General features: G+C 37.2%; 5 protein-coding genes across 5 annotated transcripts; 1 reads left to right on the top strand and 4 right to left on the bottom strand.

Annotated features, from left to right (window-relative positions):
- Nucleotides 1–7,582: 7,582 nt before the first annotated feature.
- LOC112864881 (olfactory receptor 8D2-like) lies at nt 7,583–8,500 on the top strand. Its single transcript, XM_025927882.1, has one exon. It carries the CDS (start codon nt 7,583–7,585, stop codon nt 8,498–8,500), a length of 918 nt encoding a protein of 305 aa, XP_025783667.1.
- Nucleotides 8,501–26,923: 18,423 nt separating this feature from the next.
- On the bottom strand, nt 26,924–27,853 carry LOC112866094 (olfactory receptor 8D1). The gene has a single exon (XM_025929131.2). It carries the CDS (start codon nt 27,848–27,850, stop codon nt 26,924–26,926), a length of 927 nt encoding a protein of 308 aa, XP_025784916.1. The 5' UTR covers nt 27,851–27,853.
- A 10,888-nt stretch (nt 27,854–38,741) lies between these two features.
- Nucleotides 38,742–39,677, bottom strand: LOC112865807 (olfactory receptor 8D2). The gene has a single exon (XM_025928858.2). It carries the CDS (start codon nt 39,675–39,677, stop codon nt 38,742–38,744), a length of 936 nt encoding a protein of 311 aa, XP_025784643.1.
- A 12,305-nt stretch (nt 39,678–51,982) lies between these two features.
- On the bottom strand, nt 51,983–52,996 carry LOC112866110 (olfactory receptor 8B8-like). Its single transcript, XM_025929145.2, has one exon. It carries the CDS (start codon nt 52,994–52,996, stop codon nt 51,983–51,985), a length of 1,014 nt encoding a protein of 337 aa, XP_025784930.2.
- A 7,194-nt stretch (nt 52,997–60,190) lies between these two features.
- LOC112866104 (olfactory receptor 8B3-like) lies at nt 60,191–61,129 on the bottom strand. Its single transcript, XM_025929140.1, has one exon. It carries the CDS (start codon nt 61,118–61,120, stop codon nt 60,191–60,193), a length of 930 nt encoding a protein of 309 aa, XP_025784925.1. The 5' UTR covers nt 61,121–61,129.
- Nucleotides 61,130–72,089: the final 10,960 nt, after the last annotated feature.

The raw sequence follows: 72,089 nt of genomic DNA, 5'->3' as shown, positions 1-72,089 counted from the left end.
GAAGCAGGCTCCAGGCTCTGTGCTGACAGCTCAGAGCCCAACGTGGGGCCCAAACTCACAAACTATGAGATCATGACCTGAGCCGAAGTTGGATGCTTAACCGACTGAGACACCCAGACGCCCCAAAGTAAAATTCTTTTTTAATGTTTTTTAAAATTAATTAATTAATTAGTTAATTAATTAATTAGTTAATTAATTAATTAGTTAATTAATTAATTAATTAATTAATTAATTTTTGTGAGAAATAGAGAGAGGGAGCACGTGCACAAGTGGGAGAGGGGGTGGGGGGAGACACAGAGTCCGAAATAGGTTCTAGGCTCTGAGCCACCAGTGCAGAGCCAGATGAGGGGCTTGAACCTATCAACTGTGAAATCATGACCTGAGCTGAACTCGGATGCTTAACTGACTGAACCACCCAGGCTCCCCTAATATCAAATCGTTAAAAAAAAAAAAAAGTAACCCATAGGAAGTCAAGAAAGGGAGTCAGAGGAAAGAAAAACAGAAGAAAAAACACAAAAATAATAAAATGGCAAACTTAAGCCCTAACATAGCAATAATCAGTTTAATCGCAAATGGTCTATAATTGCCAACTATCCACTGAAAAGCTAAAAAACAAACTCAACTCTATGCTGTCTACAAGAAACACGCTTCAATGTTAGATAAAGTACACTTCAGAGCAATAAGGCAAATAGCAACAATGATACCAACAAACTAGTACACTTCAACTAGTTCAGAAAGAAAGAAGTAAAACTTTTTAATGATACATGAAAGCCTATGTAGAAAATCCTATGAGAACTACAGGGGAAAAAAAAAAAAGAAGGTATTGTCAATGGCAATTGAGTTTGGCTGGATTGTAGGAAACAGAATCATTATATAAAAATCCATCATCTTCAATAATTACGAGTGAACAAAAGGAAACTAAAATTTAAAATATCATTTGCATACAGCACCAAACCTGTGAAATCCTTAGTGCAAAATCCTATATCTGGCAAAATATGTGCAAAATCCTTATAAGCAAAACCTTTTTGAGAGAAGTTGAAGGAAACCTAAATATACTGTGTTCCTGCATCAGAAGACTAATTATCATGATACTAGTTTTCCTCACATTGATTCATAGATTCACTATAATCCTATTCAAAAGCCCAATAGGCATTTTGTAAGGATTGATAAACTGTTTCTAAAATTCATAAGGAAATACAAAAGGTCTGGGATGAACAAAACAACTCTGATAAAGAACAAGGCTGGAGGCTCTACATTATAAACTTCAAAGCATATTCTGAAGCTACAATTAATGAGACAGTGTGATATGGGCATCCAGATAGATGATAGGTTAATGGAGTAAAATAAAAAGCTAAAAAATAGATGAACACATAGAGGGTCAATTGATCTCAACAAAGTTAAATGTCAAGGCAATCTGAGAGTACTAAAATAATTAGGCATTCTTATGCAAAAAGAAAGAAAAAGAAATAAAGAAAAAAGAAAGTAAAAAAGAAACTATCAATACACATAAGATCCTGAGTGAATCTCAAAATAATTATGCCAAGTAAAAGAAGCCAAGCAAAGAGTGTATATTGTATGGTTTTGTAAATAAAATATTTTTTTTAATTTTTTTTCAACGTTTTTTATTTATTTTTGGGACAGAGAGAGACAGAGCATGAACGGGGGAGGGACAGAGAGAGAGGGAGACACAGAATCGGAAACAGGCTCCAGGCTCCAAGCCATCAGCCCAGAGCCCGACGCGGGGCTCGAACTCACGGACCGCGAGATCGTGACCTGGCTGAAGTCGGACGCTTAACCGACTGCGCCACCCAGGCGCCCCAATAAAATATTTTTAAAAAATGCAAACTACAGTGACAGAAAATAGACTCCCAGTTGCCTTGAGAAGGGGTGGAAGAAGGTCGAGAGGGAAGGATGACAAAGGGGCTGACTGTGTTCATTTTTGTAATTTTGGTGATGTTTTCATAGTTGTATATACCGAATTTACGTAATTGTACGCTTTAAACATGTGCAATTTATTGTATGTCATTTTTACCCCAATAAAGCTGTGAACATTTTGATAAAGAAATGAACAGACCATTCATGACAGTTCAGATGGGCAAAAATGTCACATAACTGAAATTAGGACTGACCTGGAAAATTGCATGGGCACATGCTTCCCACATCTTTGAAGCCCAGGTTATACCTTTTGAAACCACAGAAAGAAAACAGGCCACTTATTCTTTTTCTCCACGTACAATCCTCTAAAACGTTTAGATAAGAGTAAAAAGTTCTTCTGTGTTTGCAGATGATGAAATGGGTTTGGATGGATTATAGATCAAAAATGCTAAGGAAAACGTAATAACTTTGTGGTTTTGATAAAGCAATTTAATTGTTAATATTTGCTATGGAATTATTACCATTTTTCTTCCATGTTTTGATATAAATTCCATTTAGTCAACATACAGTGTAATATTAGTTTCAGGCCTAGAATTTAGTGATTCATCACTTACATACAACACTCAGTGCTCATCACAAGTGGGCTCCTTAGTACCCATCACCCACTTAGCCCATCCCCCACCTCCACTCCAGTAACCCTCAGTTTACTCTCTGTAGGTAAGAGTTTGTTTCTTCGTTTGCCTCTGTCTCTCTTTTCCTTCCCCTATATTCATGTGTTTTGTTTCTTAAATTCCACATATGAGTAAAATCATATGGCATTTTTCTTACTCTGACTGACTCTTCTATTTAACATAATACATTCTAGCTCCATCCACATTGTGACAAATGGAAATATTTCATTCTTTTTTTTATGGCCGAGTGGTGTTCCATTATATGTATATACCAATCTCTTCTTTATCTATTCATTAGTTGATGGATATTTGTGGGGTTTTTTTCCCCATAATTTGGCTATTGTTGAAAATGCTGCTACAAACATCAGGGTGCATATATCCCTTCTAGTCAGTAGTTTTGTGTCCTTTGGATAAACATCTAGCAGCGTAATTGCTGGATTGTAGGGTGGTTCTATTTAAAATTTTTTGAGGAACCTCCATACTGTTTTTCAGACTGGCTGCACCAGGTTGCATTCCCACCAACAGTGTAAGAGTGTAAGGGAACCAAAGTTCCCCTTTTTCTGCATCCTCACCAACATCTGTTTTTTCCTGTGTTATTAATTTTATCCATCCTGACAAGTGTGAGGTGCTATCTCACTGTAGTTTTAATCTGTATTTCCCTGGTGATGAGTGATTTTGAGCATCTTTTCATGGGTCTGTTAGCCACCTGGATGTCTTCTTCAGAAAAATGTCTATTCATGTCTTCTGCCAGTTTTTTAACTGGATGATTTGTTTTTTGGGTGCTGAATTTTATAATTTCTTTATATATATTTGGATACTAACCCTTTATCAGATATGTCATTCTCTGATGCTATGGAATCATTATTAATCTTCTTAACACTTGGGAAAAAAAGTTTGATGTTTATTTGAAACACCCCAGGGATCAACTACACTGCCAACAAATATGTATTTTGTAATTGTTCCTTCCCTGTAGAGTCCAACCATGCGGATGACAAGCCCCTAAGGGGGAATTTCACTTCAAATCCCTCTTTCAGATCCAAATAGATCCAAACAAAACTTTCCTTAAATAATAGAGGACTGAGGGTCAATGGGATTATTTTCTTGCTGTGCTTAGCGGGTGTCAAGCTACTACCCTTCATCAACACTTCTTGATTCTTATGCAAAATCAACTCCATGATTTTGCCAGAATAAGTGAGATTCTGGGCCATTAATGTTTGATATCTTACAAATGTGTGTGTGTGCACATGCGTGCACTGTGTGAGACCAAACAAAAAAACTCATGTAGGCCCAGCATCACTTTACCTGGTGGTAATATTCAGGTAAGTCATTAAATTCTATCTACCTTTTAAAATTAAAAAAAAAAATTTGATGTTTATTTATTTTTGAAAGAGAGAGTGAGACAGAGTGTGAGTGGGGGAGGGTGAGAGAGAGAGAAGGAGACACAGATTCCAGGCTCTGAGCTGTCAGCACAGAGCCCAAAGTGGAGCTCGAGCCACGAACCATGAGGACATGACCTATAACCGACTGAGCCACCCAGGTGCCCCTAAAACTTTTTTTAATGTTTCTATATTTTTAAGAGAGAGAGAAAGAGTGTGAGCAGGTGGGGAGCAGAGACAGCGGGAGACACAGAATCCGAAGGAGGCTCCAGTCTGAGATGTCAGCACAGAGCCCAACGCGGGGCTCCAACTCACGAGCCGTGAGATCATGACCTGAACTGAAGTTGGACACTTAACCAACTGAGCCACCCAGGCACCCCTAATTCTATCTGCCTTTGATAAGATATTATAATTGAAACTGAAGTTTGGAAGACAGTTAAAAATTCTCATTACCCATGCTATTTGGACAAGAATGCACAGGCATGAACTGTCTCCTTCAAGGCAGATGAGCTCAGAGTGCAATGCGTGGAGATCATTTCTCCTCCATAATTCTTTGCTTGCTCTCCTGACCTCAAACTCGCTTTTTGTCCCAATGATAAGTCCAGTCATATTAATATTTCTCATTCATATTGAATTTTGAAGCTTACAGAGCATTTGCACGTGCATTAATAATGTAGTATTACAGGGCTTACTCAGGAATTCCTCTTTTATTAAAAGGACACTGCCATTACTTGACTTACTATCCAACATCTCTGAGCCAGCAATGGGCCAACCTATGAATAAAAACCCAAGCTCCTGACTCTTAGCCCCCCTCATAAAGTGCTATACTCAGGGTTAAAAATGATGTCCTTCCCCACTTAATGCTTTTTCAATAGTGGATTCACAAGAGTCCCTAAGTCTAACCTTAAAAATGAAAGGAAGAAACTCCTGGCATTTTCTCTGATACTTTATTTATTCTGCCCACTTTTCTCTACTGGTTATAATTCTAGCATGAGAAACCTATTCCAGAACTTTAATTAAATTACACATTTCTAACAAAAATTATTAAAAAATTTTTTGAGGCTTAACCATCCCAATCCTCAAACTTCTTCAAATGCCCATACTCCTTAGAAACATCATCACCCAGAGTTCTTATTGTACTAGGAGTCATTTGAAGAATAATTTAATCTACTTCTTGGTCCCCTTCACCTAGTTTGCTCATTCCCCCACCCTCCCCTCGGGTAATGACCAGTTTGTTATTTATGAGACTATTTCTGGTGTGTGCGTGTGTGTGTGTGTGTGTGTGTGTGTGTGTGTGTGTGTTTGTCTAATACTTTGTCAAGGAAAGAGAGGTCAAATCATTTCTGTTAATGTCACAGGCCACACAAGTATGTTTTTAATATTTATCTGAAGTGTAAATTTGGAATAGCACTTATCAACTCACATAGTTACAAAATTGTGTGTTATGAGAACTTTTAATATCTACTCTCAACAACGTTGAAATATGCAATACAGTATTATTAACTAGGGTCCTCTGTGCTGTAGTTTACATGCTGAGGGCTTATTTGTCTTATAACTGAAAGTTTGTACCTTTAGACAATTTTCACCCATTCCACCCAGAAAAAAGCTTTTCTGCAGATACTGACATGGCTGTCCCCCTGTTAGTTCACAAATTGGCCCCTTACAGAGAGGGCATGGAGGGATGGTAGAAAGAGGTAGTCCATTCCAGATAGGTAGATGGCAATTTAATAAGCAAAGGAACCTACTAATGGGCTTGTCTTGGGCAGCCTCAGGACACTAGATTTCTGCACCTGCTTGGCAGAATTAAGTTTATATAGGGACCTTAACTGGGTATAGTTACATATACATTCCAGATGGTCCCAACAACAAGACTGCATCCTTAAAAATGGCTTCTAATGTGGGAATGATGGGCAAAGAATACATTCCAAGGACATGGGAAGGGGTGAGGGGCAACCAATTACCTGGGTCCAGCTGTGTGTCCACCAGTGGTCACATCCTTTCAATGACCTCCTCTAACAGTTTCTCAGTTCATTCAGGACTTAGCTTAAACGTCACCACATCAGAAAGTCCTCCCTTGAATAGCTCTCTAAATTTGCAGCCTCTGCTCTTACACTACTTTATTTTCTTCATAGTATTTCTCATAACGTGACTAAATTCTACATCTACTTCTTTGTTGGTTTGTTGACCTCCCTCATTGGAACGTAAACTTCATGAGAGTGGGAATTTGTCGTATTCAATGCACAGAAGTCTCTCAATATAGCTGTTGAGTGAATGAAGAATAAACCATTTCAAAAAAACATATATAGTAGGAATTTTCTCTGTTTTAAGATGAAGAAACTGGAGTTTATATAGGAGAAGGAACTTAGAGTCACAAAACTAAGAGATAATCATGGGTAAAAATTAATCTAGTTTGATATGATATGATACACTCAGCTCCTCAGCACCTCCCAATGACTAAACCACAACTATACTATAAGAAATTACATTATTTTCTCTGAAAGAGTCACAGAGTGCCTTTGGGGAAAAAGAAGTTGGAGCAGTAGAAGTAACATGGAATTAGAAACAGTTTCATGGAGGAATATACTTTTTCTAAGTAGTAAAGTGAGGTTTAATGAATTGTATGATAACAAAACTTTAAAATACATGAGTTGATAAGACCAAATATTTTTTAAATTTTTAAATTAAATTAAATATAGTATAACTTTAATTCTAGTATAGTTGATATACAGTGTTATTTTAGTTTCAGGTGTACAATATTGTAATTTAACATTTCCATGCAGCACCCAGTGCTCATCATGACAAGGGCACTCCTTAATACCTATGACCTATTTCAGCCATCCCCCTGCCTGCGTCCCCTCTGGAAACCACCAGTTTGTTCTCTGTAGTTAAGAGTCTGTTTCTTGGTTTGCCTATCTCTCTCTCTTTTTTCCATTTACTTGTTTGTTTTGTTTCTTAAATTCCACATATGAGTGAAATCATATGGTCTGTGTCTTTTTTTGACTGATTTATTTCACTTTACATCATAATCTCTACCTTCACCCATATCATTGCAAATGGCAAGATTTCATTCTTTTTTATGGCTGAATAATATTCCACTGAATATGTATATATATCACAAAGAAAGGAAAGTCAAAACCAGCAACTCAGAGAAGAGATGGAAAGCTTGGAGGGAACCAAAGCTCTGTGAGATCGGGGTCAGACACTGAATGAGCAAAATGAAGATGCCAAAGCCAAAGGGGAATCCCAGGGATACCAGTAAGGGAGAGGTTAAGCTCTGAGACATGAGAAGAGGACACGGGCTACTGCAGATTAAAAAGCAGCAAAACCTGGCAACAGCACTGTACGGTTTCTCTAAAGGTTACTGAATAACACAAGGATTATTTTTCATTTGTAGGAGAGTCTAAGATTCAATTTGTGGAGACAAAAGGATTTTTACTTCACTATGTCACATGGGAGCAATAAAAACTGAAGCCAAATGCACCACCGACATCTTGATAAGGGCTTCAACTAAGATTTTAGCCTTGTTTTTCAGAAATTCTGTGCCAGTTAGAAATTATGTAATTCATCAGATCTGGGATCACTAAATTCTGTCAGATGACAGTGTTTGTCTAATGAAAGCCTCTTTCCTGAGCTACTCAGCCTATCACAACTGGGAGAAGAATGGATACAGGAAACCATTCTTCAGTAACTGAGTTTATCCTTGAGGGGTTAACAGACCAGCCAGGACTCCCTCTCTTTTTCCTGTTTCTATTGATCTATATGGTCTGCATGGTGGGAAATTTGGGTTTGATCTTTTTAATCAGGATCAGTTCTCAGCTTCACACGCCCATGTATTATTTTCTCAGTAATTTGTCCTTCATAGATCTCTGCTACTCCACCGTCATAATTCCCAAGATGTTGGTGAACTTTGTGTCAGAGAAGAATTTCACCTCCTTTCCTGAGTGTATGACCCAGCTCTTTTGCTTCTGCTTCTTTGGTATTGATGACTCCTACATGCTGACAGCAATGGCATATGATCGTTATGTTGCCGTCTGTAACCCCTTGCTCTACAATGTCATAATGTCCCCAAGAATCTGTTTTCTACTGGCCACCAGTGTGTATACAGTGGGGATCATTGGAGCCTTGGTCCACACCAGCTACATATCTAGTCGATCCTTCTGTGGAATGAACATCATCCACCATTACTTCTGTGACATCCTCCCTCTTCTGAATATATCTTGCTCAAGAGACTACACCAAGGAACTCTTGGTGATGATTTTGGTTGGCGTCAATGTATTTGCATGTGCTGTAGCCATCTTCATCTCTTATGCCTTCATTTTTTCCAGTATCTTATGCATCTGCTCAGCTGAAGGCAGGTCCAAAGCTTTTAGTACCTGCAGCTCACACCTTGCAGCTGTTGGGGTTTTCTATGGCTCCATCATTTTCATGTATTTTAAACCATATACCAGTGACATAATACAGGAGAAGGTGGCCTCTGTGTTCTATACCACAGTGATTCCCATGCTTAATCCCCTTATCTACAGCCTTAGGAACAAGGATGTCAAAGAATCCCTTAAAAGAGTTCTTAATGGTGGGTAACTTTCTGGGTCTGTGTAGAAAAGAGCACTTTTTAAAAGAAAAAGCACCTTTGAACATAGATCTTACCTTATGTTTTATTCCTTCTCTTTTTAAGAGTAACTGATTAGTTGCAAATCAAGGGCTGTCTTAAACTAAAATGTCCTAATGATTTATTTTCGTGACACTCACTTTCTCTTTAGGTGCCCCTAGTCCCAATACCCAATGACCCCTTTACTTTCTCTAGTCAAGCCACTCAAGAAACAGACATCCTAGCCTACGTTCTTACTCACTCTAAATATATATACACCAGAAACCTTCCTTTGTGTAATTGTCCTTGCTAAACAGCAAACACCTAATCAAACCTGTTATAAAGTTGTAATGTCTAATGATGGCTGAATGTGTAAATCCCCTCAGGAACTGGCATTTTAATACACAAGAGGGTTACAGAATCAATGGACATTTGTTAGTAGAATTTTAAGGGAATATAGTTGCTAGTAAATAAGAAGAAATAGGAATTTCATAAGATTTCTAGCCGTTGTTATAACCACTGAAAATAGGATCTGTCTTGTGGAGGGGTCAAATGAGGTGAAGGTTGGGGAGGGGATGGCAGAAAGGGACAAAATTATTTGTTATTTTTAAATTTTCACTATGACTTTAATGTTTATTTATTTTTAGAGAGAAAATGAGAGAGAGAGAGAGAGAGAGAGAGAGAGAGGAACGGAGAGAGAGGTAGAGAGAGAATCCCAAGCAGGCTCCCACTGTCAGCACAGAGACTGACATGGAACTCAATCTCATGAACCGAGAGATCTGAATGGTGAGATCATGTCCTGAGCCAAAATCAAGAGTCGGTCACTTAACTGACTCAGCCACCCAGGCACCCTTAACTTTCACTAAAATTTTATTTTATTTTATTTTATTTTATTTTATTTTACTTATTTTTAACATTTATTTTTGAGAGACAGAGACAGAGCATGAATGGGGAAGAGAGAGGGAGACACAGAATCTGAAGCAGGCTCCAGGCTCTGAGCTGTCAGCACAGAGCCTGATGTAGGGCTCGACCCACAGACCATGAGATCATGACCTGAGCCAAAGTTGGGACGCTCAACTGACTGAGCCACACAGGTGTCCCAATTTTCACGATAATTTTAATTTACATATTTTATTTCCAAATTATTCCATACTTTGACTCCTTTCTGCTAGATCTCAAGATGACTTCCCTCTGGATGACTCCCTTAATTATTCGCTATTTATTCTCCCACTATTAAGAATAATCCCAGAGCCTCTACACACCATTAAAATTCATTCATTTAGTCAATCAATAATATTTTCTGCACAACTATGTGTCAGACAAACAAAAATTTCTATCCTTGTTGGAAGCAAATAACGAACCCATGAACAAGAAAACATGTGTTATCCAGTGATGATCAGTGCTATAGGATAAACTAAAGCAGAGAAGGGGGATGGGACTGGGAGGAGAAGAAGCTTGCTCTTTCAATCCTGGAGGTCAGACTTTGAGAAATATGGTATTTCCTAGAAGCCTGAAGGAAGTAGGGAATCAAGCTATGTGACTGAGAGAAGAAAACTTCAGGCAAAGAGAACATCAAATATAATCTCTGAAAGAGAAGCATGTTGGGGCACTTTTAAGTAACTGTAGTTTGGAGAATGTGCTTTAAAGAGAGTGAATGGGGGGCAGAGTCATGAAAAGTAATATCAGAGGGATGGTGGAGGAGGGAGACAAAATCTGTAGAGCCTGAAGACAAGTTTGAAAGGTTTGACTGTTCCTCTAAGTGAAATGGGAAGCCACTGCTGGGTTTGAACAGAAGAATGATCTGATCTGATCAATAAATCATTCTTGCTCTTTCCATTGAATGGACCTAGAAGCAATGAAATCCAAGTAACAAAGTTCATGCCCATTATCCAATGATAATTTGGTTTCTATCACAACCCACTGAAAGAAACAAGGACTTCATGGAGAAATGGTAAATTCCAGGGTGGGGTACCTAAAATTCAAGATGAGCCTACAGCATCTTAGTTTTGCACAGAATAAATAAGTGCCCCCAAGTTTATACAGATGTGTCAAAGGGAAGACAAATTTACTGGACAAATTTAGGAGAATTTGAACATCAAAATGAATTGCTTCTGAGAATCTATGGTTCCTTACTGATACGAACATACTGACAATAAAATAAAAAGTATTAGAAAAGGGAAACACCAGTTTCTGAAAACACCAGTTAATAAATTCAGAAGAAATTATATAATTAGAAACACAGAATATTACAGCGACCATGCTAATAACTGAATTAGGTAAGAATCATCAATAGAAACTCTATGTCAAGTCTTGGTTATTTTTGTATTAGTAAATAATTGAAGGGATTTTAAAAATTTTCTTCACTTAGATTCTATGAGGATAAAGGAGATGAAGTTTTCTAAGTTTCTACTTTATGCCTAAACACTTTAGTATGTCCTACCTTGTTCATTAAATAAGCTTGATATTAGCAAAATGCAGAAAATTCTAGAAAAATAGCACAGGTCTCTAGTGGCAGTGAAGCATATCTAATTGAACTTATCTTAGTGATAAAACCTGAGACTGAGATAAGTTCTTCTTTTCTCTCCATTTTCCCTTCTGTTTTATTCCTATTTGTGTCTCTTGAACTCTGTATATTCACTCTCTTATAGTTCCCCCCATCTCTTTCCAGCCCCACATGTATGAATGAGTTCGCTTTCTGTTTAAGTTCCATAGTATCCATTTACATAATATTGAAAGAAACAAAAATGTGAACCTGACTTACCAGTAAGAATGATAAAATAAACACAAATTACAGAATACTAATCTGACATATATAAAGTGAAATACAAAAAAAAAAACTAGTTAAAAAATCCATGAAATGAATGTCAAAATATGGCAGTGAAGGAAATTGGTGTACTCACAAAATTGTGAGAATTCTTACTAATGCCATCATTTTAGAGAGAAACAGACTGACGCTGAGGACAAATCCATATTCCTTTTCCTCTTTCCTAAATCACCATTAGGAAGAGATATTACATATGGATGAGATTAGGAAGAGATACAACATTAAACCAGTGCTGACTCTCTAATATAGAGGTTCCCAATTCCTTTGGGGGATCAAAGACCATTTAGGTGGTCAGATGAAGAATCAGCTTCTTTCTTAGAATAATGTTTTTAACTGGATAATATACATTTGTTAAAAAATTATACCACTGATATCACAATATTTAAAATAAATTTGTGGCTTCTTTATTAGTGAAATAAATCACAAGAGCTGGTAGCAGATCAAATAATTACTATAATTTGAGGTAGCAGTGGGTACAAATGGTCATGATCAGTACTCCATTTCATCCTAAGGACCCCTATAACATCCCTATAACATACGTACAGCAACCTCAATGTGATAGAAAAATAGATGTGATTCTGTTGGTGACAAAGTCATAGATAATTACATATTTTAACATGATCAGTTACTAAGATGCTGACTTGACGGTAATGTTAAAATTTAATTAGAGATTAGTGAAAATAAACTTCCTATTGAAGTTTTCATACCTGTACACTCCAATTTAAGAAGTGTTTCTCTACTGGAAGCAAAGTCTCCAGGGCTCCATACTCAGTTTTAGCAACTAAATTATCTTAGTGATAAAACCTGAGACTGAGAATTCTAAGACTATCCCAGTGAGCATACCTTCCTCTCCTGCGTAGGTGGAGTGAATTTGGATTCAACGCATGAAACAAAATCTCAGGAAAAAGCAAAGCACCTAGTTCATCAAAGATGAGATACACACAAAATTCTTTCCCCCGTCTGCCCCCATACTCCCAGGTTAAACAAAAGTGCAAAAAACATAATAAGTCCTTAAATTATACCTCAAAGGGGAGAAGGCATAGTTCTCAGATAATCTGGAAGAGGATTCCATGTGAATTCACACACTACATATATCCGAGATATACAGAACTGACTGCATTGGAAGTGAGCAAATGAAAAAGATCACAAACGGTGACTGCACAGAAAATAAAGGAAGGAAGGAAATAAGAAAAGTGAACAAAACAGACGAAAACACAAGTTTTTGTGAAGGACCACTGCACATACCCAAGAACACCCCTTCTCTTTCTAAAGAGACAGCAGGTACCTGTTCAGTGGAGACAAGAAACTCCCATAACCCCATAGATATATATCTTATGGGTTATACTAATCAGAAGCTAAGCAATTTCTTCCATTTAAAATTGGGTTACTTTGTTTCTTCTATGATGATGAAAATTTATAAAATATTTTGTTTATGAAAGCTTGCATTGTGTAAAACCATTTTAATAAAATGATTTTGACCTGTTACTTCTGTGTAACTATCTGGGTGTGCATTTGTCTCTGTATATATGATTACTTACTGGTATTTTGCTTAGTATGTGTGTATAAGCAAATGTGAGATGAATTTTACTCCTTTCCCATTTTACCTTTATCTTATTTGAACATCTTTGAAATTAGCATAAATCATTTTGAAAAATATTTAAGTGATTCTAGAAAATAAAATATCTATAGGTTTGACCAGATAAAATAAAACACTGTCATCTGTTCCCTGTGCAATATGCCAGAAATTTTTGTTTCATTTTTCAGTAATTGTTGCTGTTGTTTGGTGTGTGTGTGTGTGTGTGTGTGTGTGTGTGTGTGTGTGTTTTAGATTGTTGAGCCGGGAAAGGTTTGTGCTGAAAAATGCAACAGAATACCACTATATATTGTCTCCTTAACTTTTGCTAAACTGAAGAGTAAGTGCAGCATTAAAACAGAATTGATGGTATTAAAACAACCAGTAGATAAATTGAGGGAGAGAGTAGTTATTATTGAGACTGCTTTCCTAACACTTAATAAAATGTGATGTCCCAGCACTGAGGGCTCCAGCACTGGAAGATGCTGTCTCCGCTCAATCCATAATTGCTGAGAACCTATTTGTTCCAGACACTGAGGAATCTTTGAAGGTATAAAAATTATTGACAGCTTTGACCTACTCAGATATTTGCCAATAATATTAAAGATCAGATTGTATTGGGTTTTTTTGTTTGTTTGTTCGTTTGTTTCTGCAAACGTTATGATCCTCTTTACCTAAATGTAACATAATCCTGACATGGAAAGTACAGTCATAATTCTGAACATAATTAAATTAAAAAGTAGTTATAATAATTCACTAGCTTATATTTGACAACCTATTTAAATTCGATGATGAGTTGTATTCCCTGTCACAACAATCACAAAGCAATTACCAATCATAGAAACATAGATTTTTTTAAATCCTGTGATTTTTCTTTTTTGAGTTTCATATCCCCTGCTTTCTGAACCAAATGACCAGGTGCAATTATTCCAGGATGATTGAGTTTGCCCTTGAAGGAGTCACAGATTGAACCAAAAATCAAGCTGCTTTTCTTCCTCCTTATGGGGATCTATGGGGTCCCTGTGGTGGGGAATTTCAGTATATGATCCTGAAATCTCTATTTCAAACTCCAATATCCCAAGTACTTATTTCTCCATAATTTGTCATTCTTAGATCTCTTTCGTTACTCACTTGTGACCCCCCCAAACTCCTGGGAAATTCTGTATGGGAGCAAAATGTTATCTCCTATCCTGGTTGTATGGCATAGTGTTTTTTCCTTTTGTTTCATTTTGTTTGCTGAGCTCCTTATGTTGTCTGCCATAGCACGTGACAGATACATAGCTATTTGTAGTCCATTGCTCTACAGTGCCACCATGTACCAAAAGGTATGCAATGTGTTGGTGACTAGGGTCTATATGGTGACAGCGTTAGGACCTATAGCCCACATGATCTCCATGATCAGGCTTTCCTTCTGTGGGGGAAAATATCATCTACCATTACTTCTGTGTCATATTGCCTCTCTTAAAGCTCTCCTGCCCCAGCATCTACTTAAATGAGCTCCTCAAGATACCTGTAGGTAAATTCAATCTGTTGGCAACAGCTATCATCATCATCTCTTACCCCTTCATATTCTCCAACATTCTTCGAAAATCCTCAGCTGCAGGCAAGTCCAAAGCTTTTAGTACCTGCAGCTTTCATTTACAGCTGCTGGAAATTTATGGATCCATCATATTTGTGCATTTTAAGCCAATCTCCAGTAGCAGCAACATGGCTCAGGGGAAGGTGGCCTCTGTATTTTACATCTCTGTGATCCTTATTGATCTATTGCTGAATCCCTTGATCTATAGCTTGAGAAGTAAGGATGTAAAGAATATGCTGAGAAAAGTCATGGGGAAGAGGTATGTAGCATCGCAGGGTACTAGTTATGGTCATAGTGTGTTTCTTTGTTTCTCTGAAACTAACTTTCTTCTCAGTTTCTTAAAAGTAACATCCTGGGGGGGGGGCACTTGGATGGCTCAGTTGGTTGAGTGTCTGACTCTTTGTTTTGGCTAAGGTCATGATATCATGGTACATGGGACTGAGCCCCACATCAGGCTCCGCACGCACATGTGCATGCTTTCTCTCTCCCTGAAAATAAATAAATAAACATTTTTAAAAAAATAAACATTCTGTTCTCATCCCTTCTATAACTGGCAGCTGTTACCCTTTTGTTGGAGTCTATGAAAACACACACACACACACACACACACACACACCCCTTGAGCAAACTATTATTACATGATATGATTCAGTGGGCTCATGATGAGGTTTGATGAAGTTTATTTTGAAATTCTTCTCAGGTGAATTTTCATTGTCCTCCTTATCTATTGAGAAAAACTGGGGTAGAATATTTTTCCTTGAGTTATTAAAATAATTGTATACTTGGCTGATTTGACAAGATTATATCAAGAATAAATATATAAGTACAGTTTAATAATAAAAACTCAAAACCCAAATAAAAAAAAATGGCAAAAGCTTTAACCAGACACTTCACAAACAAGATAGAGGAATGACCAGTAAACACATGAAGACATGTTTAACATCATCAGTCACCAAAGAAAGCAAATGAAACTAGCTAAAATTTAAACAAAACAAAAATGTATGAAACCAAGTGTTGGCTAAAATGTGGACCAGCTGTGAGTCTTATGCATAGGTAGTTGTTGAAAATGTAAGATGTACAACCATATTAGAAAACAGCTTGGCAGTTTCCTTTTTTTCTAATGTTTATTTATTTATTAAGAGAGAGAGCGAGCAGAGAAGGGGCAGAGAGAGAGAAAGAGAGAAAGAGTCCCAAGCAGGTTCCATTATCAGCACAGAGTGGTTGTGGGGCCCTGTCTCATGCCTGTGAGACCATTACCGGAGCTCAAATCAAGAGTTGGACACTTAACCGAGTGAGCCACCCAGGCACCCCAGTTTGGCAGGTCCTTAAAAATTAAATACAACTGGAGTGCCTGGATGGCTAGTCTGTTAAGCACCCGACTCTGGATCTCAGCTTAGACCATGATCTCTGGTTAGTGGGATTGAGCCCCTCGTGTGGTCTCTGTGCTGACAGGGTGGAGTGTGCTTGAGATGATCTCTCTCCCTCTTTCTCTGCCCCACCCCCAATCATTCTCTCTCTCTCTCTCTCTCTCAGTAAATAAATAAACTTAAAAAAATTAAGCATATGACTGTCATACTACCCAGCGATTCCACTAGAAGGTATTTATTCAAAATAAATGAAATATATGCCCTGATAAAGACATGACACAAAAAAATTCATACAACCTTTATCTGTAATAGTCCCAAACTAGAAACAACCCAAATACCCATTGTGGGTAAGTAGATTCTACTTACATAAATGGGTTAGAAAAAAGCTTAGGGCAGAAAGCTACCACCACGGGGCAAAAGCACCCCATGCTAGGTAGCGAGATATTGGTAGTGAGGTAATGGGATCATGAGTAAAATCACTTTCCATCTGATACCAATGTGCTTTGAGTACAAACTCCACTTGCTCCCTAGACCCTTTGCTTCTTGCATACACAAGTTAATGATTACTGTCTGATTGTTTTCTCCACGTTCATGTGTGTAAGATCTTGTTTTCTTCACCTTCACCACGTGGGTAATATCTTGTGAGCTCAATAAATACGGACACAAAACCCTTGTTTGGGACTCTTGTCTCCTCCCCGACATTAGCCTCTCTCATATTCAATTCTGCATCTGTTCTCTTGCTGGACAAGAGAGAAGTCCAGACTCATAGTCTGTGCCAGATGGTGACCCCAATGTGATTGAAGGCAACATGACAGAAGTCAACGTCAAGCCAATGTGATTAGAAGAAAAGCCAATGTGATAGAAGGCAACGTGAAGCAGACATGATAGAAGGTGAGGTGGCTAGAAGAAATGCCAACATGACTAAGAAGTTGATGTGACAGAAGGGGTTGTGATTAGAAGCCGATGTGGCTGAGAAGGTGACGTGGCTAGAGGCCAATGTGACTAGGAGCCAACGTGGCTAAAGAAGCCCACATGACTAGAAGTGGATGTGGCTAAGAAGCCCATGTAACTCAAGGACTGCAGAACACTGTGGAATGACTAGAGCTTGTAAAAAAAGAAAAAGTGCACCAGACTACAATCTCACCTGACCAGGTAAGAGAAAAACGAAACTATATTAGGATTCGCTGCCATGGAACTTTTGAAAGAATCATTATGGGAGACTCCCTATCTCTAGAACAAGAACAATACATTCATATAGCACTCCTTAAATTATTAATAACTATCCAGCAACATTACCCTTGGTTTCCCGAGCAAGGAACCTTCAACTTAGACATTTGGGAACAAATAGGTAAAACAATAAAGGCACGCCATACAGAAAGCACCAATGTGCTGCTTGAAGTTATTCTTACATGGTATCTTGTCCATTTGGCTATTCTCCCCCTGAGTGCAGATGATGTTTATGAAGATATAGGCCCACTCAAAGTAAATGAAAAATTTTCCAAGGAACTTAAACCTCCTTATTGTCAGCCAGCCCCTTCAGCACCCCTACACCCAGAGAACGCTGGCTCCCCCTATGTCATTGGGGAAAATCTAACCTTTTAAAGGAACAAAAGATTCCCTTTGATGATGTCCTTACCACGATGCTACAGCCTATTAAGAATGCCCTTACAGTGTTTACAGATGTCTTGGGGAAAACTCACAGGGCTTCTTGCCTTTGGAAAACTGGAAAAAACTGAGAACATGTATTATACACTGGACTGGGTTCTACCCAACATTCAGAACTGTGAGCCATATTATTAGCTATAGAAATCTTTTCCCTACCCTTATCGGCTGTGAGATGTCAAGGAGCAAAGACCACCCACTTCAGATTTTCCCATCAGTACTCCAGGTAAAAGTTAACCACGGGGAACAAATTGTCAGGTGGACCCAAATGTAAGTTTGTTGGTTTGAAATAGACCTGTTTATCAAAGGTCAAATAAGTTCATGTTATCTCTATTCCGATTCATTAGCAAAAGGATGACTTAAAGTAATGGTTAACTTTGTCTCATTGTTTTCATGAGTAATTGTTAAGATAGCTTTAGTAACCTAAAAAGTTTTGCTTACATGACAAATTGGGATTGAATTCATTGGACATCTAGGCCTTTTCTAAATGGGATGGGATGCTAAAGCATTGATTACTAAACAAGGCTTATCTGCTTTTGGCTCCTTATTGCAGAGAAACTAAGGATATTTGGGTCTGGTGGTAAAGTAGCTTGGTGTTTTATATCTTTCTGAATTTTTTTTAAAACAAATTTTCCAAGATTTAAATTGTAAATGAAGTCTTTTTGACCAATTAAGCTTCTTTGGTATGTTAAGTTACTTCAGAAGTATTGTCAAACAAATAGTTAAGTCTTAGGTTACATTGAGTAAATGCTCTAACTGTTCTAGAGATTATATGCAATTCCTAGTTTTAATATTTTTTTGGTATAAGGTCATCACTTGATATTCTGAAGTGTTATGTGCCACAGAAATGACTGAATTTCCTTGTCAGTTACATTAGATCTTTTAATTATGTCCATTTTTTACTCTTTTTGCCATAGTTCTGTGAGTCTTGTTGGAAGACTTCTTCACTGCTATACCTCTCAGTAGACAGGTGATCCTTACTACTCAGGGAGGCTCTGTTTCCCCTGAACTCTGTCTTTCCTTTTTGTAACTCCTCTATACCAACCCCAATTGAGCAATGTTGGCCCATAGGTAGGGATCTCTCTATGCTCCTATTCAGCAGGAAGAAGTTACAGAAGAGAACACCATCCACCCTCAGCAACCTTAAATATTTTAAGGGTCAAAACTGTTCAGAGGGGGGATGATATGGGAAACAAAGGCAGAAGGAAATGGCAGATAAAATTAAATTTCCTTATAATCCACAAGGCCATGCAATTGTAGAATGAGCACATAATAAACTTAAAAATGTGTTAAAAAAAAGGGGGGGGGAATTACCCATGGCTGTCTTCATTACAACCACAACTTCCGATTGTGCTGTGATCACTCTTAACTTTTTAAATCTTGACCCTCAAGTACTAACCACAGCTGAGCTACATTCTTTAAAATCAGATAAAACCTCTATATGCTTGTGTTCTTTCAGATTCCTGACCTCTGTGGATTCCCTCAGTTGGTGAAGCCGTATCATGACATGGTGGAGACCCCAGATACCTTTCAATCAACCAGGACTCTGAATGAGCAGCCACCACTCCCATTTTTCAAGATGGAAGAAACATCTCCATTGACTTCTCATCCTGAAGCCACTCCACAAATGCAAGTCCTTGCCCCTGATATAACATGGGGAAGCCTTAAACAATTCTGACATTTATTAGGTATTATATTACAGAATCCTATTATTGAAAAACCTGTCATTTTTGTAATAAATCCTCTTTGGTCTGGGCACATTATCTTCTTAATTGTGCTGGATTCTGTTTAGAAATATAATATTTAGGGGGCTCCTGGGTGGCTTAGTCTGTTAAGCATCCGACTCTTGATTTCAGCTCAGGTGGTGATCTCATGGTCGTGGGATCAAGCCCCATGTTGGGCTCCATGCTGTGTGTGGAGCCAGTTTAAGAGTCTCTCCCCACCTCTCTCTGCCCCTCACCTGCACGCATCAGCATGCACTCTCTCTCTCTTTTGCTCTCACAAAAGAGAAATATAGTTTACTAGTTTTGCTTTGATATTCTTAAATGTTATTTCTTCATAATATTTTTTTTTGTTCTTATTAGTTTTAGGTATCATGTGTTACTTTCTTCATAAAAAAGTTTGGAAATTGTCCTTATTTGTATTCTCCAAATTTTTTAAAGCATTGGGACTATTTACTTTTGAAGTTTTTCTAGAATTGTCCTTTGAAACAATCTGGGTCTGGTGTTTTTCTCTGAAGTAGTTTATTGATAACTTTAATTGTTAATGGAAATTGATCTCTGTCACCATTGCTCATAATACAATTTTGGTAAACTGTGTTTTTCTAGAAAACTAGCCCTTTTAACTAAGTTTTGAAGTTTGTTTGCATAATCTCAAAATTTTTTCTCATGGTTTGCTTTCATTGCTTCTGTTTTAAGGGTTTATTATTGTTTCTCATTTCTTATTTCACATATTTATTCTCTTTCATCTTGATTAGTTCAGTCACAGATTTATATTTTTAAATTTTTTTTCTAAAATCAATAGGATTTTGATGTTCAACTCATGGTTTTTCTGTCCTCTAATAATTTCTTCTTTTTACGTGCCTTTGGTGCATCTTTTCTGTTGAATTACACCCACCAAATCGCTACGGTTCTTATTTCTCTTACGTTAGGTGAGTTTGGCCTATGATAGATCTTCATATGTATTTTATGGACAAGATTTACTCTTTGAGATAACTTCCTGTAATCTTAGTTCATCCATGCTCTCTTCTGTAGGTGTAGAGACACAGTTTCTATTTTCTTCAGGAGAGGCAAAGGAAAAGAGATTGAGTGTCCTTCTTTAAGCTTTCTTTAATATTTATTTCATTTCAGGACTTTACCTTTCTCTGCTTGCTTTTCTTTTCCCCTTTCCTTCCAGACTCCAGAAGCTTTCTCTTCTTTTATCTAATCCTCTTCTCTCCTGGAAGTGTTGCCTCTCTAACATCACATCCTTGAATACTGTGTGCACCTGTTAGATTTCTTCCCTATAGTCAATGTTCTGGTTTACCAGGTCTACTTTTTCAGTATTTTTTTTTTGTATTTAAGATGGACATTTTAGTTTTCATGGACCAATATCTTTGCTAGAATCTAGGTAATTTGAAGTTGGTAGTGTTCTCTATTATCTAGCTATGCTGAAGGTGTAGTGTTTATGTCGTTTTACCTGTTCTTCTAGTTGAGCTATATAGCTTTTAGGAGGACATATGGAGAGATTTAAATTTAAGCAAGTATTATTATTTTCTGTTGAATTACAACCACCAAATTGCTACTGTTCTTATTTCTCTGACCATAGGTCAGTTTTGCCTGTGGTAGATCTTCATACGTATTCTATGGACAAGAAAATACATCATTACCTCAGCTACCCCAAAGTTCTGGACAAAATACTTTGCAATGAAAAAAGTATAGCCAAATAGTCAAAGTTGAAAAGACTCACAATACTATGTGCTGATAAGGATCTTGGGTAGCTGGAACTCTCATACATGGCTGGTGGCTGTATGGCATTACCAACCACCTTGGAAAACAGTTTGACATTATTTTCTAAGGGTAAATATTTTCTAAAGCTAAGTAACCTACTATATAAACCCAATAGACATATACCCAGGAGTGGGTATATACCGCAGAGAAATGATTATATATATCAACCAAAAGACAAATGAAAGTATATTAATAGAAGCATCAATCATAATGGCTCCAAACTGAACACATTTCCAAATATCCATCAAACAGGAGAATGGATAAATAAATGTGCTTACTATTTATACAAGGGAGACTATACGAACATGCTACAACATGGCTAAGTCGTATAGAAAAATTCTTGAGTAATATAAGCTAGACACAGATGAGTATATACTGTATGTTTCCATTCATATGAAGTTCAAAATAAAGCAAAACTATTTAATTGTACTCTTGGTAGGAAGTGGGCACTGACTGGGAAGAAGCATGAGAAAGCCTTGAGTGTGAAGCTAATGTTCTATTTATATCTTTATCTGGATAGTCACTAAAGGGGTATAAACATTAAAAATTCAAAGAGCTGTATTCTTAAACATTTTGTGTATACACATATATAAAAATTCACGAGATGCAGTGGAAAAATGTCTTCCAAATGCTTTTGGTAGAAGATAAGACTACTTCAATACCTCTGCCCTCAACAATACCTCTTCACACACAAAAAGAACTTTAAACCATACCTATAACATTATGCTTATTAATTTGGATGCTCTATGATTATTGTAGCTGGAAAAAGAAAGAATCTTAATGCATTGGGGATTTTTTATCCTAATGATTCATGTATGTGCATGCCATTTGCCATGCACATCTTTTTGTTTTTATTTATTTATTTATTATTTATTTATTTCTTCATGCATGTCTTTTTAAATTTCAATACACATTGGATATATTCCCTATCACAAAGTAATGTTCTATTCCTGCTTTTTTTCTTTTAAAAAATGTTTTTTAATCTTTATTTATTTTTGAGAGAGAGAGAGAGAGAGAGAGAGAGGGAGAGAGACAGAGTGCAAGCGGGGGGCAACAGAGAGGAGACACAGGATCTGAAGCAGGCTCCAGGCTCTGAGCTGTCAGCACAGAGCCTGATGCAGGGCTCAAACTCACAATCCCTGAGTTCATGACCTGAGCCGAAGTCGGATGCCCAACCGACTGAGTCACCCAGGTGCCCCTGCTTTTTTTTCCTATTGTTATATTTATACCATATTTTATTTAAGCCGATATCTCTGAGGGTTAATTAATTCAATCCATTTTGTTCAATTTCAATAGCACAGCAATAAATATCATTGTAGCTCTATTTTTGTCAATATCACTTTTATTTTTTAAGCATACATGACTAAAAATTCAATAACTTGGTAAAAGCTCACAAGAATTTACAGTTTAATATATTTAATATATACTATCAAACCACCTTACAAAAATTAATATGGATATTTAAGTATGCATATTTGAATTTTTATTTCTAATAGATTTGGACAAGTTTAATGTGCTGATTTGCATTTATATTATTTTTTATATTTGTTCACTGAACAATTTTTGGCTACTTTTCTATGGGGTACTAATCTTTTTTATATGAATTTATAATGAGAGTTTATATATTCTTATTTTGGCCAGCTAAAATTCTTTTGCTCTTTTCCATTGGCTCTGACTTTTCCTTCTGGAGTAAGAATCATCCTAATGAATTTTACAAATAAAGGTTTTTAAGCATAGAAAAGGTCTTCTGTCATTTTCCACAAGACTTATTTAGAATTTGTCATAATTTAATTTTGAATCTTCTGTCTTTCTTGATTCTATTGTTACTCAGCATAGACTTGCCTTTTTCTTTTTCCTGAATTGACAGGAATCTGTTTTTCTAAATTCTAGGAGTCCATGAAAGGGGACTGAGACACCCCTCCCCCATTCCTGATGTTCCCATCCAGGGGGAGGAACATCTATTACCCTACCCCTCCAGACCCACTTCCTACCCCCTAATTCACTCCTCCTGGGGACGTGGAATGACTTATCTGAGTGGTGAGTTTCAAAGGACAAACTATTCCTTTCTTTTTCACTTGCTTTCTGAAAGTTAGCATACTTTCAGAAAGAAAATATAATTGGCTACTCTTTACCATGCAATCCTACCTTTAGGCAGAGACCTGAAGAAATCCAAAACTCTGTGATTACAGTAGTAAGTTTGCCTGCTTGCCTAATTCTATAGCTTAGCTTTAAAAGGTTTGTTTGCCCCAAAGTAAACCATTACTCAATAATAAAGATTTAATAAATATATTTTGGTCTTCACTCAATAGATTGTTTATTCACCTTTTCTATTAGTGCAGAACAAGGGGTCTGTATTTTACTTTCTCAAACTACTGTACCTTGTATATTGAACCAGAGCTATGAGGAAGTTAAGAGAAGTAGATTTAGGAGAAAAAGTGTACCTAGGAATTTTGGGGTTTTGATAAAGAGGGGAATTTTGACTCAGTGGCATGAATTCACACTTATTTTGCAATATTTTTATAGTTTATAGTTTATGCATAACGTTTAACTAATAAGACCCCAGAAAATGGCTGAGTCTAAAGTTGCACAAGGTAGAATTCTAACCTTCATAGATGCAATACACAGCAGATTTGTTCAAAGGTGAATGAATAATTTTATGCGGGTGTACATTCACTCCTCCAGAGGCCACACTGCTACTTCTGAGCCTTAAGCAAAGGCGAATGTCTCAGTAGAGGTAACGTCCCTCAAAAACTGAGCTAAGTGAGCCTCCATAAAGCCATGTGTCCTATGGTTCTCAGAAAACATATGGTTGGTAAACTGAGCTAGTCTCATAATTGTGTGAGCAAATATTGCTGCAGTTTAAATTTGGGCATACAGTACGTAAAAGAAGGGGCTTTTTCAAACACATAATGATTTCATTATAAGGAAAAGAGAACCTTTCCATACAAACTTTTGTTAGACAACAGCGGGGGGTGAGACAATTGTTATTGTTTCCATTCTATTTTTCAGCCATGCCCTCAAGAAATACTAAGTTCCAAGACTTATATGACAGGGTTGTTAGGCTGCTTTCAATTTTTTCACTCTTTTATGTTGCTTTAACCTGCCTTTGTGACCCAGACATGGAACTGTGGAGAGCCTGACCTCGAATTCTTGTGGCTAATGCACAGGTTCAAGAGTTAGCTTCCACTGAGTGGGCTCAACTTGTCCCTAAGTTTCTTAAATACATAAGCTCTGACCAGGGCTTTAGTTTCCCATCGTCTAATCAGGAGCTTCCCTTTAAATGGGTGGTAGATTTCATTAATGAACCAAAAAAAATGGGGGGGGGGCACTTACCATAAAAAGAATATGCCATCTTCTATTGAGAAAGAAAAACAGCTCAATGAAATTATTGCAAACCTAAAGACTAAGAAGGTAGCCTAAAGATCTGCACTTGAAACATTCAAAAAAAATTTTTAATGTTTATTTATTTTTGAGAGAGAGAGAGAGTGCATGTGCAAGGCAGAGGAGAGGCAGAGAGAGGGAGACAGAAGATCCAAAGCAGGTTCTGCACTGATAGCAGAGACCCCGATGTGGGGCTCAAACTTGCAAACTGCAAGATCATGACCTGAGCTAAAGTTGGATGCTTAGCTAATTGAGCCACCCAGGTGCCCCTGAAACATTCTATTTCTAGGAATCAAGTCTGTTCAGGAAATCAGTGATTTCTAAAGGCTGCTCCTACATAACAGGAGTAGTATTAAAAAAGGAAGAAAAATAAAGTAAAATAAGTTAATTAAACTAGAATAAGAGACAGGGAGGGAGGGAGGGGGGGTGGGGAAGGGAATGAAAGACACTATAAATATGTGGTGGAAAATAATTTGAAAGCCAGGAGCTTTGATCCAGGAAATTACTCATTGCAATATTAAAGCCACTGAAAAACAGTAAATAGCACACGTTTGTCTTAAATACAGAAAGATCTTCAGGGAATGGAAGGCCTGAGAAGATACAGATATTACGTGGACCATGAGAAAACGTATGAAAGAAATATATGGAGCAAGACATAGAGAAGAAAAGCCACATTAAGGGGCAGGTGGTCAAGACCATGACGAAAGCCTAGGACCTTGTGAAAGAAACCAGTGGGAAGATGTGTTCTTGGTGGGATTATCAAAAAGGATGGAGCTAAAGATAGATAAACTTTGTGAGAACAGTGGGATTTTGGCAGATCCAGACCTACTGATTTCATATTTCTTGAGTAGAATAATTTCCCAAGACAAAATCTAGAGAGGTGGGTGATGGGCATTGAGGAGGGCACCTGTTGGGATGAACACTGGGTGTTGTATGGAAACCAATTTGACAATAAATTTCATATTAACAAAATAAAAAATAAAAACCATACTGGCAAAGGCAAAAAAAGAAAAAAGTAATTGGAGAAGGCCACCGCATTTCAACTGCTGGTTTAATATATAATAATGGGTGAAAAGAAGCAATGTGAGATGAAGGTTAAAACTCTAGAAATTCCACAGAACATTCTTTGGAAGTAGAGGTAAACAGCTGAGGGATGCAAAACATCCGAGGCATATCTCATTTCAACCTCCCTCCACAACAACAAACAAACAAACAAACACAGAAGAAATGGTACATGAGACTCAAGATGTGGGAAAACCCGGGAAAACATTGTCTAGAGTGTGTGGTACTTATTCATACAGTAAGAGCACAAGCTTGGAAACATCGACCACAGCCTCAGTTCAGGAATTCACTGAGAGCAATCTCAACTGAAACAAATGTGGGGGTTATACCCTCCCTGTGAGACAGGTTTCACAAAATTATTGTAATGAGTAGTGTAAACCCCACACAGTCCTGAAAATGTCTGCTCAGAGGTCTCTTAGTACAGAACCATTGTGTCATGAGAGAGAGACAGAAAGACAGTGGGGGGGGGGGAGAGAAAAAGGGAGAGAGAGTCAACAAAGAAATGGAACAGAAATGAAGAGATTTTGAGTATGCTGAATAAAAAAAAAGAGCAAGAGCATTTTGCCATTGTCACTCTGAAACTGTTTTTTTTTTCTCTCTTTTCTTTCTTTCTTTCTTTCTTTCTTTCTTTCTTTCTTTCTTTCTTCCCTCTTTTTCTTTCTTCTTTCTTTCTTTCTTTCTTCTTTCTTTCTTCTTTTTCTTGTGTATTTGCCTCATTCCCTCAAGAATTAATGGAGATCCATGGGGCACCTGGGTGGCTCACTCAGTTAAGCTTCTGACTTCAGCTCAGGTCATGATCTCACAGTCTGTGAGTTCGAGCCCCGTGTCGGGCTTTGTGCTGACAGCTCAGAGCCTGGAGCCTGCTTTGGATTCTGTGTCTCCCTCTCACTGCCCCTCCCCCAGTCATGCTCTCTCTCTCTCTCTCTCTCTCTGTCTCTCAAAAATAAAGAAACATTAAAAAATTTTTAAACAAAGAATTAATGGAGATCCCTAAATTCTACTCCTGAAACCAATATTGCCCTATAAGTTAACTAACTAGAATTTAAATAAAAACTTGAAACAAACAAAAAAAGAATAATGGGTATCTGGGATGGAGTTACATACCTCTTAGCATTCTTATCAGGGGACAAGTTACCACCTTCTACACAGCAGGTATTCAATAAGCAAACACAGGATGTTAGGAATAAAAGAATAACACTGGAGAAAATATGAATTCTATTCCTCTTCTACCACAGTAAGTGAGAAAAAATAAAACTAGCTAAACTTCAGTTTTCTTGTCCAAAAATAAGAATACGAATACCCATTTTACTAAATGCCTTTTTATTTCATTGAGAAAATGGAATCAATTACAGATGGGGAAGTATTTTAACAATCCAGATAGGAAGCATATTATAACAGAATAGCAGGGCAAAATGAACAAAAATAACATGCTTCACTAGAACCTTCATTTCTCCCATCTATAAATCTCCAAAAGCAAGACTCATTTCCTCACCAAAACCTTCCTCAATGCTTTCTTTACATCCTTGTTTCTCAGACTGTATATTAAAGGGTTCAGCATGGGGATCACTGTGGTGTAAAACACTGAGGACACCTTCTCCTGTTCCAGGGAGTTACTGGAAGGGGGCTTGAAATACATGAATGTGATTGACCCAAAGAAGATCCCCACAGCCATGAGATGAGAGCTGCAAGTTCCAAAAGCTTTGGACCGGCCCCCTGAGGATTGGATGTGAAGGATGCTATGGAAGATGAAGGCGTAGGAAATGAAGACAGCTAGCGTGGGCACCAAGGTGTTAAGTCCCGCAATGATAAAAAGCAGCTGCTCATTGAGGTGTGTATTAGAGCAGGAGAGATTGAGGAGAGGAAGGACATCACAGAAGTAATGGCTGATGATGTGGGATCTGCAGAAAGACAGTTTCATCATGGCACTTGTATGGGCCATGGCAGAGAGAAAGCCCAGGATGAAGGCAACCAGCACCAGCAGTGAGCAAACCGGAGAGGACATGATCACACTGTAAAGCAGGGGGCTACAGATAGCAACGTAACGATCATATGCCATCACAGTCAAGAGGTAACCCTCAGCCACTACAAAAACTACAAAGAAAAACAGCTGTGCCATGCATTCAGAATAAAGGATCATATTCTTCTTCCCTAAGAAGTTCACCAGCATTTTGGGCGTAATGACAGAGGAATAGCAGAGATCGATGAAGGACAAGCTGCTGAGGAAGTAGTACATGGGGGTGTGAAGCCAAGGGCTTACTGTAATCAGGAGAATCAAGCCCAAGTTCCCCACCACTGTCACTATATAGATTCCCAGGAACAGGAGGAAGAGAGGCAGCTGGAGCTCTGGCCGCTGTGTTAAACCCACTAACACAAACTTAGTTGCTGTGGAATGATTTCCTGCAACCATTCTTCTCCAGAGATGTCTGTGGAAATGGAAAATCAGAAGTCCATTAACGCAGATTTTTACTTTCGGTCTAAACAAAACCAGACTTGCAAAAAGAAAGTTAACAGGAACACAGACTGAATCGTAGCTCTCATTATCGTTGGTCCTGTCTCCCTAAAGCACCCTGTGCTATTTTTATACTAGTATACACTTTTCCTTTTCCTTTGTTTCCCTCTTCCGTTCACAGAGCCTTTAATGAATGTCTCCCCAGTTAACTTGCTATGTGCTTGTATAATTTTACACACAAGCACACACACACGTTTTGTCATTTGTTTAGAATGCAGGATAATATTATTACACACAATTTATCTTTGAGTCTTCCCTTCTCATTCAGAAAAAACTTCTAGAATATTCTTCCAAGGCAACTGATGATTATAAATAGTGGTGTAATATTCAGTGATGTAGATATACCGCTATATATCTTCTTATTGATGTGTTAACTTTTTTTCTGGATTAAAAATTGCTACCATCAAATACATTGTCGTTTAAAAGTGTACACATTAAAATTTGTGTACACACATACACATATTAGTATTTTATTTCCATAGAATAATTTCCCAGGAGAGATATTTATGGGTCAAGAAGTTTTATACATTTTTACTTGGTATAAATGGTACAACATCGATTTCCAGAAAACTATAATAATACACATTTTTGATAGCAATACATGAATGCCCTTTTTCCTGCATCCCCACTAGCAATATGTATTATCTGTTTTTGCCAGTGTGTTGAGTGTTCCAATGCAATGTCATTATTGCATTGACTTGTCCTTTTCTGTCTTCTAATGAATGTATCATAGGATACTGGCCATTTGAATTTATTCTATAAATTTCCTGTCGTATTATCACTTTCTTCATAATTTGTCTATTAGAGAAATTAACCTCTCCTCTGAATTGTGATATTCTTTTCAAATATATTGTTTATGAATTAATTTTATTTGTGGGTATCATTGCTATATACATTTTAAAATCTTTAAATAACCACATATATTTGGTGTTTTTAATTCATAGATTCTAGATTTTCAGTCTTGATTTAAAAATGTTTCTATAGGGGCGCCTGGGTGGCGCAGTCGGTTAAGCGTCCGACTTCAGCCAGGTCGCGATCTCGCGGTCCGTGAGTTCGAGCCCCGCGTCAGGCTCTGGGCTGATGGCTCGGAGCCTGGAGGCTGTTTCCAATTCTGTGTCTCCCTCTCTCTCTGCCCCTCCCCCGTTCATGCTCTGTCTCTCTCTGTCCCCAAAATAAATAAACGTTGAAAAAAAATTAAAAAAAAAAAATGTTTCTATAAGTGAAATTTAGAGAACCCTTGAAGAGAAAAATTAAGCTCCAATGGTGGCTTCAGAATGTGCAGATGTGGATAAGAACATGAGGTATGGGATGGTCAGAGATTGATTATATGCATGAAATCATATATATTTTAGTCCTCTTGGAGAAACCACCAATATCACATATTATACCATTTTTTGTATGGTTTGAAAAACAAATCCATGAACTTAGGTAAGAAATATACCATGCTAATATTGTCCCTGGAACGTGGAAGGCACTAAATGCAATTGTTCTGCATAAAAAAAAAAAAAAATCTGTTCAAAATATTACCCTATTGATTTCCCTTCCCAGTGTGAGAGCCACAAATTCCTTTTGGAGGGGGGGGTCAAAGAAAGAGAGAGTCTTGGATGAAGTGAGACCAATCCAAAATCAACTGAGAACCAAAGAATGTGAATAATTCAATAGGAAGAGTAGGGAAAGAGCCCAGGCTTGGGGTCAAAGGATTATTGGTGGGAAATTTCAAAGAGGAATTCTTGAAATGAGCCCAGGCTGATGTTCATTAGTCATCACTGAACAGCAAAGACAGATAGAAGATGACTCTCCTGAAATGCTTTGCTGTCACTTCTTCAAGGAGAATGAAATAGACTTCCTACTGAAACCCACTGAGGATACATGTTTGAATTTTGTTAAGGAATTTATAATACCTAGAGGAGGTGGTCTACCTATAGAAAAGGAGACTAGAAATGATAATGATTCCTCTTCCTTATTGATTGAATATTCCTTCTAAGTGCTTTACATATATTATCTTACTTAAGTCTTCAAAAACCCTTGAAATAGTAGGTACTATTTTAATTCCTATTTTACAGATGATGATACTGTGGCACATAAAATTTAGGAGTAAAATCAGGATTTAAATTTAGAGAATCTAGTGCCAGAGTCCATGTTCTTTTCCACTAAGCTCTTCTTCTTTTACTTAAATCCATTATTAACATCTATTATGAAATCTATTATTAACATCTTTTGCCTTCTAACTCATTATAAAACCCTAAGAGATAGACTGCAAGGAAATTTGGAATTATGAGATGTTGTAGAATGGTTCAGATTTCAAAATGTTTCAAGGAAAGGACAAACCTTGATGATGTGCCATGACAGGAATGGGGGTTCATGGTTTGTGAACAACATGGGGACACTGCACCCCCTGAAGTGGTTTAAAACAGGCCTAATAGAGATCCAGTGCAAACTTCTTGATTTCAGAATTTTACCTAATGCTGACTGTGGCTTGGAGGAAATACAGAAAGGAAAAGTATATATTTTTGGCATTTAAAGAACCTATTATCCAATAGAATATTGAATGTACTCAAAATTGCTTAAAGAACATTTCCATAGCACCTTTAAATGGGCACACTGAAGCACTGTGTGTTCATAGCCTACAGCTATGCATTTCCCAGACAATGCTCATAATGTTCTGTGAAGGAAAAAAAAACACAAATAAACAAACAAAAAACCCAACAGACGTGTTTCCATTTCCAGGTATTTCCATATGCCTCTCTTGTAAGTCTGCTGTAAACACTTGTTCATTAAAAGCTCTGAATTGTACAAGAAAGAAATCCATCCAACTCTGTGAACTCAGTACTTCTTTTTTTTTTTTCTGTGTTACTTGCACTTTATTTTTATTTTTTTTATTTATATATGAAATTTATTGTCAAATTGGTTTCCATACAACACCCAGTGCTCATCCCAAAAGGTGCCCTCCTCAGTACCCATCACCCACCCTCTCCTCCCTCCCACCCCCCATCAACCCTTAGTTTGTTCTCAGTTCTCAACAGTCTCTTATGCTTTGGCTCTCTCCCACTCTAACCTCTTTTTTTTTTTTTTGTTCCCCTCCCCCATGGGTTTCTCTTAAGTTTCTCAGGATCCACATAAGAGTGAAACCATATGGTATCTGTCTTTCTCTGTATGGCTTATTTCACTTAGCATCACACTCTCCAGTTCCATCCACGTTGCTACAAAAGGCCATATTTCATTTTTTCTCATTGCCACGTAGTACTCCATTGTGTATATAAACCACAATTTCTTTATCCATTCATCAGTTGATGGACATTTAGGCTCTTTCCATAATTTGGCTATTGTTGAGAGTGCTGCTATGAACATTGGGGTACAAGTGCCCCTATGCATCAGTACTCCTGTGTCCCTTGGATAAATTCCTAGCAGTGCTATTGCTGGGTCATAGGGTAGGTCTATTTTTAATTTTCTGAGGAACCTCCACACTGCTTTCCAGAGCGGCTGCACCAATTTGCATTCCCACCAACAGTGCAAGAGGGTTCCCGTTTCTCCACATCCTCTCCAGCATCTATAGTCTCCTGATTTGTTCATTTTGGCCACTCTGACTGGCGTGAGGTGATATCTGAGTGTGGTTTTGATTTGTATTTCCCTGATAAGGAGCGACGCTGAACATCTTTTCATGTGCCTGTTGGCCATCCGGATGTCTTCTTTAGAGAAGTGTCTATTCATGTTTTCTGCCCATTTCTTCACTGGGTTATTTGCTTTTCGGGTGTGGAGTTTGGTGAGCTCTTTATAGATTTTGGATACTAGCCCTTTGTCCGATATGTCATTTGCAAATATCTTTTCCCATTCCGTTGGTTGCCTTTTAGTTTTGTTGGTTGTTTCCTTTGCCGTGCAGAAGCTTTTTATCTTCATAAGGTCCCAGTAATTCACTTTTGCTTTTAATTCCCTTGCCTTTGGGGATGTGTCGAGTAAGAGATTGCTACGGCTGAGGTCAGAGAGGTCTTTTCCTGCTTTCTCCTCTAAGGTTTTGATGGTTTCCTGTCTCACATTCAGGTCCTTTATCCATTTTGAGTTTATTTTTGTGAATGGTGTGAGAAAGTGGTCTAGTTTCAACCTTCTGCATGTTGCTGTCCAGTTCTCCCAGCACCATTTGTTAAAGAGACTGTCTTTTTTCCATTGGATGTTCTTTCCTGCTTTGTCAAAGATGAGTTGGCCATACGTTTGTGGGTTTAGTTCTGGGGTTTCTATTCTATTCCACTGATCTATGTGTCTGTTTTTGTGCCAAGTACTTCTTATATTTATTTGATAACAAAAATATTAAAGGAGCTTAACAAGAGTGAACTTAGAGCCAACTCAGAAAACCAATGAAAAAGCTTTGATATCAAAGGAAGCTTATTTCTAAGCTAACTTCCTTGCAAACCACTTTGCAACATGGGGCAAGTCATTTAACATAAACCTCAGTGTTATAACCTATGAAGCGAGAATGATAATATCTGCTTCAAAGAAACATTGTGATAACAATATTTAAAGATTCATGATCTAAAAACACTAATTAAAATATAATGTTAAAAAGAAATAAATTCACTATAGAAAGGAATACAATATGAAGAAACAGAAATACATCCTTTGTATGCAGAAAAACATGTATGTTTCTTATTCATTCTAGATTCTTCACCTTGGTATGAATGGTGAAAATATTTTAAGCATTTGGGGTGGTTAGGGTTTCAAACTTTTGTCTCTATATTTGGAAATTTCAAAAGGGGGTGGAAGTGTTGAGCCATTTGGGAGGAGCTGGGGCATAGAAGTTTCTTTATCTCAAAGGGTGTAAATCCTTTTGGCAAGTGCTTCTGAAGCCAGGAGGAAACAATGCATTAACTAAACAAGATGAAAGGACTCTTCCTCTATCTCCTAGTGGCCTGAGAATATTCCTTCAAGTAGATGAGAGGTAGGGATTTATGTTTAATATTCTGTCCAGTAATTAATACTCTACCTGCAATTGTGTCTGCCCTTGTATCTATAACGCTTAGAGACTTGTTGTGTAGGCTGGTGTACAAGAAGATGAGGAAAACTAATAAATGCATAAACAGGAAGCACTTCAGGGAAGCAAAAGCTTCAGAGTCATATGGAAAGTCCAGTGACATTCTCTGCACAAGAGCTGGATGAGCACAGCTGCAGGAGGCTCTGACCCAATTTATGAAGAAGTGACAAGGCAGCATTAATGGAAAAGGAGAATGGAGGACATAACCAAGTGGAAAGGATAGTGGGGCAAGTGCCCCTGGTAAAGCCAAAGAATTGCACATGGTTAGTGTTGTTGCCAATCGCCAACCAGGCTTCTATTAGATGGGAGTACAACTGCCATAAATGAAACTGGACACTTACCTGGTACTGAACAGAGACTGAAGTTCTCAGGAATTGTTTACTTTGCTTATACACAGAGTCTTGCTATAGCCAAGAAAGAGCAAAGCCTCTTCTGTTGCCTAATGTGCACGTTTATATGTCAAAGATCAAATTATTTAGTTGGCTAAAAACAAAGCATTAAAATCCATCTGGAGTACTAACTCTCTGGATCTTGCAGCAAATCATACTTAGTTTCCCTAGTCTTAAAAGCAAGAGAGTAACCTGACATGCAATTTTATTTGAGGTTTATCAAGCATAAGCATATAATTAGAAATACTTAACTCCCCTGCATCCATAGGTCCCCAAAGACCTATTGAGCCTAGAGATTACTGGTGTTTTCAGTATTTAATAAGGCTTTGCAAAAATAATATCATCCTCTTTCCCCTTCCCATTGCTATATTTCCCAAGAGTAGTACATTTCCTGAAAGAAGTTTCTTATTTTATATTTTCATGTTACCAGTGGAGATTCAGAAACACAAAGAAATTAGATCAATGATTCCCAAAAGTCTGCAGTCAGGTGCTGGTTCTTCAATACTATTTCATCAGTCAGTTTAAAAAAAAAAGGAGAAAAATAATGAAATGTAAAATTTTTCTTAAATCTAAACACTGTCCTTTGTTTTTCTTTTTTTATTGTAGTAAACATATATATGACATAAAATTTACCATTTTAATCATTTTAAGTGTCTAGTTTTATGGCACTAAGTACATTCACATTGTAATGAAGTCATCATCCCCATCTATCTCCAGAACATTTTAATCTCCCTCAACTGAGACTCTGCACTCCTTAAACAATAATTCCCCATCCTCTCTCTCCCTCACCCCTGGCAACCAATTTTCTACATTTTGACTCCTTGGATTTGATTACTCTAGGTACTGCATATGAGTGGAATCATGCAATATTTCTTTTTTTGTGTTTGGCTTATTTCACTTAGCATAATGTCTTCGAGATTCATCCAGGTTGTAAGCATTGTCAGAATTTTTTTAAGGCTGAATAATTTTCCATTGTATGTATGTACCATATTTTGTTTAGCCATTTATCCACCAATGGAACTTGGGTTGCTTCTACCTTTTGGCTATTGTAAATAATGTTGCTATGAGCATTGGTGCATATAATGTTCTTTTGACCACAATAACCGTGTTACTCTGAGGAAATCTTTGAGACTCTGGGACTCAGTTTCTCATCAGTGAGGTAACAGGACTTAAGTAAAGTATTTCTCAAATTTCTTAATGCTGTAAGTTTTATAATAAGGAGGACTTATACCAAAAGCAGAAGGGCATTTTTTTTTTTGTGATCCAGCTAGGTTTTTATTCAGAAATCATGTTAAAAATATTTTCTTTTCTTTAACGCTTTTATTCAAATTCTATCTGGTTAACATACAGTGTATCTTTAGTTTCAGGTGTACAGTATAGTGATTCAATACCTCCACACAGCACCTGGTGCTTATCGTAACAAGTGCACTCCTTTCTCTCTATCATTTATTTAACCCATCCCCCATCCACTTTCATCCCAATAATTGTTCATCATGAGGAGGTAGAAAGAGCTCTGGGTTGACATTCAAGAGACTCTATCTCCAGTCCTGGTCCATGATCTGTGTTTCATTTTCTCATCTGTAAAATAACCCTATATGCTTCATAGGGAAGTCATAAAATGAAATAATATATAACACAAAATTAGTTTTGTAAATTATGAAGCACTATGAGAAGGAACTAATAAACTCTATAACCAACCTCAAAGATAACCCAGAACATATGAATACTTAATATTCTGCCACTCATATAATTTCTCTCTTCTCACCCATGCAGATATCTTCCTGGACAAAATTATTCTGTACGGAAGCAGTGGTGGAGGTGGATTGCTGGCCAAGTATGGATGATAGGACCTATTCCTGCTGTCTTAGAAACTATCAGACTAAAATCAAGAAGGGCAAATAAAATGGAAGAGACTCTACTTTTTTTTTTTTTTTTTTTTTTTTGAGAGAGAGAGAGACAGACAGACAGACAGAGACAGAGACAGAGAGAGAGAGCCTTTAGCAGACTCCATGCCTAGCCTGGAGCCCGGAACCTGATGCAGGGCTCAGTCTCATGACGATGAGATCATGACCTGAGCCAAAATCAAGCATCAGATACTTAATGTACTGAGCCACCCAGGCACCCCAGAAGAGACTTTACTCTTAAACAATCCAAGGAATCAAATGGTTCCATGAGTGAGATGAAGTGAGATCATCATGACTGGCTCCAGTAATGGTGCTCAATGAATAACCTTTTTCTAGGCATCCATACATGTACCCCAAAAGACTTACAGTTCAAATTTTGTGGTTTTATGACTAGTAGAGTTTGAGTCATTTTTTTTTCCACACTCTTGCTTCAACCAGTCCTCTAAGAATCCCAGATAGCACATACAATTTTATTTTTTTATGTTTAAACATTTTTAATTTTTTTACATACCTAAAATTTATGTTTTTTATTTTGAGAGAGAGCAGGGGTGGAGAGAGTGAGGGGCAGGGAGAGAGGGTAGAGAGAGAGAATCCCAAGCAAGCTCCCAGCTCAGCACGGAGCCGGATGCAGAACCCTAGAACATGTAATTTTTAACTAATCTCATAGGTCCTTGTTTCCCAGGGGCTCTGTGGGAGGCTGAAAAATGTCTCCCAAAGGATATTTACCTCCTAATTCCTGAAGCTTGTGAATGCTACCTTTTATGTCAAAAAGGACTTTGCAGATGTGACTCAGTTAAAGATCTTCACAGAGGGGGAGTATTCTGGATTATCCAGGCAGGCTCTAAATGCAATCAAATGTATGCTTATAAGAGAAAGCACTAGAAGAGGAGGCAATGTGACCACAGAAGTAGAGATCGAAGTGCTGCAGCCACAATCCAAGGCATTTCACCAGAAGGCAGAGGAGGCAAAGAACAGATTGTAGAGCTTTCAGAAGGAACTAGGCTCTGCCATCCACTTTGATTTGATCCGACAACACTAATTTGGATGTAAGATCTCCAGAACTGTGAGACAATATACTTCTGTTGTGATTTTGGTTTTTTTGCAGTAGCCACAGGAAATGAATACAGGGCCCAACACAAAGATCTGTCAATAGCCCCTTGTGAGGATTTTCTCACACATTTCACATCCCTAGCTAAAAGCTGTGCGTAGACCAAGAACTTAGCAAACAGACTAAAGGCAGTATAGCATCTCGTCCCACATACCAATGGTGGTGGTGTGCAAATGTGAAATGTGAGAAAAAGCCCCTCAATTTGACAAAAAGTGTGCCTCTCTGTAACTTACTCCCATTTAACCTGGTTATGCCCTATGGCAAGAATAAGTTCCACAGCTAAAAACCTCAGTCCTTCTATTTGTAGGCTAACCACCCCCATATCTGTTTTACACCTCTATCCTCTTATTGTACTTTATATTTTTAGAAAGTATTCCATGATATTATACATTTGTCTCCTTGTTTACTGTCTTTCTTTGAAATGAAAACCTTAATCTAACGAAGGAAAGGAATTTGTGTTTTTTGTTCATTCTTTTATCGCCCGGTAAGAGAGGACATTCTCAGGCATGTACTGGGCTTTCAGAAATATCTATTAAATGAATGAGCAAGAGAGACTAAATCAATGAATGTATTATTTCAAGTCTTTAATCATGGCCATATTCCTCAGAATATACAAGGGGCCAGTGGCCCTTGAAAACTGGTAGCCACTGAATAAACTGCGTTCAAATGCAAGTTGTCTGATCACTATGGTGCTAATGAGGACTGGAACTTATCCCATTTTAAGTACTGAAGTGCATCTAATGCAAACAAGATAACATTAACTTTTTAGGCAGCTATACTGTGTACTTATATTGACTCTATTGTCCCCCAAAATCCTTAATTCTCTCCCACTGTCTTCATTTCTGCAGAAGTAATGAATCTTATATTATGCATTTGCCTTTATTTTTTTTTTATTAAAAATTTTTTTTTCAATGTTTATTTATTTTTGGGACAGAGAGAGACAGAGCATGAACGGGGGAGGGGCAGAGAGAGAGGGAGACACAGAATCAGAAACAGGCTCCAGGCTCTGAGCCATCAGCCCAGAGCCTAACGCGGTGCTCGAACTCACGGACCTCAAGATCGTGACCTGGCGGAAGTCGGACGCTTAACCGACTGCGCCACCCAGGCGCCCCTGCATTTGCCTTTTAAGCTCACTGAATATATCCATCACTCCAGCTTCTAGAGGTCTTTAAGAATCATGGTTTTGTTGTCCATTACATTAACTATTCTCACAACTTCACAGCATCTGCAAGTCTGGTTAAAACTTCTTTGAGATTCACATTTAAGTCAGGGACAAAACCAAAGCTGCAAAATATTATAGCTTGATTCCCAGCCACCTCAAGCATATAACTTCCAAAAAGGAGCTCTACACTTAAGAGTAGAGTGAGCTGGAGGTTATGCATTGTTGTCTGGAAGGCTGTTCCAATGCAAGAAATCACCAGGGAGACTGTTTCTGTTCTCTGAGGAGGTCCCTGAAGCAAAGTCCCTGAACCAAATAGAAATGGTAGATATACCCCAAATCACAAGATCAAAACCTCTATATGAGATACAGAAGGTAGGAAAGAACTATAGAATTTAGTCAGAAAGAAAGATCGTTGTCATTAAAATTATTATTCTAATACAAAATTAAAAATTAATTCAACTCTCTAAATTGGAGCCATGCTATAGTCATAGCCTAAGGGATGGCCTCCAAGGGAGGCAAGGTAGGACTTCAGGGTAGCTATTATTGATATGTACTGAATGTATATAAGTTGTTGATGAGACTAAGCTAATGTCATCTCTTCCCCTAACCTTCACGCTGAACCTACTCTTCTCTCTCTCTCCCTCTGTCTGTCTCTCTGACACCCTCCACATAGGCCACAATCCACCTACAAATTGTTCTTCACTCTAAGTACTACCGCCCCACAGCTCTGTCTTGATATTCTCAGCATCTCACTGTAAAGCCCTATGGATTGAAAACAACTCTATCAGAAAGTTTAAAGACACCTTTCTTCCTGTCCTCCAGTAGTTCTCAATCAATTAACATCACCCTTCTTCAAACACAACCCTTAACTCACTGTCTAGTTATCAAGCACTTTCAAAATTAGTATTTAATCTAACATATTATTAATTACTATCTTCAAGATATTCTTTTTTATGTTTATTTGTTCTTCCTCTTCTGCCAACTCCTGTTCCTCAAATACATGTAAAATTTCCAAAGATTATATTGACTATCAGAAAATCTTATTGTCTGAAAAATCTCCAAAATGCCTCAATCGTTCTCAAGTATGAAACACATATTTGTAAGTAATGGTGAATTTTATCTCTGGCAGAGAGAAAGAAATTACACAGAGCCCATGACTTTTCATCTGGTTCATTTTTTTCTTGCTCCCTCAGAGAATGCCTTTAGTCAGCATGACCACCTTCCCCCAACCACCTTTCTCAGTGCGTCCTTCACATCTTTGTTCCTCAGGCTGTAGATCATGGGATTCAGCATGGGGATCACCGTGGTGTAAAACACTGAGGACACCTTCTTCTGTTCCATAGTATTGCTAGAAGGGGGTTTGAAATACATGAATGTGATAGATCCAAAAAAGATACCCACAGCCATGAGATGAGAGCTACAGGTGCCAAAGGCTTTGGACCGTCCCTCAGCAGAGTGAATATGGAGGATGCTCGAAAGGATGAAAGCATAAGAGATGAGTACAGCCACTGTAGGTACTAAGGTATTAACTCCTCCAATAATAAACAGCAGTATCTCATTGATATGGGTACTGGAGCAAGAGAGAGTCAACAAGGGAAGAATATCACAAAAATAATGCCTAACAACATGAGACCCACAGAAGGACAATACTGACATGTGGGTAGTATGGACTGTAGCCCCAAACAAACCCAGTGAATATACCACAGCCATCATTATGGAGCAGACCCTATGGGACATGATAATATTGTAAAGCAGTGGGCTACAGATGGCTACATAACGGTCATATGCCATGGCAGTCAGAAGGTAGCCTTCTGCAATTACAAAAACAAGGAAGAAATAAAGCTGAGTCATGCATGCCAAAAAGGAGATAATGTTCTTCTCAGATATGAAGTTCACCAGCATTTTTGGGGTAATGACTGAGGAGTAGCAGAGATCAATGAATGACAGATGACTGAGAAAATGATACATTGGAGAGTGAAGTTGAGAACTGATAGCAATTAAGAGGATCATGCCCAGGTTCCCCACCACTGTGACCACGTATATTCCAAGGAACAGTAAAAAGAGTGGCAACTGAAGCTCTGGGTGTTTTGTTAACCCTTCAAGGATAAAGTCAGTCATGGAGGAATGATTTGAAGTAGCCATTTCTTACAAGATATTATCTGCAGACAGAAATAAGAGAAAACAGGTGAATTAGAGTTGTTGTTTTTTGTTTTTTTTTTTTATGATTCCCAAGGCAGAATGACATGCTATGTGTTGATTGGTTCCCTCCCTCACCTGTTTCATGACTTGATCCCTTCCATGGATTTAAGAGGTCAAGAACAAAGACCACAAGTGTAACCCAGAGACTTGTTTCCACCAAATACTCAAATGCACCCCTTTAAGTCAGAATTCTTTCATTTTGCTCCCAGGCTTACGCCCCTAAATGACCTCACTTGCAAAGAAAACACAAACTTTCAAAACCTAATTCATTTTTCATTAATATCATTAATAGAATATGGTTCATCCTTTCTTTGGGAATATACCGATAGAACCTTCATACTTGGTTGCAACATGGCTTTGAGTCTAGCTCTGATGATTTAAAGCAGTCTGTTTCAATTTTCCAGCCCATCTGTATGAGTCAACATAATGAATATTCTCTAAAACTGAGAACTTAGAAATGGAAAAGGCTTTTATAAAGAGACTGTGAATACAAAAAACAAAATTATAGAAATGGTTCTAATCATTCTCCCACTCCATCCTGTGAATAGAAAACTTCAGTAGGCCAGGAAATTCTTTTTAATGTAGATAAGGTTGACAGAAATGTGGGGCCAAAGGCTATTAGACTATATTTTAAACTTTTCCTGTTCAAGAAATAGCAAAGAAGACTGGCTTTCACCTGTAGTACCTGATCAATCAACAAAGCAGTGTTTCCCTCTTGACTCTTCCCTGTTGTCCATAATTAGAGGCCAAACTCTCACTGGCCTTTCTCTTACAGTTTACCTCAGAACTGGAAGATTTCTCCTCTCCTGACTTAGTTTCCCCTTAAATCCAACCAAAAGATTCAGGGAAAAAGATTTCCTGCTTTCACTTGATACATTTTTATTATCTGAGGATAATTTTTCACCGACTTATGTTGCATGGTACAAAGTGTTCCTTTAATTCATGATACTCAAGAGAGAACACATGCAGTATCTAGACCTTGATATGATTTTAAATTCCTTTTTCCAAAATGAGAAAAAATATCAATGGAGGAAAAACTCCAGAGTGCTACATAGCTTGCTTTTTATTTTACCTGGAAAATATACAACATGTGATCATTTTCCATGATCACAAACAAAAAATTATGAAACTCTGCTGCACTCTATTTTTCTCTCCATGCCTTCCACAACATATTAAGGGTGCTCAATATGTGTTTATTTATTTATTTTTTAATGTTTATTTATTTTTGAGAGAGAGAGAGAGAGAGAGAGAGAGAAAGACAGAGGCAGAGAGACAGAGAGTAGTCAGGGGAAGGGCAGAGAGAGAGGGAGACACAGAATCCAAAGCAGGCTCCAGGCTCGGAGCCCCAAGCTGTCAGCACAGAGCCCAACGCGGGACTTGAACCCATGACCCACGAGATCGTGACCTGAGCCAAAGTCAGACACTCAACTGACTGGGCCACCCAGGCACCCCAATATATATTGACTTAAAGGCTTAATGGTATAGGGTGTTATTATCTCCAAGAACACTTGAGAAGAGAGCCATGTTTCTGAATTCAGAAAATTAGGTAATAACCTCAAACAAACAGAGGCAGAGTTGCCAGAATACATCCCTAAGCAGCCCAATTAGCGATGACGCTGAGATTCAACCATCACCAGATAAATGCCCTGAACTTATCCAACAATCCATGGAAATAAGACTGACATTTTCATTATTCATACAGAAGCCAACACTCTACGAAAGTGAGCCGGGGAGAGGTGGGGTATTTTGGGTTGAGATTCACTTAATGGATACCACAGTGTTTTAATAGGCTCACACATAAATTGACTAAAATTCCTTCTATAATCCAAAATAATACTGAAATCATTACCACCAGGGAGGGTTGTTTAGAGATTCAGAGCCAGGACAGATGTATCTCTCTGTGACTGTAGACATATTCCCGGCTGATCTGGAAACTGATCTGTCAGGGTAAACAAAGCCTGCTATGATAGATTTGATGTAGCTCAACAGATGGAGGAAATTCACTGATGTGCAGTAATATTTCACTTACCTGGAAATATTTTTCTAGTGACTTAAAATCTTCAATGTTGCTGAAGAACTGAATATAAGTAAAAGCACATTGAAGACATCAATATAAATGTCATGATATCCATTTATTAAAGTTCATTCACTTACAAGTCCACATTGGTCCTCTCTTAGTGCCACATCATTCTTTTTCTTAAGAAATAATTTTAACAAGGGGTACCTGGGTGGCTCAGTTGGTTAAGCATCCAACTTCGGCTCAGGTCATGATTTCATGATTTGTGGGTTCAAGCCCTGTATCGGGCTCTGTGCTGACGGCTCAGAGCCTGGCTCAGAACCCCTGGAGGGATTCTGTTTCCCTCCCTCTCTCTCCCCCACTCACTCTCTCTCTCTTTCAAAAATAAATAAATGTTAAAACTTTTTTTTAATAAAAAATAAAAAAAATAATTTTAACAAACCTGGACGAGATCAGAAAGAAGGCATCAAATTTAAAAGGACAAGGGAAATGTGAGAAAGCTGTTAAAGAAAGCTGAGGATAGCAAGAAGAACAGTTTAACAGCAGGAACAGAAGCCTCCAGAAAACTATTTTTAAAAATAAAAGTAAAAAACATTCCTCAAACTTCATAGTTATCTATGCAGACTCCAGAAAACATGAACATATAAAAACACAAAATAGCCCCTGTGCATAAAAACAATCGCCCTAAATCACCAAGAGAACATTTATTTATTTTCAATACCAGCAACTAAAAAAGGCAAGGGAGCATGAAATGCAATAGTTACGTTTTCTATCAAAGTATTTCAATAAATGAAGCACTTTAAAGTTTGGCAAGAATAATAAGGTATTTATGTATGTGAGATTTCAATGAAAATGAGAGGTTATTGCACCAAAATGAAAGAGAAAGGAAGACACTACTTTGTTTCCCTCCCAATTTTTCTCCCCTGGGGCTAGCAGCCTCCAGTGCTACTGTTTTTGAAGTTTTATAAGACAACCATGTGTAGACAGGTGCCAGCTGCCATCTTTGGGAAGCATAAATGGATATCTAAGGAAAGTAGCTGGTGGTCCAAAGATATAAGAATATTACTCAACAAATCCTTCATCAAGCTACTCATAAACTATCCAGAATTGAAATATAAATATATATTAAGTAAATATAATATAACATAAATAACTATAAATACAAGTGTGTGCCTAATTAAAATAAATAAATAAAATAGAACTTTGTTTCTTTTATTTAACAGAGATTTTAAATCTAAGACAGTCCCTCCTGCACACTCCTACTTATTTATTTATTTATTTATTATTTTAAAAGTTTATTTATTTTGAGAGAGAGAGCAAGCAGGGGAGGGGCGGAGAGAGAGGGAGAGAGAGGGAGAGAGAGAGAAAGGGAGAGCAGCCTCCATGCTTTCAACGCAGAGCCCAACCTGGGGCCTAAACCCACGAAACCACAAAATCATGACCTGAGCAGAAAACAATGGACTGAGCCACCCAGGCGCCCCCATACTCCTACTTTTTACACAGAACTATCTAGGGCAGATGTGAATTTGTTGTTTTCTCATACTAGAAAGGTAACATTTAATAACATTTACCGAAATAACTTTTTGTAGGATCTAGAATACAGTGTTATATTATTGGAGAAATCCCACTGTTAAGTTTCCTTTCTACAATGTAACTTCATTCAAGAGACAATAATTAAATTGGCTAGATATCAGAATCTCAAATATTATTGGGAATGAATGTAGCTATCCTTTTGGGCTCTGATAAAGTGGATGTTTTCATCAAGACAATAGAATTCGTAAAGTTCAGTCTTCTGGATAGAGAATAAAGTTTAATTTTTCATCGGAATCAAACACTGTGGAAAGGAGACATTCCTGTAGTTATTATTTTATCCAAAGCAACTGTTATAAAATATCTGTATGACTTTCATCAGAACATTATCTTTGTTAATTTCAAATCTTATACCCTATGATCCTATGGTGACATAAATAGAAAGGCATCTTATTTGGAGGCAGAAGAAAGGGTTTTAAAGCACTTGGTGTAGAGTCTGTGTGACTAGAGCAAGTCATTTACCCTCTCTTAATCTTTCTTCTCTCTTCTAGAAAAAAAAAGTAATTATGAAGATAAAAGGATCTGTACTGAGCTCAAAAAAACCTTAAGTCACTATCTAATTATGTTACTATTTTTAATTGTTTCTTAAAATGATTTATAAAACACTTTCTGAGTTTACTTTGTGTGAATCAGTCCCAAGATTCCCAAAGCAGCAGGCACCCTTATCCAGGAAGCATGATGAGGGGCAGAGTGAATGAGTGTATTCAATGAGAAAAGCAGTGTCTATTCCTGGGTCTCCTCAAGAAGAGTACTTTCTATCAACTAGAAAAGCAGAAAACTTTGAAAGTTGTGATTCAAGAAGCAAAGGGTTCAGGAGATTCCTAGGGTTCCTACAGTGACTTTGGAAGAACTGTCAAGAGCTGGGTGCATATTAGTGGCTATGAATAACAGAACATTATGACTTAGATTTAAGAAGAAGCTGTACTGGCAATTATACTAATTCTTTTTTTGCTCTCCTAGGAACAGCTATGGAAGTAGACTGCCCAGATTAGCCCTGGGAGCAACACGAGTTTGGGGTCATTAAATGCTGTCAATACAACCAAACTTGTAGACCTTTCCACATCTAAATATTCTCACCAATTTCTTAAACGTTAATAATGGCTACCAACCCAGCAACTTAGGTTAGACTATTGAGTAATGCATTTGCCAATTATGCCTTTGATTGGACACCACTGAACTAGCAAACTCCACCTTCATAAGAAAGATCTTACAGTTAAGACAACATAATAGATTTCAGGAAAAGGGGTGTTCAAATATTGGGCTCTGTGGAAACTGGCACATTGGAGGTTCTGATAGGAAATACTGAAACCAAAATGCAGATAATGGGAAATCAAATCAAAGGAATTAGGTCATCCAGTGCACCTATGGGCAGAATGTAAATAAATGAGTATGTGTAAAATTCAGGATTACCTTCTCCAGGCAAACTTTTCAAAGAGGTTAATCTGTCTTGCAATGTAAATTTTTTTTTTTTTTTTGCAGTCATTTAAAAAGTAAATGAATAACCCTCAGAAAATAAGCGAATACAATAGCATAGTGATTAGAGCTTTAATACCACTCTGGAGCCAGTCCACCTAGGATCATATCTTGGCTTTGCCACTGGGAGTTGTGTAACTTTGGGCAAATTATATCACCTATGACTCAATGTCCTCATCTGCAAAACCTATCTCGTAGAAATGTTTTTTTCAGTTAATGGGGGTTATGTAAAAAAACAAAAACAAAAACGGTACATATTTCGTGCCATGTAACTGATATTATTAATCTATGACCTGGAAGAAGAAATGAGTAGCCAATCCAAACACGTAGAGCCCTTTTCTCCTCTACCAAGAAGGTGATAGCCACGTACCTTAAGACATTCAAAAACTGGACCCTGATATTATTCGCAAATGTTGAGGTGGGGCTTAGAAATATATAACTAATTCCCAAAGGTTTACAAATCTCTCAAGATTTGGCTCTGTGCCCATTAAATAATTAGGTGAAAACAAACCAAAACAAAACAAATAAATTAGAGCTCTGTATGATCTCAAAAAGATCTCATCAACCAAGGGATTGGTCTCTGTTAGCAAAAATCAATAATAAAATATACTTTGTTCTCTACAACACCAGAGAATTTACAAAGTGTTTTGCCAAATATTAGTCTTTTTGGCAATGGGTTTTTTTAATTTTATTTTATTTATTTATTTATTTATTTATTTATTTATTTATTTATTTTTAGTTGAAGCTTGTTCTCTACAATTGATTTTTATTTTTTTCTTCAATATATGAAATTTATTGTCAAATTGGTTTCCATACAACACCCAGTGCTCATCCCAAAAGGTGCCCTCCTCAATACCTATCACCCACCCCCCATCAACCCTCAGTTTGTTCTCAGTTTTTAACAGTCTCTTATGCTTTGGCTCTCTCCCACTCTAACCTCTTTTTTTTTTTTTTTCTCCTTCCCCTCCCCCATGGGTTTCTGTTAAGTTTCTCAAGATCCACATAAGAGTGAAACCATATGGTATCTGTCTTTCTCTGTATGGCTTATTTCACCCAGCAATAGCACTGCTAGGAATTTACCCAAGGGATACAGGAGTACTGATACATAGGGGCACTTGTACCCCAATGTTTATAGCAGCACTCTCAACAATAGCCAAATTGTGGAAAGAGCCTAAATGTCCATCAACTGATGAATGGATAAAGAAATTGTGGTTTATATACACAATGGCAATGGGTTTTTTTTAATTAAAAATTTTTTGTTTTTGTTTTTGGTCTGTTGGTGGGAATGCAGACTGGTGCAACCACTCTGGAAAACAGTATGGAGGTTCCTCAAAAAATTTAAAAATAGAACTGCCTATGACTCAGCAATTGCACTACTAGGAATTTATCCAAAGCATTAAAAAATGCTGATTTAAAGGGACACATGCACCCCAATGTTTATAGCAGTGCTATCAACAATAGTCAAGTTATGGAAAAAGCCCAAATGTCCACATGTTCATCGACTGCTGAATGGATAAAGAAGATGTGATATATATATATATACATATATATATGTATATATATATATATATACACACACATATGTATATATACATATATATACACATGTGTATATATACATATATGTGTGTGTATTAAATATATGTGTATAATATATATGTATATATATTAAATATACAAATATATGATGGAATATTACTAGGTGATCCAAAAAGAAATAAATCTTGCCATTCGCCACAATGTGGGTGGAACTAGAAGTTATTATGTTAATGAAATATGTCAGAGAAAGACAAATATCATGATTTCACTCATATGTGGAATTTAAGAAACAAAACAGATGAACATAGGGGAAGCAAAGGAAACATAAGATAAAAACAGAGAGGGAGGCAAACCATTAAAGACTCTCAAATACAGAGAACAAACTTAGAGTTGCTGGAGGGGGGATGGGTGGGGGAATGGGCCAAATGGGTGATGGGCATTAAGGAGGGCAGTTGATGGGGCGCCTGGGTGGCGCAGTCGGTTAAGCGTCCGACTTCAGCCAGGTCACGATCTCACGGTCCGTGAGTTCGAGCCCCGCGTCGGGCTCTGGGCTGATGGCTCAGAGCCTGGAGCCTGTTTCCGATTCTGTGTCTCCCTCTCTCTCTGCCCCTCCCCCGTTCATGCTCTGTCTCTCTCTCTCCCAAAAATAAATAAACGTTGAAAAAAAAAAAAAAAAAAAGGAGGGCAGTTGTTGGGATGAGTACTGGGTGTTATATGTAAATGATAAATCACTAAATTCTACTTCTGAAACCAATACTATATATATGTTAACTAAGTTTAATTTAAATAAATAAATAAATAAATAACAACAGACATAGAAATAACTTTTAGCTATCATATATATATTAAATAAAAAAATGCCTTCCTCCATTTTCCTCCTTTTATAATATATTTCTAGTAATTTGGAATGGTTAGTGTATTGCCAGACCAATGAAAAATTGAAGAAAGTTCTAGAGTAAGAAAAGAAGTCTCGTTAAAATATAAAATCTATGTGAGTAGATATTTAAATGTCTATTAATAAACAAAAATCATAAATTGATGTCAACAGTGAATGTCATGAGTACACAGTTGTGTTTTATTATTTTAATCATTGGAAATCTATTACAAATGAATTCTTTACAAATGAGTGCCAGAATGCCAGTCTGGTTTGCATACTTAAAATCATTTCAAGATAACATTCTGTCAAGTTCCCCCACATTTAGTAAGTAAATCTTCGTCCGCATCTCTGATGATCTCCTTGGAATAAATTCCTAATGCTCAATTGCTGGGTCAAAGGAGTGAAGATGAGTAGGTCTTTTTAATACTGTCATCCAAATAAGTCATAAATTTCATTACTATCACAAGTGTCCGAGGTGCCTTTTGTCTATAATCCCAGCCAGCACTGGATCTATTTTTCAAACCTTTTGTCAACCTGATAAAATAAAATGACATCTCAGTGTTGTTTTATATTTATATTTTTTGTGTCTACTAAGGCTGAATTTTTTCATGTATTTATTAACCATTTGTACTTTTATCTTAATTGCCTTTTCTTATAAATTGCCCATTTATTTATATTCTGAGAACATTTACCTCTTTCTTATTGATTTGTAAGAATATTTATCATTGGCTCATATTTTGCAATATTCTCCTAATTTTAAACTTGCTTTTTATTATTTTTCAGTATTAGACATTAAAGTTCCAATACATAAGACAAATGTAAATTATAAAGTGTAGTAATGAAATAAAAACTTTGAAACTATAATCCATATAAATAACTAAAATGTAACAAAATACCAGTGAATGTCTGTGCTCTTTTACCCTCTCTTACCCCTCTGCTCTCCCTAGAGATCACTGCTACAGAGAATTTTATGTTTAATGTCCTAGTATTCTTAAGGGTTATACTTTTTAGGTATTTAAGCCATGAAATATATTGCTTACTTTTTCTCCTTTCATGTTTTATAAAATCTCCAGTATAGGAAAGTGGTAAATAGCAGGGTCTGGAGCCAGACATCTTGGGTTCAAAGTTGAGTGCACTCCTTACTAGATGCTTAATCATGCACTGTTAGTTAAGCTCTCTGTTCCACCCTTTCCTCACTTACAAAAGGGGGTTAATAATGGTTTTATATGATATCTACCATATATAAAAGTTGTATTATATTTTATGCATGATCTAGTCACTTTGTAGGAATGGGGTCCTCCAGAATATCTAACTAGTTGACCATACAGCAGGAGGTGAAAGTTAGTATCTTTTACATGTTATTGTTATATTTACAGAAGTTTTCACTATTGGGTTAAAAAAGTTTTTTTTATGGTTTCTTCTGCTTTTACCCTAAGATTACATGATTATTCACATATATTTTCTTTAGATCTTTTATAGTTAAAATTTTTTACTTTCAATTTTTTAGGACGCATAGAATTTATTTTGGTATGTGGACTAATGGATATACCTAAGTCTATTTTTTTTCTAAATAGGAAATACATTGTTCTACCACTATTTATTAAAACTCTACATTTCCTTACTGATTTGAAATACTATTTTCATCATATTCTAAATACTTATATGTACATGAGATTATTTCTGAGTTTTCTGTTTTCCCACTGATCTATTATTCTAATACGTTTTAAGTGAGTAAGATAAGCATATGCTACTTCCTTTTTTCCCTCTATTCTTTAACCAAATGCAATTGGGTTTCTGCCTCTACCATTTCCATAAACTTCTCTTGCCAAGTTTGTAAATTCTCAATACAAAGGACATGACCTGGTTCTTACTTCTCCCAACCTCTGAACAATAATGAACACTTCTGAACCTTTTTTCCTTCTTGAAATATTTAACTAACTTTCCTGACACCACAAAATCTCCTGTCCAGTAAAGTTTATAAGTGCCACATATTCCCCTGTCCAGAGACAGTTTTAGGATCACAACATGTTACTGGTGGAAAGTTCCAAATCACCATGTATCTACACAATGTCACAATCACTTGAAAAGAATTTTAAAAGTTCATATTCCTGAACCCTGATCACAGATATATTCTGATTGAGTAGGTAGGTCTTATGGAACCAGGAGATCATAATTTTAAATGTTTCCTTGGGGCGCCTGGGTGGCGCAGTCGGTTAAGCGGCCGACTTCAGCCAGGTCACGATCTCGCAGTCCGTGAGTTCGAGCCCCGCGTCGGGCTCTGGGCTGATGGCTCAGAGCCTGGAGCCTGTTTCTGATTCTGTGTCTCCTTCTCTCTCTGCCCCTCCCCCGTTCATGCTCGGTCTCTCTCTGTCCCAAAAATAAATAAACGTTGAAAAACAAACAAACAAACAAACAAACAAACAAACAAAAAAAAAAAACAAAAACAAAAAAAAAAAAAACAAAATAAATGTTTCCTTAATGATTCTGACACCCACCCAAGTTGTGAATCATTAATCCAGTTCAACCTTGTTGGTATATAAGTCAATAACTGAGACATAATTATCACAAGATTTTTTAAATAGCCGGAGCACTTAGCATAATCCAGCCAAGCCTCTTATTTTGCAGGTTACTAATCTGAGTTTCTGAAGTGAAATGGCATTACCATATGGTGGCAAATCCTGAACTATATCCCATTTACTATAGCTTGAATCCCAAGCACATAGATAACAATCTTCACAACAATTCTTTTAAGTAAATACTGTTATTTTTCTCATTTTAGAGTTGAGGAAACTCTGAAAAAGTTCCTTTTATTAGTAAAGTAACACAGTGAGCAAATAACAGAGCTGAAATTAAAACCCAGGTAGTCTGACACCAGAAACTGTGAGCTAACTCTACTTCGCTCTTAGAAATCTGCCCAACTCATGTGTTCCTTCCCCTAATTCATGAATACACACAACCATCTATATAAAACTAAATAAATCTCTGTTTTCCATCACTGTGCTTTAAGAGAAGATGGAAAAGAAAGGCAATGTGAAAGCAAATTATTACAAAACTCATTCTAGGAGAGAGACGTATTAACCATTCTTTGAGTGACTCTTCTCCCCAAACACCCCCTCTTTTTGACTCAAAATGTAAAGTCATATAGCAAGCATTCATTTATTCCGCCATTACTTGCTGAGCCTTTGCTAAGTATGCTAGATACTCTGCTAAGCACTGGAGGTGTAACAGAGAATAAATACACATGGTGCCTTTCTTCACAGGGATGACATATAATCACGCAATTACAAAAGCATATGAAAATTGTGGCAGGCCTGACGAGTCTACTCTAGGAAATACAAAACAGAGAATTTAAACTTTGTAAGATGGGTGAGATGGCCGTTTCCCTTCAGCTGATATCTGAAGCATGAACAGAAAACAAGGATTGGAAACAAGTAATAAAAGTGTGCTAAATAAATAGATAGATAGATAACCAACCAACCAACCAACCATGGAGGAAGCATGAGCAAAAGTGTATTTTCAAAGAAAGGTAAGCAAAGGAAAACAAGAGAAATCCCCTAAATAGTCTATAACTTCTCAAATGATTTTCTTAACGTTTTAATGAATTCAACTTGGATAAATATATGTCTTTCTTACATACCATACTCCCTTGTAGTTAACTGAAAATTTTCCTGCAAATGAGTTTCTTAAAGTTTTCTTATAACTAAATAAATAGAATCAGACTGTACATTTAAAGGGGGAAAAAAAAACATGTAGTACAATGGGACCTGTACCTCAAAAGGGTAGGCACAGAATGGTACCAATGTATATCTGAAAGTCATCTAACCCTACCTTTCTGTCCAGAAAAGACTTCCTAGAGGTTCTGGATAACTTCATACCTGAAGGATGGGCAGGCTGAACAACACAGAGGGTGCATGAGGGTGTTCCAGGGTGACAGAATGGCTTGTGGGAAAGTGTGTAAATGAATGAGAATTTATTAAACTTGGGAGAGTTAAGTGTGACTTCAGTAGACTAACAGAAAAAAGGCAGGGAGGAGGGAGTTACAGTGGCAGAAAATCAGGCTGGAGAGGTGATCCTTGTTTGACATAATGTGGAGCTTTGTTTTATACTGAAGACAATTGCAGTGAAAAGAGTAAACTAAGGTAAATGAGATCTTATTGGAAGTATGGAAAGAGCATGCTGGTTGTCATCAGGAGAATGAATTTCGAGGCTAAAAGACAAGAGAGGAAGGGGCTAGTCAGGAGGCTGGTGTCCAGATGAGAAATGATGGTGCCATGAGGAGAACAAGAATTGTCAGCACCTCATAAATTGTGGGTGGAGGAAAAGCAAAGAGAGAGGAATCAAGGAGGACACTAGCTTGAGGTTTGAGCAATTGAGTATTCATGGTGACAGAGATCACAGGAAGAGAAGAAAGTCTGTGAATGTTCCCTCTAAAGCACAGGAGGAAAACACTGGGAAGGAAAAAGAAGAGGGAGGAAGAACAGAAAGGAGAAGGAGAGGAGAGAACATGGTATTAAGCCCCTCACACTACACCACAAACGTTCATTTGCATTAGCTTATTCATCCCAATAACCCTATAAAGTAATAAGATACCCCTATTTTGCAGAATTTTTGACTTGGGCATTCTAATTCCAAGTCCAACACTCTTTCTATTATACCGCATTTCTTTCTACATGGAAAAAAAACTCTATAGAGGAACAAAAACAATTTTAAAATAAAGCTGTATTCTCTTATAATACTTAATACTGCTTGAGCTCAGGAAAATGTTTTTCTATTCAAGCTTTCTTTCAGGGCAACCTTTACCTCCTTGTTCCTGAAGCTATAGATCAGAGGATTGAGCATAGGCACCACAATAGTATAGAACACAGTGGACACTTTCCCCTGGTCCATGGACAAAACAGAAGAAGGATGAAGATACATGAATGCCCCTGACCCAAAGAAAACAGAAACAACAATTATATGTGAGCTACAAGTGCTAAAAGCTTTGGACCTTCCTTCAGTGGAATGCATGCGAAGGACGCTGGTGAGGATGAAAGAGTAAGAGATAATGATAGTGAGGCTGGGCACACCCACATCAAAGCCCACAACAATGAGAACTACCAGTTCATTGATGTGAGTGTTTGTGCAGGAGAGCTCCAGAAGGGGGAGGATGTCACACATGTAGTGGTTGATGGTGTTGGCATCACAGAAGGTCAACCTGAGCATGCATCCTGTGTGGGCCCAGGCACCAATAAACGCCCCCACATATACAATCACAGCCAGCAGAGAACAGACCTGAGGGGACATGGTGACCGTGTATAACAAGGGCTTGCAAATGGCCACATAGCGATCATAGGCCATTACTGTCAACACGTAACACTCTGCACTGACAAAGAAACAGTAGAAAAAGAGCTGAGTCATGCATCCTGCATAGGAGATGGTGTTCAGCTTTGACACAAAGTTTACCAGCAGTTTTGGGGTAATGACAGAAGAGTAACACAGGTCAATAAAGGATAAATTAAAGAGGAAATAGTACATGGGGGTGTGAAGGTGAGAATTCAGTCCAATTAGAGTGACCAAGCCCAGGTTTCCTGCCACAGTGACAATGTAGATTCCTAGGAAAAGAAAGAACAGAGGCAGCTGGATCTCTGAATATTTGGTTAAACCCACAAGGAAAAACTCAGTGACTAAGGAACTGTTTCCCATATCCATTCTCTTCTGGTAGGATCTGAAAGATAGGAAAGTAGAATCGTATTCGAGGCAGAACCCACATTTCCTATGCAATCCCATGCCCAGTCTACCCTGGGCCAACAGATTCTGCTGAGATTTAACTATTCTAGAGGGAGTTGCATATGGCTTCGCTCACGCAAGAAAGACAAGTGTATGGGAGGCATCAACATAGTTTCAGGTAACACTGGGAGAAATATTTCAAGAGGAGAAGAAGTGCAGAAATTTCTCATCCTTTCTCTGCTTCAGTTTGTCACTAACACTTTTTAATCCCTTTACTTATTCCAGTTTGGCCTTGTTAATCTTTAATCACCACACTTCAGCTACCTGTGCTGGCCACGGATCCAGACTGGACACTGTGTTGGGTAGAAATCAGGAGCACATGCCCATAGTAGAGTTGGGAAAACAGACTCACAGAGACTCTTTGGTTTCACAAGCACACACAGCAAGAAAGTAATTAAGTTAGGAATGGAACCTGGGTTTCCCTCATAAGAAATTCTCTAAGTGGCAGAAGGATTGGAGGCACTGCAAACCCCATAATCTCAGCACTACTTCTAATCTTTACTTTCTTCCCATGCAGACCCTGTAATCATCTGCACCCAGGGCCAGAGCTGGTAAAAGCAGAAAAGCGTATTACTTTCTATGGTTCTGGATTTTGAAAGACATAAAAAGATAAAGGATTCAATGCTCACTGTTCTTTGCCTAGTGACATCAGAACTTCCTGTGGTTTCCTTTCCAACACTGATCTCTAATAGGAAAGTTCTGCTGCTCTGGGGGGTAATACAGCTGAGCCAAACACTTCCTCCTCCATTTGTGTGGAGGGGCTCAGAGCATTTATAAATCTCAGTCTTTGACTCGCTCTGAGAGTTATTCAGATAAAGATCACTATTTTTAATAATTATTTTGCCCAGAGGTGATCATTAAACTACAAAAAAAGTAATATAAACAGCATTCTCTGTTTCAACATAATAAACTGGAAACATCATATATGTGATCTTATTCTAGCTTGGAGGTCTCAGGGATTTGGTTTAGAGGCTTTCCCAGGAGGCTCTCCATAGCTCAAACCCTTTGGGAAAGACAGATTTATGAAACTGTTTGTACAAAGATGAAGATGCTTATACCCTGGTGTCTTTGGAAGCTCAATATTCTACTCAAAATTGCACATTCTTCTGGGACAAATGAGGTAGAGACCTTTTCTCTCTTCTTTCTCCTAGTGCTTCTTTGGCTATTAGGTACAACTGCTAACCCATAGCTAATAATATTTTAAATACCTATAAAAATTTCACACACACACACACACACATATATGTGTGTGTGTATATATATATATATATATATATATATATATATCCTCCCACACATATATATGATTAACATTATGGCATTCATGATCATATAATGCATTCTTTGTAGCTTTTAGACACATCACTTCCTGTTCTTTTTTCTTAGCACTCTCTTTCTTGTCTTAGACTCCTTCAGCCATCACACCCAGTTATTCATGTTTGTAACTTACTGGAACATCTTCCCTTATTTTCCTAATTGCTGATGTATCCAAATAGGTTTATAGGGGCTTTACAACTGATTCCAAACTACATAGTTTTTTTTTTACCTCTTGCCTTTGTCATTTAATAATACTTCATCAAAATCGCTCCAAAGTTCTGTGTTTGGGCAAGTCATAACTTATCCAACCATACCACATTCATAGAAATCCATAATTTTTCCATTCTTTTACCATCAACAGCAATGGTAAGATAATCATCATCGTGCATTCATCTTTATATACCAGTACTTTTATTTCAATGGGATAAATTCCCAGAATGTTGTCTTTTAATTATATCAGATGGTTTTTCCCAAAAACTGTAATAATTCACATCTCTGCAAGCAATGTCTAAAACGATCTTTTCTTCTCCACTTACATCAATGGACAGAACATCTAAACTGAAAATCGACAAGTAAACAATCACTTTGAATGTCACACTGGACCAAACGGACTTAACAGATATATTCAGAACGTTCCATCCTAAAACAGCAGAATACACTTTCTTTTCAAGTGCACACAAAAGATTCTCCAGAATAGATTACATATTAGCCCACAAAACAATCTTCAACAAATTCAAAATCAAAGTCATACTATGTGTCTTTTCTGACCACAATGCTATGAAACTAGAAGTCCACCACAAGAAAAAATTCTGGAAAGACCACAAATACATGAAGTTTAAAGAACATCCTACTGGGGGTCCTCAATAGATCAGTTGGTTAAGTGTCCAACTCTTGATTTTGGCTCAGGTCATGATCTCACAGTTCATGAGATTGAGTCCCTCATTGGGCTCTGCATTGAGCATGTGGCCTGCTTGGGATTATTTCCCTCCCTTTCTGCCCCCCCCCCCACCCCATTTGTACATGCACGCTCTTGCTCTCTCTCAAAATAAGTAAATAAGCATTAAAAATAAAGAACATCCTACTAAACAATGAATGGCTCAACCAGGAAATAAAAGAAGAAATTAAAAATAGATGGAAACAAATGAAAACACAATGATCCAAAAACCTTTGGATGCAACAAAACTTGTTCTAAGAGGGAAGTTTAAAGCAGTACAAGCCTACCTCAAGAAGCAAGGAAAACCTCAAATAAACAACCTAACCTGACACCTAAAGGAGCTAGAAAAAGAACAACAAACAAGATCTAAAACTAGCAGAAGCAAGTAAATAATAAAGATTAGAGCAAAATAAATAATATGAAAACTAAGAAAAACAATAACTAATGAAACTGGAAGTTGGTTGTTAAAAAAAACAAATCAATAAAATTGATAAACCTCTAGCCAGACTTATTGAGAAAAACAAAAGGACTCAAATAAAATCACAGATGAAAGAGGATAAATAACCAATAAATACAAAGGATGATAAGAGAATATTATGAAAAATTATATGCCAACAAATTTGACAGCCTAGAAGAAATGGATAAACTCCTAGAAACATAAAAACTACCAAAACTGAAACAGGTAGAAATTGAAAACTTGAACAGACACATAACCATCAAAGAAATGGAATCAGTAATCAAAAAACTCCTGACAAACAAAAGTCCTGGGCCAGGTGGCTTCATGGACAGATTCAACCAAACATTTAAAGAGGAGTTAATACTATCTTTCTTAAACTATCCCAAAATATGGAAAAGTAAGGAAAACTTTCAAATTCATTCTATGAGGCCAGCATTACCCTGATACCAAAACCAGATAAAGGCACCACTAAAAAAGATAACAACAGGCCAATATCCCTGATGAAAATAGATGCAAAATTTCTCAATAAAACACTAGCAAACAGTATCCAACAACATATTAACTGATGGCTACCAGAGAGATGGGTGGAGTCATGTGTTAAGTAAGTGATAGGGATTAGGAAGTGCACTTGTGATGAGCATCAGTTATTGCAAGGAAGTGTTGAACCACTGTAGTGTATATCTGAAACTAATATAACGTTGTATGTATCTAACTGGAATTTAAATAAAAAACGTATTCATTTTTATTTTTTTTATTTTAGAGGAAGAGAGAAAAAGAGCATGAGTGGAGAGGAAGAGCAGAGAGGGAAAATCTTTTTTTTTAATGTTTCTTTCTATTTGTGAGAGAGAGAGCATGAGCAGGGGAGGGGCAGAGAGAGAGGGAGACACAGAATCTGAGGTAGGCTCCAGGCTCTGAGCTGTCAGCACAGAGCCCGATGTGGGGCTCGAAATCATGAACTAGAAGATCATGACCTGAGCCGAAGTCAGAAGCTTAACCAGCAGAGCCACCCAAGTACCCCAAGAGAGAGAGAAATCTTAAGGAAAGAGAGAGACAGAGAGAGAGAGAGAGAGACTCAGTGCAGAGCCCAATGTGGGGCTCAATTCATGACCTGAACTGAAATTAAGAGTCAGACGCTTAACCAACTGAGCCACCAAGCACCCCAAATAAAAAACTTAAAAAAAAAAGTAAGTTGCATCCCATGCCTTAGTTGTTACGCAGTGATCTCATAAAATACAAGACTTGAAGACTGTGTGTGTGTGTGTGTGTGTATGTGTGTGTGTGTGTGTGTGTGTGTGTGTGTGTGTGTGTGTGTGTAGGAAGGCAGTGTAGAGAGAAGGCTGATGGAAATCTATAAATTTGGGGTTCAGAAATTAAAGGAATATAGAACTCAAAACCCCTTTCACTTCTGGGTTTTATCAGCCCTCAACTACAGTACACCCTGATCATTCCAAATTTGATCCTGAGCAGAAATAGCAGCTTGCTTAGAGAAAGTGTCCGCTAAACAAAATTAAGATGTAATCAGAGAACTTTCTTTAACTAGAAGGACCATGTTCCATTAAGCATAGATACTCAAAGTGTGCACACTGACTTAGAAGCAACTCTGTCCTAGTTCACAGGCACAGGCGAATCCCATAGCTTACCTGTTTAATTCCTAGCTGTAAAATTTCAACACAGGTATATATATGTATACACACACACACACACACACACACACACACACACACACACACATATATATATATATATATATATATATATATACACACACCCTCTCATTAGTGCCATTCAGCACTGATAACCCAAAAAGAGAATTTTTACATTCAGATAACCCCAAAAGAGCTAAAACTGTTAATGACACTTCATGTTTTACATGTAAAAACACCCTAACTTGATTCCCTTCCTTTGAGAGAAGTCCAAATAGACACATGGAGCTTGAGTTGCTAGCTAAAAGTTACAGCTAAGTTGCTACCTTTGAAACTTTGCCAAACGTAGCTTTTACAAGCTTCATTTAAATTTTTGTTATTTTTCAAAAATAATCTGAAAAAATTGGAAACTATTTTGAAGGAACATTTATTTTCTCTAAAAATGAAACAAATTTCATTTCTATATTGAGACTCCTCAAATGAAAGATTAGGACCAGGTTTAACATGTAATTGGGGCCACCTCAATTTATCAAATGTGATAACATATGTAACAGAGTGAACACACCTTTGAAATGTCTACAGAAATCCCCAAAGAGCACAGATATTTACTTACGTAGATACACTTCAATCTCAACAAGGAGAACAAGTTTATCAAAAGGGACAGTAAATAAATGAAAAAAAGAAAAGAAAAGAAAATACCGACCTGGATCAACCATTTTATATAAATAGAACTTAAGTAAAAATTAAGCATATTAATATTGCAGTCAGGAGATGTGATATGAGTGGTCACGTAAAACATATATTTAAGTTTAGCAACACTAAACATCTAAAACCAAACAAACAAGACAACATGCCAGTCTTGCCAACTTTTACAATGTCTAAATCTTAAGTGGAGATTGGAAAACAAGTAAAATTGAAAACATTATTAAAGTTATCTTTTTAAAAATGTTGATTGATATTGTCACTTGGTTAAGATCACAGAGTTTTAGAGTAAAACTTCTTTGCCTGTTTTCTTAAAAGAAAAGTAATTCAACATCATACTACAGAAAAGACACTGTCATAATTTGATCTATTGACCAAAAATTTCTTTCAAATTATCACTGCTCTCCTAACTACAACTTGAGAGTTTTATACCTTAAATTCATAAGAAGTAGTATATAGAAGCCAACAAAAACCAGGAGTTATTTAGTTGTTCCCATTCCTCAAATCCAGGGGTGAGGGAAGTTAACTTTTTTTTATATCAAATACCTTGAGATTTTATCCTATCCAAAGAAATCCTGTATTCTCTGTAACGTTGCTAGGGCCTTCCAGAAAGGAGAGGAGAGTCAGAAGAATGGAATTTTATCATGTATCATTTTGCTTTCTGGATTCCTTTTCCCCAATTTGAGTTTTAATTACTACTCACCGCTTCATCTTTTGAAATGCCCTCTCTCCCCTTGGTTCCCCAAATGTTCCATACCTTTTCACCTTCATTCCCCAAACACTACTGATGTATGCTCATTGTGCATTATAAATTTTATGGAAGGTTTATGGACTTTATTTTTACAGCACTGTATCAAGCAGGATTAAAATTGAAATTGAAATGTGGTTTCTAAGTCCTGATGACCACTCTCCACACAGAGAGCTCTGATTAATTGGCTATGTTTCTTGTTGAGCCCTGGCCTAATTAATGTTCTGGGCTCCTTTCTTTCCCATATGTTGCTCTGTGAATTACAAGTTCTTGCTAACATCCCAAATTCATTTCATTTTTTTAAGTTTTTATTTAAATTCCAGTTAGTTAACATACAATATAATATTCATTTCAGGTACACGATATTGTGATTAATCACTTCCATACAATACCCGGTGCTCACGAAAGGTGCACTCCCCAATCTCCATCACCAAATTCATTTTACTTAATTTTGCAGAAGTAACATTCCATGTGAGCCAATCATTTCCCAACTGTACCTGCCTGCAAAGCCTCCCCTTTCCCAATGAAAAAAAATCTCATCAAACTGTTTTTCTAAACAAATGAAACAAAGCAATATCCTCCTTGAGAGAAATTCATGTATCATCCTGGAACAAATAACAATCAATTTTCAAATTAGAAATGCTTTCTTATTTTCCATGGTTATGGAAACAAAAAGTAATACAATAAAGTAGAAGCAAAGTATACTACAGAGAGTAATAGACTTGAAATCAGGAGGCTAAGAATTTAGTCTAGACTTTTTCATTCAGAAGAGGGAACTGTAAGACATTAGCCACTCCAAGCTTTACTTTCCAATCCATGTAATAGAAATATTTTGAGAATCTGTTATGTGCAGGGTTGAGCATGCAACGTAAGAAAACCCTTTGTGGAAGGAAGCAAGACACAGTGTTACAGATGCAAAGTCATTTATATTTGACAGTCTATATGGAACCTTCCATCTAAGGTTTAAAGGAGACACATTCTTGTTTAGTTAATGCTGGAAAGATGGGAGTAGAGACACACTGTCCATTTCATGCTGCCAGTCTCAAGTGACAGATAAGACATCCTTAATGATAGTATATCATCCTGATGGTTCCTTGATTTGATCATTTGTAGACCAGTCTTCTATTTCCAGAAAGAAAAATAAAAGTTCAAAATGATAAAGAAAAAAACAGATAATATATTTCTTCCTTAATATTACTGCTAAGTGGAAGAGGGGGAGAAGAAAGTGTGCAAATGGTGAAGAGAAACCTACAAAAAGTAAAAATAAATTATTGAGAGAAGACTCAACTCTCCTTCAAAGTGATAAGAAAGAGACAGGATAAGAAGGTTGCCAATAAAATTATTGTAATTACAAACAGAAACTCCCTGTTGCATGACTAACTAGAGACACTGATCAAAACCTTCTACTTAGAGTTTTTCTCAAAGCAAGTTTAACATCTTTGTTTCTCAAGCTGTAAACTAAAGGGTTCATCATGGGAACTGTATTGGTATAAAAGATAGATGATATTTTTCCCTCATCCATAGACCCAGCAGAAGATGGTTTAAGATACATAAATGCACCTGATCCAAAGAACAAGGAAACAGCAATTATGTGGGAACTGCAGGTGCTGAACGCTTTGGACCTGCCCTCAGTGGAACCGATGTGGAAGATGCTGGAAAGGATGCAACCATAAGAGACAAAGATGGTGACACTGGGCACAATGATGTTGATGCCCACCACGATGAAAACCACCAGCTCATTCACGTAGGTGCTTGTGCAGGAGAGCTGGAGAAGGGGGAGGATGTCACACAAATAATGGTTGATGGTGTTGGCATCACAGAAGGTCAGTCTCAGCATGCTTCCTGTGTGAGCCACAGCACCCGAAAATGCCATCAAATATGAACCAAGCATAAGGCTGGAACACACTTTAGGGGACATGACAACATTATACAAAAGTGGGTTACAGATGGCCACATAGCGATCATAGGCCATTGATGTCAGCACATAGCATTCAGAAATAGCAAAAAAACAGAAAAAGTAAAGCTGGGTCATGCACCCCCTGTAGGAGATAATATTTTTCTTTGATACGAAGTTAGTCAGCATTTTGGGTGTAAACACAGAAGAATAACAGAAATCTATGAAGGACAAATTGAAGAGAAAAAAGTACATTGGAGTATGTAGGTGTGAATTCAGCCCAATTAGAGTTATCAAGCCCAAATTTCCCAACACAGTGACCACATACATGACTAGAAACAGACAGAGCAGGGGGAGCTGGAGATCTGGTAGGTCTGTTAGCCCCACCAGAATGAATGCAGCCACAAAAGAACTGTTTCCAGGAGCCATTCTTCTTTCCCTAAGGCGATCTGTGAGCACAGAAAAATAGGGTTTACATTAGGAAACAACTCAGCTCTTCATGCAAGATCTTGTACTAAAGAGAGTGTATACAACGGGAAAGTCTGAGACTAGCCCAACCTGGACCCATACAATCTATCTTTACCACTATCATGATACTGAGGGATACTGAGTCTCCCTTTATAGCAAAGGGCATCACAAACTTAGCTTAGAGAGGCAAGTACAGTGAACTTGACCTCTAGAAACATGACTGCTGGAAAAACCAAGGGTGAAAGGAGAAGTTGAGAGTAGGACAGAATCACCCTTCTCTGATCTCACCATTTCTTCATTCACTTGACCCTCTCCTCACCAGTAAGATTAGAAACAGAATCCTTAGGAACTCAAATGCAGATTGGCCTCAAATGCAGACTGTACTTGATGGAGTGAGAATTAAGAACAGTTTCTAATCTAAATAAGGGACGAGCATCTAGGGGAGGTTGAGTTACTACCCCATGTCACAGAGAAAAAGCCATAAATCCAGAAGAATGAGAGTCCCATCTATGGAGAGGGAGCTTACTGAGATACTGTATCCCCTACATCCCCTGATCTCTGAACATTGTCTTATCTCCCTCGAACACATTCTCCTGCCAGCTTCACCTGAGTATCAATACTGCACAAAGTGGGAAAGACAGTGATATATCTCAGGTCTCTGAACTTCCATCTCAAAGCAAGGAATGTGTTATTACAAATGGGATTCTGATACTCACATTCCTTAGGTCAGAAAACTTCAGTGTTCCTTTATCCTTTATATTTACCCCCGTGGTCGTTAGAAAGGCAATTTCAGGCTCTGAGGCTCTGGTTCTAAGTGGATTCAGCCCAGACTTAAATTCATATATACCCTTAAATCTTTCTGATCCTAATTTCTGACTATGACTTTGAGTCCTCTTAAGAAGCAGAGAAAAATAAAGCCTTTATTATTATCCTCACATTTGCTGCTTGATTGGACATAGAGTTAAAATGAGTTTAAGGATATAGTGCGCTTGGTTATAAACAGGGTAGAACCTTGCTCAGTCTTTTCCCCAGAGAATAGATTTTATGTGTAAAGGAATAAGGAGATTGTGCACCCTGGGCCATGATATGTCTTTAGTTCCTTAGGGACTCAATATTTCACTCATTTGCACTTCACTCCAGGGATTGTACATCCCTAGATCCAAAGTAAAGTCCCGTCTCCCCCATACCTTCATCTCTGAAGGGAAATCTACTGTGTTGTTTTCATTTCACCTTTGTCCCCATATCCTAAATGGAAACTTTTTCTGCAAGGGTTCTGCCTCTAGGCTTCCTTATTTCTTGATCTCAAATTTTTCATATTGCAATAACTCAGTTGTCTTCTCTTCTGCAATATCTCTAAAATGATTTGTGGTAACACATATTCCTTCTGAAGTTTATACTTTAATCGCCCACTGGAAATTTCTACTTGACTATCCTGCTTACCACCATTCTAGGCAATATTTAAGTAACTGGGGTTATCAATTTCTTTGCAACATGGAAAAGAGTAGGAGCTATGGAGTTAGGGGGTATGTGTATGAATGCTATCTTCCTACTTCCACTCTTACTAACAATAATACCTGGGGTAAGTTACTTAATTTCTGTTCATTGTAAAATAAGAATGATAAAAACAGCATCTCTTTCACTGTGTTATGGTGATAATGAAATTTTTATTTTATGTTTTTAAAGTTTTTATTTAAATTCCAGTTAACATCCAGTGCAATATTAGTTCCAGGTGCACAATATAGTGATTTAACTTTTCCATACAACACTTGGTGCTCTTCAGGACAAGTGCATGCCTTAATCCCCATCACCTATTTAACCCATCCCCTCCCAAAAAGGGGCTCCTGGTTGACTCTGTCAAAGGAGTGGAGGAGCAAGCTACTCTTGATCTTTGGGTCATGATTTTGAGCCCCATGTGGGGTGTAGAGATTACTTAAATAAAAAAAATCCTCCCACCCACCTTCCCTCTGGTGACCATCAATTTGTTCTCTATAGTTATGAGTCTGTTTCTTGGTTTGCCTCTCTCTCTCTCTCTCTCTCTCTCTCTCTCTGTCTTTATTAATATGATTATAATAGTGCCTGGAATATAATAATAGTCAAAAACTCTCTCTCTTTCTTTATTAATATGGTTATAACAGTGCTTGGAATATAATAATAATCAAAAAATGTCAGTTGTCATTATTTATGTTCTCATGAATACATCATAATATTCATTAGACTTTTTTTTTTTTTTTTTTTTTTTACTTAACTCTCATGTTCTCCTATAAACCATAAGTTCTCTTGTTTGCTCCTAGGGTTAAGATCAGTACAGAATACATGGAAGAAATTCAATAAGTATTTCTGAAAATCATGTGGTTCTTTGGCTGTGAACCTTCAGGAAACATTCCACATTTATCACATGCTAAGCAATAGTGTATACACTCACAATGACCTCCATCCTTGTCCCTCAGCCACCACACAAATTCTTAGATTTTAACTGAACTGTACTGTTGACCTGTAGTAACTCTTATTATTCTAGTCTTTTCCCATGTAATTCCACTTATATAGCCATGCACACTGCTGCTAGAATAAACTGAAAGCAAAGCTCTGTCCCTCCTTACTTTAAGAACTTTCAGTGGTTTTGGGGCACCTGAGTGGCTCAGTCGGTTGAGCATCCGACTTTGGCTCAGGTCATGATCTCACAGCTTGTGAGTTCAAGCCCCGCATCAGGCTCTGTGCTGACAGCTCAGAGCCAGGAGCTGGCTTCAGATTCTGTGTCTCCCTCTCTCTCTGCCACTAAACCACTCGCATTCTGTCTCTGTCTCTCTCAAAAATAAATAAACATTAAAAACATTTTTTTAAATCAATAAAAATTAAAAAAAAACTTTCAGTGGTTTTCCATTACCCATTGGGCAACTGAAATTTTGTAATAAAAGTAAAAGTCTCAAAATTATGATTCAATCCTGGATAAAATTAAAGAAGAAATTGAGTCAGAGTTATATTTTATAGGAAGATTTGAAAGAACTATTTTGATTGATTTAAGTATTCTGCACACATTAAGTGCTGTACAAACTTTTACCTTTTCACAAATATAAGAAAAAATATTGGAGAATGTTTATATTTCAAATACCATTAGGGTATAGTGAACAAATATCACAATTCAGATGAACCAAAAATAATAGTTAAAAGTTAACTTTAAATCTGCACAACCTCACCTTCTCATCATGATAAATGACAGTTTCTCTCTTCAATGTTCCCCAAAAAGGCATAAGAGTTTCGCAAAGATGTTCATTTATTTAAGTAACATATTTTTTATTTAATACCCTGGGAATGTAACCTTCAACTTATGTTACTAGTTAGAAAGTTTCTAGCTTCAAGTTACAGAATGCTCAATTAATAACTCATTTTAAACAGGAGCTTGTTTCTCTCACCTAGCAATAAGCTTATGACTAGATTAACCTAGGTTTGTTTCAGCCACAAATCACTCTCATCAAGAACTCAGTCTCTTCCATTTCACTGTCCTCAGTTTGTTGACTTTCACTCTCAGGCTTGTCACCTCATGGTCACAAAAAGGTTGTTACAGCTCCAAGAATCACATCCAAACACCGATATATCCAAAGAAGAAAGCAAGCAACAAGGCAAAAGAACTTTTCCCATATCTCTCTATAGAATGAGGTAAATCATCTCCAGGTCTCAAGAGATTATTTTCTTTGCATCTCTTCAGTCATGTAGCTATGCCACATGGCCAACCTAGCTGCAAGGAAAACTGATAAAAAATGAGAATCTTCCATTTTCAGCCTCTATCAAAAAAGGAAGTTTCTGGCATTAAGAATACTTGGAGGAGGGAGGACTATTGATTGGAGAAAGCATCAATGTAATCTGCCACAAACAAAAAGCTTGTGAAAGATATTTGTAATAGGAATTATGTTTTTCAATTTAAATTCAGAAAATACTTATTTTTTTAAGTGAATTTACTGTTTTAACTTTAAATCAACCCTGTTGCCTTGGGGTGTTCAACCCATGTTATAAACATATACGTATTTGCTTGTGTGGAAAATATACATATATAAGTATATATTTATACATACATTACTTACATGTATATGGTAGGGGAGGGGAGGAAGAGTTTAACTCCATGAGAGGGTCCTCTTATTGGTAAAAAAAGCATCAGACACCCTGAATGTTTCAAATGTGTAAAATAAAGAGTCTCCAAACAGAAAACAATAACTTGGGCTAACACAATTATGGTTTTTTCGATTGGTTTTGTGTGTGTGTGTCTCATTTTTTTGTTTTTGTGTTTTTTTTGTTCTTGTTTTTGTTTTTGTTTTTTTGCCACAGCATCTCCTAAAAGAAATGGAACAGATCACTAGTCACTAAATATCTGATGGATCAAAATTAAGTTATACCTGTTGAAATTTAAATTTTAGGTTTCTTTGAAGCATCTTCTTAGCTTTCTATCTCTTGTTTATAATCTTTCCACTATATTGTATAAAATTTGAAACAGACTAGCTAAACTAGGTAAGAAAAGGGAAATTTCATTATGCAGAATTTTGGAAAAGGATATGTGGTAGACAGAAAACTATTAATTATATAAATTGAGGTTTAAAATCTTGCTAAGAAACTCCACAACTACTTATTAATAAATAGACACTGGGCTCCCTTCAGGCACATCCTTGTACCAATCCTGGCTCCCATCTGAAGAGTCTGATCATAAATAATAAAGCTTCAAGTAGAAGTTATGATATATTAAAAACAGATCAAAAGAATAGAAATCCTATGTGTAAAGTCAATGAACAACTACACTTCTGGAAAATAGGACTCAGCCATGTGCCCTAGAAAGTCCTACAATGTCACAATACATGCATTATTTAAAGAGAGGTTCAGTAATCTGGAATTCAAGCTATTTGGATATTGGCTGTCCTACTGATGACCCACTAATAGGAAACCTTTGTTTTGTCTCTGATATTTTTTAGATCATAAACTCTCTAAATAGCTTAGAACATAACTCATGATAAAGGAGAGGAGGAACACTGGGTCCACTGATTCACTTAAGGTATCTTTTGCCAGAAAAAAATGACCCTGGTTGCTTTTAGGAAAGTAGGCATTTAATTAGGAGGGCTTTGTATTAATGCTAGTACGAGACAAATGTTTCTCAAATCAAAGTGGTAGTGTTATAGTTGTGACAGATGAGGAGGTAGTTATGTCTATATGATATGTGTATGCATATATTATGTATAATGTTTTAATTTCCTGTACTCCATTTCACTTAGTAAAAGCCCAAGTTTCACAATTACCAACAACTTCCGTCAGGATCTTGCCCCATGTTACATGTTGGCCCTCCTCTCCTTCAACTCTCTCACTCCTTTTATTCAGCACAGTAACCTTTTCTGTGTTCTCAGACATGCCAGAAGTATCACCTTAGGAGTTTTGCATTGGCTGGTAATCCTCCCTAAAAAAGATATTTTTCCAAATATTCACTTTAAACATCACCTTCTCAATGAATTAGGATCCATGTCCAATTTACATTTGTATTTTCCATATTTGACACATTTCGTGGCATAGGATGTTTCCTCCCTTTGGATTGCCTCTTCTTACATTCTGTGTAGCTGGGATAAGGCTACTCTGAGTAAGTCTTTTAAAATGCAAGTTTATTTTGACTGACTCTAAAATACTCTATTTGAAAAGGCTGCTTAAGAGCTACTATTTAAATAAATAACATTTTTATTTTAAAATGAGAGAAAATTTATGGCCATAAAACTGGCAGAGTTCATGGAGCACTATAACACATCTGCCTCTTCATTTCCCACTCAGGGGAGCTGTCTCTTCAATATTTATTTTCTTTTAATTCCCTGTTCAATTTCCCATTCATTTTGATGAACTATTTGTAACCTACTGTAGCTCAGGAAATTAATTTTATTCAAAAAATGTTTTAAATGTGTATTCACTTATTTTTAGGAGGGGAGGGGCAGAGAGACAAAGAGAGAGAATCCCATGCAGGCTCTGTGCTATCAGTGCAGAGCCCGACGTGGGGTCCATGTCACGAACTGTGAGATCATGACCTGAGCCGAGATCAAAAGTTGGACGCTTAACTGAGTCACCCAAGTGCCCCCAGGGCATTAATTTTAAAAAAAGAATTCTGAATTTAGATACAGTTCTAGCCTTAGAGTTCTCACTTAAAATTTTGACAGCAGCTCTAAGTCAAAGTTAAGCAGGGGAAAAGGGTGAAATGAAGCAATGGCCTAGATATGGAAACCCAGTTTATTAATAAAACTGAACATGGTTAAATTAAGTGGTGTCTAAGTAAAACTAAATACTAAAGTCATATTTTCAATTTTATCATTGCATAGCTGCTAAAAGTTTACTAATGCTTATCTGTTTGAATAAAGTCATATATTCTGATTAAGGAGCATGAATCTCAGTACTTACTTAAAGCTTCCAATTAACTCTATGTGCAAAGAAAAAATATTAATATGAAAGACTAAATCAGGAAGCCACCTTATTAAATCTCTAGTTAACTGGCATCAAATACCACTATCTGACAACTGACTACAAGCATGAGACATACCATACCTATTGTTCTTCCACTAATTATTCAAATAAACTAGATGAGCACCTATGAGGTACTAGAAACTGAAGAATTAACAATTCACAAAGTAATTGTTACCTCTAGAGATCTTACACTTTAGTAAGGGATGGAGATATTTTCTGGGAAGAGATGCCCAGGATATTATTCACTGAAACCCGGGACTCTTCACTCAAATATCCAGTCACTGAAGCTCACTTGACCGAAAGATAAATCTAGCTAAAATATTAAGATTATTATAGATTGATCTGAGTATAGTCATCAGTGCTATTTTGGAAATGTAAGTATGTCAAGCAGCTTTTCATATATATGCATGTACATGTATGTGTGTATATGACTTGTGCATGGCCATGTCAGCACATGTCTGGCAAACTGTCCTCAAATGTCAGGACTACATCTAGCTATCCCAGAAGAATCACAATGGACATCTGTTTCCAGGGTATCTAATGTAACAAGATTGGTATCTGATGAGTCTGGCCGATAGCCATCGGTTTCCTGATTGAACAGACCAGATTAGTTTCTTGAGATCCTCAGATTGCTAGGTCACCTCCACCCCACCATTCTCACTGAGAATGTATCAGAGGTGTGAAAAAGTGTAAAGTCCTGCTTAACTACATTTTCTTCCTTGTGCCTGGAACACAGTTGTTAACTGAGCATTAAAACACGGTTTTGTCTTACCCACACTTTTGGCATCTGTGCTGTATGCAAAGACCCACTTGTTTTAAGGGGAAAAAATCCACTTTATTGAGATTGACAAGTGAATGTTAAAAGCATTTACAATACAATGCACTACATGTTACAGTAGAACAAAACACCAATGGGATACAAGCCAGAGAAGGGTACCTTCACCTAGTCTTAGGGAATCAGAAAATGCTCTGAAAAGGAAAGACCAGTGGGTAATATGATAGGGAAAAACAGGTAGTGATTTTGGGCAGGGGAAAAGGTATGGGTCAAAGGTCAAAGGTACATCAGCTACAATACCAATCTTCCAAGATGTGAAAGATAATTTTTCACTCTACAATTTAATCTGTAATTACATACCTAATATTTAGAATTCTATTTAGTTTTTATGAGCTACAATTCCCAACTTCAGTTTCAACAAACAAGATTCACAATTCATTGATACAAATACCTACGACTTAAGCTTTCTTTGAAGAGTAGGAAGGATTTTCAAAATTTAGGGACTAATTAAGTGACTTTTTTTGTGTGACTGGGTATTAGAAGATTCTTGCCTAACTAAATGAAAAGGCAAATGAAAAAAACACCATTGAATCACAGTTTGAATAGACTTTTGCTAATTTTGGAAATTTAATTCATATACTCAAGACAGATTTCTGTCAAAGTAATGTTAATCTGTTCACATTTCGTAATCTCAATATCAGTGGGGAGTGAGCACTTGTTTTTGGCCCTTATTTTACATAATTGTCCCTTCAGTGCTAGTTTTTCATGTCTCTTTTACCTTTATCATTCTTAGCAGTAACTGCCAAACTGTTCATTTTAACCATCTTTTCATCATCACATGTCACTGTCACTTTTATAAATCAAATAATTAATAATGAATTCATGGTGAGTCCAAATAGCAACTTACTTTTAGAAAGATAAATCCCACTTAGAGCATAACATACAAAGACCAAGGTCAATGACTTATTCACTCTCCACTTTACTTCCACATTCACACTCAGGTCTACCTTGATCTCTAGCACCGCGCTTATCTAGGCAGGTGAGATTATGAAATGCACTCATCTAACATGCTGATACTCAACACAAAGTTACTTACTGTTGAATCACGTCTGAACTTAAATTACAATTGTGATATCCAATTCTGATTCAACCACTATGTTTTATAATACTTCCAATGACTGAGGCAGTCTTTTCTCTATGCCTAAATGCTACCATATTTTTATATTTTCAAATGGTTTTCATTACGGGTATACCTAAAGAAATTCTTTAAGGAAAGACTTTATGAAGAAAGCAGACAGGATTCAGAAAGTGAAGTTATATAATATGGAATGAGAGCTATACTATCTTTACCACACCACTAACCTCAGTACAATGACACATACCATACTACAAAACCCATAAAATGGGATTGTACATTGACTTTCCTAATTCCACAAACACTGAAATTCCTCATTGGGCTTATAAGGGGAACGGTCTCTGTCCTGAAGTGGTCTGCATTGTTCTATAAGTGCCATACCACATATGGTGGTTCTTTTCAGTGGTAGCCATTGTGTATTCAGAAGGCATCCCAAGAGTTTATTCTCATTTTCTGTTTATGGATTATTGTAATGTTTGGTTTAAGAGGGGCTTTAATTTAGCTTAAATACATAAAAAATTCTATAAACCAAACACCAATGGGATACAAGCCAAGGAACGGAACCCTCACTCTACTCTTAGGGATTCAGAAAATTATACTTCACTAATGATTATAAAATGAAGAGCTTACAACCACCAAGCGGATGTAAGAATAGAATATTGCCAGCACAATAGAGCCCTCTATTCTCCCTACTGGATAGTAGCTCTGTCTCTTCTTTCATTTTCCATCTTGCTTTTGTGCCAATCATTCTCTGGCTTTTCTTTACAGCTTGATCATCGAATAGGGCCTCACCATCATTTGCACCCAGCCCACAGAAGGTCAGGAGAATATGGAAAAGGTACAGTTTGTCTCTAGAATGGTTTTCATCATGTCTAGAACTCAGTACATGCCACTTCTCACTGCAAGAAGGAAACTGTATCCATATCGAGAACTGTATGTTCTGAAAGAAGAGATGAACAGCTGGCAATCTCTGCCACACTGGGCCACTCATAGCAGTGCCTACCACATACCACTGATGTGAAGATTGAATAAGATAATGAATGTGTGAACTTACTGCTAAGCCTGAGACTTGGTAAACACCTAATGACAATGACTATTATAGGCTATATGTGCTTCCTGTGCTTCTATTTATTGTGTAGACCTGTATTAAATAAGAACATACTCACATTCTCTAAATTAGGCAATAGAACTGTCAAATATGAAATGTGAATGATACTTTCTGATCATTTTTCTTATTTAAGTGTTTTGCCTTTAGTTTTTGTTAGAGGCACATTATTCACTAAAACCATTGTTCAAGTTTCCCTGATTTTAAAAAATATGGTACATTCTGTATAATAATAATAAAAACACCCAAGATTCAGAATCAAAACACCAAATACGTAGTCTTATTTCTACCATGTATTAATTGTGACTTGGAATAAGCCATCGACATCTCTGAGTGGTAGTCTCATCATCCATGAAATGGAAACTGGATCCTCTTTCCCATTTGCCTCAAACTTCTTCCCTGAGGAACACAGAGACTGACAGATATAACACGCAGGGAACACAGCAACAGCACACTCTTCCTAAGAGCAAATGTAAAACCTGCATATATCTTCAATTTTTAAGTGGGTCTATTCAACCTTACATCAGAGAGACACTTTAAACAGCATAGGTGATTCCACCAGCTATCCTACTCACTGAGAAAGATGGGAGTCTATGCCTCAGATTGAGTGAGATTTTAATATTTAAAGGTGCAACAAAGCCCTTTATATAAACCAACTACTTCATCTAGGGCTGGGCTGAACATACAGTGAAATGTCCTAATGCCAGAGAGAAAAACCAACTGTGCCACTCTTAGAGAAAAACATCATGTCTGTCCCTAGTGTGGATATTTGCTAGCCTAATCAAATTTCATTTTCATTTTTTTTAAATATATGAAATTTATTGTCAAATTGGTTTCCATACAACACCCAGTGCTCATCCCAAAAGATGCCCTCTTCAATGCCCATCACCCCCATCAGCCCTCAGTTTGTTCTCGGTTTTTAGGAGTCTCTTATGCTTTTAGCCTAATCAAACTTCAGGAGTAATGCTATTGACCATATGAGACCAATTTTGGAAACTATCCACATGTAGAATGTAAGTCTACTATGTTGCATTATGAAAATCTACCTTTATCAGTCTGGTATAGTGCCATTTTTGTTTGCCATGTAGAGCACATTGCCACACAAGAAGCCCACAAACCACCTAAGCTAAATTTCAAAATACTTAAATATTGAGTGGAGATGGGAAAATGGTAAATAATGAAAATTGTTACAAGCATCTTAGAAAATATATTGCACCTTGAGAAATCATATGAAGGATCTTTAAAATGACATTTTCATGGATAAAGAAGATGTGGTTTATATATACAATGGAATACTACTTGGCAATGGGAAAGAATGAAATCTGGCCATTTGTAGCAATGTTGATAGAACTGGAGAGTGTTATGCTAAGTGAAATAAGTCAGGCAGAGAAAGACATGTTTTCACTCATATGTGGATCCTGAGAAACTTAACAGAAGACCATGGGGGAGG

The sequence above is a fragment of the Puma concolor genome, chromosome D1 (assembly GCF_028749965.1).
Source record: "Puma concolor isolate L17-30 chromosome D1, mPumCon1.1.hap2, whole genome shotgun sequence".
In the NCBI taxonomy this organism is placed as follows: Eukaryota; Metazoa; Chordata; class Mammalia; order Carnivora; family Felidae; genus Puma; species Puma concolor.
The sequence above is the reverse complement of the archived record's forward strand: the minus strand, read 5'-3'. Positions and strand labels throughout refer to the sequence as shown.

What these genes read in the sequence shown, in the direction of transcription:
- LOC112866094 (XM_025929131.2), bottom strand. Translation starts at nt 27,850, where the DNA reads ATGGTTGCAGGAAATCATTCCACAGCAACTAAGTTTGTGTTAGTGGGT.
- LOC112864881 (XM_025927882.1), top strand. Translation starts at nt 7,583, where the DNA reads ATGGATACAGGAAACCATTCTTCAGTAACTGAGTTTATCCTTGAGGGG.
- LOC112866110 (XM_025929145.2), bottom strand. Translation starts at nt 52,996, where the DNA reads ATGGGATTGCATAGGAAATGTGGGTTCTGCCTCGAATACGATTCTACT.
- LOC112865807 (XM_025928858.2), bottom strand. Translation starts at nt 39,677, where the DNA reads ATGGCTACTTCAAATCATTCCTCCATGACTGACTTTATCCTTGAAGGG.
- LOC112866104 (XM_025929140.1), bottom strand. Translation starts at nt 61,120, where the DNA reads ATGGCTCCTGGAAACAGTTCTTTTGTGGCTGCATTCATTCTGGTGGGG.